Source organism: Chroicocephalus ridibundus, chromosome 4, assembly GCF_963924245.1.
Source record: "Chroicocephalus ridibundus chromosome 4, bChrRid1.1, whole genome shotgun sequence".
Taxonomy (NCBI): Eukaryota; Metazoa; Chordata; class Aves; order Charadriiformes; family Laridae; genus Chroicocephalus; species Chroicocephalus ridibundus.
The window spans coordinates 34,749,764-34,821,852 of record NC_086287.1 but is presented as its reverse complement, the minus strand read 5'-3'; positions in this window follow the sequence as shown (position 1 = coordinate 34,821,852).

The following is a 72,089-nucleotide window of genomic DNA, read 5'->3' as shown; positions in this document are numbered from 1 at the left end:
TAATCCATCTATACCGGGTACAGTATTAAGATTTATTAATTTTTCGAAATTCTTGAGCCAGCAGTGAAAAGAAGCCAGTGCTGAGGCACACACATGTCTGTGCAACTTTTCTTTTGGAGTGTTAGCAGCAGTGCACATTCTCCATTGATGTGGTGAAGATCAGGTTTAACTTCAGAAGATAGGTTTAACTTCTTATTGCCCTTCACATCAGCTCCAGGTGGGCTTTTGCTTTCCTAACTCCATCATCCCTGCACACTTGGAAAGCATTCCTGACTCTGTTATATTATATACTTTTTGTATTTGTCCTAGTTTTGTCAGGATCTCCTTGTGCATCCGTGCAGGCATCCTGTCATTTTTCTTGACTTTCTGCATGTTGGGATTGACCATTCTTGAGTTAGGAGATGACCCTTGAAAAATCAGCCAGTTTTCCTAGACCCGCTCTTCTCTGCAAGACTATCTACTGTGACATTCTTCAAGGCAGGTCTCTGAATAAACCAAAGTCTGCTCTTCTGAAATCCGGGACTATGATCCTGCCATTTGCCTTGTTCCCTCCTCTCAGAATCTAGCATCTCATGGTGTACTGGGTCTGGCTTGGATGGAGGTAATTTTCCTTACAGCAGCCCTTATTTGTGCTGTATTTTGGATTTGGGACCAAAACTGTTGATAACACATCAACATTTCAGCTACTGCTGAACAGTGTTTGAGCAACTTCCGTGCTTCCTGTTTCTTACTCTGTGCCCCACAGAGAGTAGATTGACTGGGCAAGAGGCTGGGAGGGGACACAGCTGGCACAGAGGACCCAAATTGACCAAAGAGATTCTATACCATATAATGACAGGCTCAGCAGTAAAAACTGGGAGAGCAGTTTTCCAGGAGTGCCGTTGCCCAGGGATTGGCTGGGCATCAGTTGGCTGGAAGTGAGTGATTGCTTTTGCATTACTTCATATTTTTGGTTTGGTTCCCCTCCACTGCCCCTTGCCTTTACTTATTAAACTGTCTTTATCTCAACCCACGTGTTCTGTTAATTTTACCCTTATGATTTGCTTCCCCATCCCACTGGGTGGGAAAGAGCAAGCAGCTGTAAGGTGCTTAGCTGCCTCCTGTGGTTAACCCACAACAGAGGGTCACTGCAGTCAAGGCTGTTTCCAGCCTAAAAATCCCCAACCAGTTCCTTCTTGCTTGCAAATATCGGGTCCAGCAGTGTATGTCCCCACATTGTCTCTTTGATCATCTATGTCAGGATATATTAATCAGTGTTCTGTAGAAACCTCTCAGAATGCTTGTGCCCTGTTATGCCATCCCTCCAGCACATGTCAGGGTGGTTGAGGTCCCCTATGAGGACCCAGGCCCATGATCAAGAGGTTTCTTCCAGTTATCTGAAGAAAACCTCATGTGCCTCCTCCATTGTGTTGTCTTGTAGGTGTTTCCTTATTTGTGTGCATACACCTGACATGGGCCCCTTCACCCCTTTTCATTGGTGTCCTAGTTTCAGCTGGGATAGAATTAATTTTCATACTAGCACCTGGTATAGTGCTGTGTTTTGGGTTTAGGACGAGAATAACGTTGATAACACAATAATATTTTAGTTGTTGCTAAGCAGTGTTTACACTAAATGAAGAACTTTTCAACTTCTCATACTGGCCTGACAACAAGAAGGTGAGGAGTGCACAAGAGGCTGGGAGGGGACAGAGCTGGGAGAGCTGACCTCAGCTGTCTAAAGGGATATTCCATTCCCTATGATGTCATGCTCAGCATATTAAACTGGGGGAAGAAGAAGGGGGGGATGTTTGGAGTGATGGCATTTGTCTTCTCTAGTAACCGTTACGCATAATGGAGGCATGCTATCCTGGGGATGGCTGAACACCTGCCTGATGACGGGAAGTAGTGAATTAATTCCTTGTTTTGCTTTGCTTGTGTGTGTGGCTTTTACTTTACTTATTAAACTGTCCTTATCTCAACAGCTTATCTCAAGAGTTCTCACTTTTACTCTTCTGATTCTCTCCCCCATCCCACCAGGGGGAAACGAGCAAGCGGCTGCATGGTACTTAGTTGCCTGATGGGGTTCAACCATTGGTTGAAACCAATTGGTTTCACAGACTCACATCCACATCTGCCTGCACGTTTGCTTACCAACCCAGTCCACCAATTCCTCTCTTGATTGTAGGTCATCATCTCCCTCCACCATCATTCCTAGTTTAAAGTTCTCTTCACAAGATTGGCCAAGATAATTTTACCTCTGCCAAAAGACATTAGCAGAAGGTTTTGTGGATATGCTTTCAGTTTTATGAATTTTTAGAGGTATGGCATTTACCACAGCGTGAATATCAATATAACTGTCATTGGCGAAAGGTAACGCAAAAAAAATATCTCTTCTTGGCCGATGTTCAGAGTATTTTACATTTTTTATTTCTAGAAATTTGAGACCATGCAGTGCTAAGAAAAATGTCCTCTTTTTTGATGAATGTATCGTACCTTCTCAATACCTAGGACACGTTTCCAATGACATCATGAAAAATTATGACTGCAGGTTTTTCTTGTTTATTGGAAAATTGTCTGGAACTTAAGTAACTTGCAAATGTTTGTCATTTAGTAAGATACATCTTTGAAGGATATTACTATAAGATTAGAAGTATGCAGGCATGAAACTCACAGCTACTGGAAGTATGGTCACTCACTGCACTGGAAAGTTATTCCCAGAAATAACATATAAACTAGTTGATGCTTGCAGGTACCCTTTTACAGTTATAGACATCAGCTTTTCCTTTCTGATGATAATATTTCTGTAGGTTCCCAAAAGAAACTTTTAACATAAGTGAAAGGACAAGCCAGAAAATATTCCTTTCTTTTTTTTTTTTTTTTTCAGTTGCTTTTTAGGCAGAAGATTCCATGATTGGCTAAAATTATATCAAAATCTTAGTGAGACTGCAGGAGACATCTCTACTAAAGTTAATATTTCCCTGAGAGTATAATATCAGGGAGCCTCAGGCAATGCTGTGTAACCCCCTGAAGCTTCTTGTTACCAGGCTGTATATTATGCAGGCTTACATTTTCATAGTTCAGTTAACAAGTCAAAAAGACATTGGAACCTTGCACCTAGTTTTGCACTCCATTAGAATAGCTTTAAGTGTTTTGTTTTCAACTTTAGGCTCTCTGTATCCAACACTATTTGCAAGTATTTGGCCCCTAGGTTTCTCCTTGAATCCGTCCTCTGCTGTCTTTTTCTGCTCTTGTTCCCAGTGACATTTTCTACACCATAGCTCCCAGCTATCCCTCAACCACAAAGGTAGTTGAAGCAGCTTCCAAAAATACCAGCTCCCAGGAGCAGCCCTTCTGCGCTTAGAGTATAAAACGGGTCTCCACTCTGCGTAATAAATGAATTTATGATTCTCAATTCCCAGCTGACATTAATAGCAGCAAGGAGCAAGAAGCGAGTTAATGTTAATTTCTGCAGGTAATGCGTGAAAGCAGATAGGGAAAACTTGAAAGGTCAACATCTGCTGTCATGCAGGAAAGTTGCAAAATTTGATTGGCCAGTAAATGTCAACACCATGTTCTAAAATCTACATGCTATCCTTTCAATTCAGTCTTAGCTTGCAGCCCAGCTAGAGATCATGCGGCATGTTTCAAAAACCCTTGAGTTTGAAAATGGAGTTGTATGATTGCCTTGCCATGGCAATAAGGCACTTGTAAATTACAAACTTGTCATTTAATCAGCATAGTAGGTAGTACAGCTCCTGTGACTTTTTTATATCAATTTTCAGGGAATGCTGAAGAATCCATAATGATTATATACCATACAGAACTGCAGTTCCAACTGTTGCCATGGTATTATGTACTCGTCTTTTTTAAAAGCAGTGACTAGAATGTAAAGCAGATAATGAATCTAATTGATTGTCCCCTGCACCTCACAGAGATGCTTTATTTTTGCGTCTGCTTTGTTCTCTGTTTTGTCTCACAGTATATCAGATGCAGAACTACATTGTTTAGCGCATTGATGGCATTAATTTAGAAGAGAGCAGATGCACTTTCTAAAGCAGAAATATGATGACCGGCTCTAAGCAAATGGGAATGAAAATTCTATCTTCTTTGTCTAGATGGCAAATAGCAGCCGCTGTTGGAAAACATATTCTCAGCTTATGTTTACTTAAAATTTTCTATAATGCATAAGGCAATATTGAACCAGAGGAAGCTGGAGACAGAGAGGGAAAGAAAGAGTGTGTGTGTCCACATCCAGATAGCATAGATGACTATGTATAGCGTCAGCAGTAAAATGTGACTGCAAGCTTGTGGTTCTAAATGCACCTTAAATTAGCATGCTAGGTGTCATATCGTACGAATTGTAAAGTTGCACAATAAGGATGATTCTGAATTTTTAGGTGCAGGAAGTTCAGTGTTGTCAAAAAAGGGCTGTGCCTTGTTATACCCAACCTTTCTGGGCCTTGTTCTATATCACCTAGCCCTGATGTGCCTTTTCACTACTATGCCTTGCCTCAAATGTACCATGATATAAATTACTCAATCCATTTGATGTAGTGGGAAGAAGGAGAGCTGGAGGAAAGCTACATTCCCTTCTCAATGAGCCAGAGACGAACTGCTCTGTGAGCCAATGAGGGGAAGGGAACAGAAAATAGGACTGACAAATCCCACATGCACCCACACGAGAGTTTGGTGGTATCATCTCCATGGTGGTCATGTCTCCATGGGGGAACCTACACATTTGCAAATTTCCCAGCAAGTTCCAAGAAGCTGGGGAACAGAGTGTACTGAAGTAACAGAGTCACAAACCAACTTCCAGAAATTTCTGAGAGCTCTCAGTAATTTTGTCAATATAGCCTTCAAAAGAGGCTATTGAAGTACCTGGTGTGACACTACAAGGATCCTTTTATTTTTTTGTGTCAATTTTATGAGACCGCCAGTAGATAGCTGTGCAAGAATCACTTCAGGTAAGCCAAAAAGGTTGTTACTCCTTTGTGTATTGACAGCATATAGCATGTGATTAAGTAAAGGAACCGTGTCTTGGATTTCTATGTATATTCACAGTGACTTTCAGCCTGTGTATGGGTCAAAAAGCAGAGATGCAAGTGAGAATAAAACCATGGAGCTAGTATTATCAGTGCAAAGGCCTGGACAGAAAAAAAATGAAAATATTCTCAGAGGTGGAGATAAAAATCTTAGAGGCTTAAAGTTATTTTTAAAGGAAACCTGTTAAATAATTGTATTTTTCTTAACAAAAGCATATGGAAATTCAATAAGAAAATCACAGAAATAACATTTGGGACTTCCAGAAAGCAGGAATATCACTTAACTGGTTCCACCTTTTTATTTATTCCTTCATTGCCCACTGCTACTCCGTGTGGGATATGATGGTCTGTAAAAAGATTTGAAAAGCCAAACGAATTATCAAGGCCTTTAGAATTCTAATACTACTACAGAAGATTCCCAGAGTTTCCTACTTCTTTATAAATAAATGCCTAAAGAATGATAACTAATCAAATATGAGACAAGATTATGCATTGTGAAAGTAAATCATGATGACAAAGTGGGAATTAACTATACATTTTTGTGGGCGCATAGTCTTCCACATTCCCCTGGTACACCTTTCTGAGGTCATCCTGAGGCAAAATATTCCCCACCAGTTATAGCTTTCTGCATATCCTGTCATCAATATGACTTTGTGCCTGAAAGAATTGTTCAGCTCCCATAAGATCATTCTTCAGAGAGAGTACCTACCTATGGCAATGCCAGTAACATTCTTGAAAGCATTACAAAAGCTATACTGCTCCTGTCACTGAAAACGTTACTTAATAGGTAAACAGAATTTCCTGCTGTCTTTTAGACCTGTCTATTTATTTTACTTATTCCTTTATTTTAATAGCACTGCATTTCATGTGCCTCTAGTGAAATGCACTGAAAAGAGCAGGGCTGAGGCTTTGGCACAAGCTTCTCTCTTATACTGCCACTTTTTTTGCCTCTCATTGATCTAGTAATACGTGCCAAGTCAATTGTGCATGGTTACTCTAATAGCTCCTCTCATCACTTGTCCTCCTTATCTCAACCACAATCACTGAAGCAAAGAACCTTAATCTACCTTTTAAATATAATTAGATGAGTAATTCGTATACGGATCTGCTCATTATTGATTTTCTCTAAAACTCCCTCTCCCCCAAAGTTATGTGTAGTAGAAATGGTACATCTGCTCACACATACATTTAGATTGTTAATGATTCTTTTGAACATCTGTTATACTGCGACTGAACAGTTGTGGTTTCTTTAAGAAGGCACAAGGGACTGGACCTGCACCACCTTGATCTTGGCTACTTTAGGGGAAAGAACACCACTGGGAGCCATTTATATATATGGTGCCATAGTGACACAAACTTATGGCTCACCCTTTCATTGCTTCTTTGCCCACTATGTTATTGATCAGTCTGTGCTATTAGTCACTACTGGAACACTAAATACTTTACATTTTTGTTTCATTGCTCACCAATCAGATGTGCTGAATATCAAAATGCCACAACTATAAAGCCCCTTAGTCAAATAGGATACGTGGCTGAACAACAGCTAGGATGAGAACCTCACATCAGAAAATTCATCTGGACTAGGAGACGCTGGTAGCAATTTGCATGACAATGTATCAGAAGCAACAAAAAATAACCAATCGTATTTATGTGTAGGTGGAGAAAAATGGTAACATCATGCATACATAAGCAAAAGGGTTTGCTGGAACAACAATAAAACAGAAGAGTTTAAACTGAAGTCAATCAGGCCAGCAGCTACTGTAAAGAGATAAGGGGTGTGCTACTCCAAATTGGAAAATGAGACGAGGCAAAACACTCCAGAATTTCTTTTCTTATTTCTCAAATAAATTCCCTGTAAGATATTTTGAGCAATAGTGAATAGCTCCTAAACTGATTGCATATTTGTTTTCTTGCTGGTTGTACCACGTAAGCAAACAGTGCAGTGATTTATGTAGCAGAATCAATATGGGTAGAATTGTTGCTGATTTCTAGGATAGATTTCTAGAGCTAATAATTGACCATTAGCATAGTTATCACCACATGTGTGCCACTGAAGCTACTGTTCAACATTGGTAAAAATGGAAAGAATATATGTGGGGAACAATAACCCTTGGCATATGTTATACCTAGCCTAGCCCCACTCTGATCTGATAAAACAGTTAAATAAAACCTAGCCAACTGCAAATTCATCTATCAGATACTGATATTTTAGACTTGGAAACCTCTATTCTTATGTTTGAATAAGGGAAGGAAACAGATTTAGTAGACTTGATAAATGATGATGGGCAGACATCCATTTTTATCTTCTGTAGCCTTTCTGCTACATTAACTCTCTCAACATTAAAATCACTTTTTTTTCCTCCTGACAGAAATGCCAGGAATCAAGGGAATTACTTAATATGATTTAGGGCCTTCCCCAGGAATGTACCCAAAAAGTATTCCCTGAAACCTCCAGCTCCAGATCTTTCATTTTACAGAGTTCTATGGGGACCAGTTCTCTCTCCTACTTGACATTTCTCTAAAACTTTTAAAAGAATTGTTGAGGTAAAATACTGAAAGACATAAATGCTGGCAAAGTGTAGATAAAACACAATTCTCTCTATTTCTCCTTATGCGTGACTGTATGACTACTGCTGGCATGACTTTATGCCCAAATAAGATGAGTTATAGGTGGTTAAAGCTTACCTCTAGAAAGGCAGAAGTCATACAGGTTAAAAAGTTACTAGTACTGAAGTTTCTAGCTAATTTACTGCTAGTGGTCATTAAAGAACATTAAAGAATATTCTGGTAGAATATTTCTTGATTCAAAACATCTCTTTCTACTTCAGTATAGTGTTGCAGGTTTTATTAAATTTAAACTCAGACTTACAGCAAACTGTTCCTACAGCAACAAGTCTTGCCAGGTCTGAATTTCACACATGACTTCTAATACAGAGCAAAGAGGGGAAAATTTAATGGCTTGTAAAGAAGTTCAGATTAAACAGGTTTTAAAGGGACAATTTAATTGCATAGCATATGTGTTATTTTGTTCATTCTCTTGACTATTCTTGGGTAAAATGTGTAGCTTTTACTCATATTTGATTGTGTAGCCAGTTCTTGCAATAAGTATATAAAGACTACTGAAATAAGTCTGTAGCAGAGGTCAATTGGTTAAAGCTAGCTATAGCTAAACTCCATGCAACTTTAACTCCTGTTTCATGACCTCATGTAGATTAGCGCTCACAGAGGATTTAATACGACATTCCTACTACACATAACTACATGCACTCCTTCAAAACTAACAATACATAGTGAAATATTGTGGAACAAAATCATGAAAACAGTTGAATAAAAATCTCAAGCCAAAATCAAAAGAAACACAAAGAACACTGTTAAGTGATTCAATAATCTAACTAAATCTCAGTTACTATAAGGGAACAAAAGCTGCTAAAATTAGATGGGTTTGTACCTAAAACAGTCAAGCATCTCCATTTTCTGAAAGTCACTGAGAGTTGTTATCCTAACCCTGAGATTTTTTGAATATGTTTCTTTTTTGTTTGTTAATTATTCAATAGTCTAAAAGTCCTAATCAGATAAATGATGAGAAGGGACGATTGTGATGATTTAAGCAAACTCTTGAAGAACACAAATCACAGAATGTCATCTAACTATTCAAGACCACATCTATGGTTTATAGTTGAAATGAAGTAAAACTTTTATTTACAGACTTCAAACACCAGAACATTCACCACCTTCTAAATTGCCTTTTCTTCCAGTGATTTATACCCTGAAAATCAAAATTTATTTCTAGTTTAAAACTACCTAGCTTCATTTTCCAAGCAATGGACTTTTTAGCTTTATCTGCTAAATTAGAGATATTTGTCCTACATGGGCATTAATATTTTTAACTCTGACTTGTGCACTGCTGGACCAGTGTAGATGTACTTTTTGTATCTTATTCCTGTCTTTCATCAGTATTTATTTATATATCTGAAGCTGTCTGTTGGTATCTTTTTAACCTAAACTCCAAGTTAAGTATCAGGAGTTGAGGAATGTTCCAATATCGAACTTCTGTTTCATTTCTGAGGCTGATTCCTGTTATAAGAGACTTATGGCATTGTAACACTTGTGAGGATTCCTGCAAGTGGAGGCACAGAATTTTCAAGTGGAACTGGATGATAGACTTTGCTTCATTCAAGAAAAGAAATAACATTGTAGCTATTTTCTCTTGCAAATGAATTGGAGAGAAGCCTGATCGAAGAGAAATAGTGACTTAGCAGCTGCTATGTATTTGTTTCCCACCCTACCAGCATGTTTTCAACTTACAGAAAACTGTTGCAGTCCATGTTTAACAACAATCTTAGTGGCCAAGCCATCTTATGTTCCAGAAGGAATTACATGAAATCCTGCCTGAATACAGTAACGTCTTCAAGGGAAGGAAAGAGTATAGCAAGAAATTGATTAAATTTGCCAGTATCTTCCCTACAGAATTTTAAATTAGAATCTGTCTGAAGCACTTTCTATATCAAATTTCTTTCTGTACCTGGTAGTTTTTACCATGTGTCCAAGTGAAACATCAATATGCCTCAAGCCATTGTATTCATATAAATAACTCATATTTGTATGGCACTTTTCAGCCGTGAAAGCAAAATTGCAGCCTCTGGTGGATGAATGAGTTATGAAACTGTCAGTTTACTGTATAGAATTATAAATTAAAGCATGCATTATGTCTCTGTAAAAATAATAAGTACATAAAAATTTCTTAATTAATCATTATGAATTGCCATGCCTATGACTTGTGATGGGATAAAGAAATTTGAGTTATCGTTTATTTTTTCTATTTCCATAGGTAACTAGGTTTTTCTACAGTTTGTTAAGAAAATATTGACCACTCTTTTTATTATAAAAGTAGCTAAGTTCCTATTTTACAATGTCCTCTGTAGATATTGATTAATTTAGTCATAGAAAAGGCATCTTACAAAGTCTCATCATATAAGGAGCTCTTCTTCTGTAGTTTTTTCAACTAAATTAAATGACGGACATTCTAGTTACTGCCTTTTTCTACTGTATGTAAAGTCATTGCAAGCAGTGGCATAAATAGTTTCTCTCATTCCAATAAGTTGTTTAGTAAACACAATATTAAATTATTAATGAAATAGGGAAAAAGTGTGGATACAGTTGTGTTTTCAGCTGAGATAAGAGGGAAAAATTACCTCCCCTCTCCACTACTTTGCTTTTTTTTCTTAATCATTCTCACTGTCTAGAGGAGGGGGGTTGGTTTGTTTTTGCTTTTATTAGGCTTAAAACTGAGAGATCATTACAATTTCAAAATCAAGCATGCTTTCTCTTTACTTGTGCTACAGTAGTTACAACCCAGACGTTGTGCTACAGCAAGTGTAAAAGTGAATCTGACTTTAACTAAAATAGGACTGGCTTATTCAATTTTCATTGCCTGAGATAAGAGAAGACCTGCATAAGGAGGAACAAGGAAATTGCACTTTCAGACTTCGCTTAGTTTGAATAGATGAAATTGCTACTAGTGGCAAAGTAAGAAAGAAATGTGCTTGTTTACGATGCAAAATTTATTTAACAGTTAAATTTGATGCTGTTCTGGAAATTAGCTATTGAGACCAAATGATAGCTCTGTTTCTTGCTACGTATCATAAAAGAGAACAAAGGCTGGAGCGTTAAAAACAGATGTAATAAAAATTATTTTTGTTGATATTTATTAAGTACTCATAAGTTCATTGAAGAGTTCAGTGATAAACAAAAAAAAATAAAATTCCTCTCTTAAAAACATAAAAAGTTTGTACATACCAGATTTCAGAAGAATTTTCTCCTAGTATAGACTTGAGTCTGGTGATATGGTATTCAGTATCATCTGTGAAGCTGCACCTACTTTAGCCCAGTATTTAAAGCTAAAGTTGAACAAACCTCCTCTCTCAACCCTACATTTTGTAGACAATAATGTTACAAACATTTTACATATTCATTTAGTCAAAATGTTGGGTTTGGGTGGGCAGAAAGACCTACAAAAATTGGAAACAGCTTTTATTTTGAGCTTTTTCTTCTTAAATACTTAGAACTGCACAAATATTTCTATTCAACAGAATACTTCACTAGCAGGTAAAAGGAAATTAAGGATTCTATTTTTGTTGAAACAGAACAGATTGTATAAATCTGTTTAGATAATCCTCGAATATCAGCAGGAGGCTATAATGACTTCCATTATCCTCTCACATTTTTGCTGTGTAGAATTTAGTTGAAATATAATAGAAACTGGCAAAAAAAGGCCTTTATTTGCGAACAGCCTACTTTACACAAAGACTGTTATTTAATTGAAATAAGATAACAGGAAAAAAAGACAAACTAGTAACAGAGAATTATAAAAAGCAAAGTTTTAACCATTAATAAAGCACCAGAAGTTATCCGTGATTACAAGCAATCACGACTCCGCAAAATAAGAAACAAGGCGGTGTAATCATCTGTTTGATACACTTGGTGAAGCAGATTGGTGAAAGATCCATCACCTCTGCGTATTGTCTTGCCCTGGAGCAGTAGGAGGACTACAACTCTCTCTACAGTAGCATCCTTATTTTCTTGTTCTCCTATTGTCTTCCAAAACCAATAAAGAGAAGTCTTTGTGAGTTGAGAGACAAACACTGGACACATTATACTCTGTCATGCAAGAAGCAATTCCTTTTTCTCCATTGGAAAAGCAATTTCCTTCTTTTCCATTGAGTTTTTTCAGGAGAATAACCATAAGGAAATTTATATGTGTGCCCAGTCAGTACAAATGTGGTAGCTCCACATCAGCACAATAACTTTTTTTTTTTTTTTTAGTACTGTTTTAAGACAAAGTATTGTGAGAATACTCTGGTTTTATTTAACATAATTTCCCACCATCCCACCATGTAAAAATGCTTTTTTCTTCTTTTTCTTTTTTTTTTTTTAAGAAAAATTCTGAAAATAATTATGCCAAGTTTTAAGTTTGTCTCATATTCTTCTAACTTTTTTCCAAGGCAATATGATAGTCTACCTGTAATTATTTGACAAAGTAAATTTTTTATGAGATGTCTGTTTTTGCAGAAGGATTTTTCAAAATGGAGGTTATATCTTTTTATCATTTTTTATGAATAGAAAAAATAATTATAAGACTTGTGTTATATATTCACATGATACAACAGAACAAATGGAAATTGGTATAAATTTGCACAGACACAAAATATTTTATGCTATATGGCCTTTTATATAGTTTTGGATGCCCAAGCAGAAATCCTTCTTAAAGTATACTCAGTAGCATTAAAATAACCGATCATATTGGTCATGAAACACATTTCCATTTAATATGTTTGGAAATGGTACCTTGAAGAAAATTGTGCTGTTTTCTTAAGAGAGCTTTAAAAGCCACATTCTGGCTGCTAAACTGCTGCCTTAGACATATCTTATTTTGTGTTTCATGGAAGTGACGGGTATGAATTCCTGCCTCTATTAAGTACTTGTAATTTCATCTAAAGTCGATGCATACTGACTGTGCTCACTGTCTTGAAATCAGACTACTTAGCAAGTTATTTATCATTTATTTAAGGAACTCCAAAAACTTTTAAAGCACAACAGTACAGAATATTTCCTGTTCACAGCAAAGTAAATACTTTTGAAGACATAATGAATAATAATTACACAAATAGACCACCCAGTTTGGGGAAATTTGGGAAAATCTTTTTTGAGTACTGTAATAAACCTGCAAGAGTAAGAACTGTTGACACATACTTCTACAAAACCATACAAGCAAACTAAAACAAAGAATTTACAAAGGCATCATTTGGCCTAATAAAGGAATACTCATTAAGTGTTTTTCTATTGATTAAGATTGATATCAACAGTGTTTTCAATATTGCATTTCATTTCCAAAGATTGGATGCATATGAGCAAAATGTCCTAGGCAATAGTACACCTTCCATTATATTTGTATCTGAAATGGACAAAAGGTCTTCTGTTTAAGAAAATTGAAGGGCTACTTTGCATGACAAAAATGCTTCCCATACCCATCTTCCTCAAAATAATGAAGGGTACCAGCAAATGAACTAAACTTTTCACCTGACTAAACTGGGACTATTTAAACTAGAAATAATTGAGAAAGCACCAGCTTTCTCATTCGGTCCCCACTGGAATATATCCAACTGCTTTATATTGACGTAGAAGAAGTCATAGTACAGTGCGAGCACCCATTAAATAAAAATAATTTACTTGGACTTTCAAGATGTCTTTGATAAAATCCTTCACAGGAGATTATTGAGGAAACAGAGGCCACAGAATGAATGATAAAAGTTCTGCTTTATATTAGAAAATGGCTAAGAGATAGGAAAACAAAGGGTAGACATAAGTGTTCATTTTCAACATGGAAGAAGGTTAATAATGCGATGCCCCTGGATTCTTACTAACAGTGGTGGTACTTGACACATTTATTACACACTTATTAATGTCCTGAAGAAAAGGATAAAGAGAAAGATGGACTAAAGTCTCTTGCTGAAAATTATGTAGGTCAAGAATGAAAAGGCAGCAAAGAATTCCATGCATAAACTAGCCAGAGAATTAGCTAGTGTAACACCGAAGGAAATTCCTAAGATATAAGCAAAGGTGGATATTGTATCTGGTCACTTTACATTAATTCATCTATATTGATACCTCCCAAATGGACATCAATCACTAAGGAACAGTTTCATGATGAACAATTTATTTAATGCAATTCTTCAATGTACCTAGGAAAACCAACAAAGTACAAAGCAAATAAATTGTGAATTTCTATTGAAGAACAATGAAGGACTGAAAAAGTATTAATACATTTTTTGGACTGTTGGTGTGCCATTAGAAGAGTTCTAGAGAAGACACAAAAGAACATGGAGTAAGATGAAGGAAGATTTAAAAGATGAGAACCATACTTTTATGATGTAAAGGATACAGAAATTATACTGCAAAATTATCTTAAGTAATGGAAAAGTTGAGTGACTCATAGTAATTCATATTGCTAAGACAAATTTCACCCAATAAAGCTAAAAGGCAACAAATTTAAAAGTGATATCAAGTCTTTGTTTCTTTATACAGTATCTAAATGGTCTGTTGTCACATTACACTTATCAGGATTGGGCCATAAAAACAATTTGAAACTCTTTAGATTACAGCTAGAAAGATTTTCACAAAACACTGAAAAGTCTTCCTAACAGAATAATGAACCCATGGAACATGTTGCTGAGGAAGACTGTGGAATCTCCATCACTAGGGGTCTCACAAATAGATTGTACAAACAGCTGTCAACAGTAACGTGCTGTTCTTTTCTGCAGCTGTAAAAAGATTAAATTACAATCTGAGTTTTCCTCCAGCTGTGTCATCCCATGAACTCTGTCTGCCATTCTGGCACCATAAACAAAACAAAACAAAGCAAAACAAAACAAGAAAACAAAAAAAAATCTTAGGGTCAACAACCATAGACTCTTTTAGTCTAGTAGACCCTAGGCACACAGACAGCACTCCTAAAATAATCATAGAATCTGTTTTATTAAAAGTCATAAAATTTGATTAAAATCCTGGGGAGCAGGGGAATAACTATATTTAACAGGAAAAAACTGGGAAACAGTGAAGCTGTTTCAGGAAAGAAGTCAATTCATGTGTTTATTGAGGAAATATTACAAGGGAATTTAGTAAGATGTTTTTCACTATCTCAGCAAGCTTCATCTTATTATACCCACTAAAGGGCCAGAAATTGGTTTTATCAAGAGGAAAAATCACCAGTGAAATTCTATGAGAACTGGTTGCGTATAGAGAATGCAGTATCTGTCCCTGCAATGCAGAGGTATTTTTATTTTGTATCATTGGGCAAAGTTTCCCTTTTAATATTGCAAAACTTTGAACACTCTGCAAATGCAGTCAATACTCTTCCATTTTAAACACATTTCTATGTGAAATTACACATTTGCTCTTTACAGGTACTCAAGAAAGTCCATATTTTAATTCCGGTCAAAATGTTACCATTTCCATCAGTGGATCTGAAATTTCAAGTAATTTTCAAAAAACTGCTATGATTCAGCTTGAACCTGTATTTGCATGTTTGCACGGTGGCCTTTGGGGCACTGTTGATATAGATGATTCATAGGTTTTGTTGTCTGGGTGGTTTTTTAGTTACTCAGGAGAGTTCAGTTATTTCAAATACTAAGTCAATGTTATCTGTGTTAACGCTGAAGCTCCAACTGAAGGTGAGTGGTTTGAATAGTTGCATCTCAGAAGGGCTGGCTGAAAGTGCAAGATTGGGAGACCAAACTAAAACCTACAATAAAAAGAAATTTTCCTAGCCTTCGTCCTGATCAGATATGTTGAATAAGGGTGTAGTAAACAGCTGAATGGATTACTATGAACCAAAATACCTCTTTTTATAGAACTCTTCAGAAAGTGTAAGGGAACTCTGCTGGAAAAAGAACAAAATAAACCTTTTTTTCATTCCGGAGTAGATCATTACAGAAATATTTGGTTACAAAAAGAATGAAATCTTACTTGTTTTTAATATATTTGTTTTGCAGTAAGCCTATATTTTCTTGGTCAGTGTTTAATTATTTTTTTTCCCCCTATGTTAGTACATACCACAGGACAATTAGGAGCAAAGGCTAAAATTTCTAATCTACAGTACCTAAAACAAAGGCATATGAGTCCATACTTCACCAACAGAATAAATGACTTAATTTGCAGAAGGGAAAAAAGACCTAAAGTCTCCACTGACTTCCTTGTTGGCAGTGGGTTTCTTATTTTGTGTACCGATTCTGGCATCACCTCTGAACTCTCCCAGCATTTCAGTATTTCTTATTACTATTACTCTAACATAGTACCATTTCCCTAAATACTACCTTAATGGTTTATTCTTTTCTTACTCATTATTTCTGAATGTTGCCACCATCGTAGGGTAATGCTATTTTCAGTTCAGTTTGGCACGTTACTGCCTTACCGTAGAAACAGGGGAAATAGCAGTATCTGACAGCAGTGCACCAATGATGGAAATCTAGGCCTGATTCAGGAAAGAAAAGTGAAGAAAGCATGCTTCAAGCTTGATACTTCCTTTTACTCCATCCTCCTGCACCCCTTGCTCCCAATAATACTATACTAGAAGATTTCTATCTGGTGTAGGTTCAAACTCTAGGTTTAAAAAGTGCTAGGACTGGAGCAATCAGAAGACTTTCCAGGTTTTCCAATGTTTATTCTAGACAGTTTTAGCTGTAAAAATCCAGATTCCTGGTTCAGTGAGTGGACCTATTCAGACCACTGCAAAGATGGGGATGGTTCTGCATGACCAGGCTAAGCTGCATCCTCATGGATTTGTGCTGAGGTCTGGACCCTAAGTATTGCAGTATGTTCCTTGGGCTACTACTCAGCTTCCTCTAAAATCAGTGGGAGAAGACAACTTACATTTGTTGTTAGGTGCTAAGCAACTTGCAGGGTGTGCTCCCCACACACACAGAAAGTACTTGGCTTCAGTCTCTCATACATGTTATTAACCAAGAACGGAAAGGACGTGTAATTCAGGAAGATGCTATTTGAATAAGAATATCAAAATTGTCTTTGAGATTTTCAGCCACATTCATGCATAGCTGAGGGCAGAATTTGGCCTTGAAGTTTATCTTGTTGCTTTCTGACTGACAGATCATACAACAGCAGGAAAAAAAATGCTTTATCATATAGACAGTTCTCTATTATCGTTTGACTCTTTTCAAAAATTATGGATCAAATTCTTCTCTAGAGCACTACCACTGAAGTCAGTGGACTTATGCCAAGGATGAATTTGACCCAATATTCTTTTCAAACTCAGATTAGAGAACAAGTGAACCAGCAAAAGACAATTAAGTCAGTGATGCATTTACTATCTTGAGTACGCAAGCAATCTGAAAGCCAACATAATGCAGTTCTTATTCACCAGGCATGCAAATAAATCAACTTTAATGTCAATAAAGTCAGTAATGACAGATTTTATCACTAAGTTATAACTAAGCAATAATGATTGGGGAAAAGGCAAGTAGCTCACAGCAACTGAAGTGATTTTTTATTTTGTCCTAGGTGAAGCCAAGGGTAACTGAAAAGACTGGCCTTTACTCCCTCTATTATTAACTGCAAATCATTCTTGTCATGTTAGAAAGCAGATCATTTTTTTCCCCAAGTATTACTCACTGTTATGGTGTGCCTCACACCATGACCTCCTTCAGAGGTGCTGCTGCCCATTTCCAATTAGCCTCTGCCTATTAGTGACATGCAGTTTTATTTTAAGGGAATCAAGACAAAAATTATATTTCTATTTCTTCTCTAAATGTAGTTACCGATTTAGTTCATCCATCAGCTGTGATCACAGAAATCAGGGAACAAATAAAAAGCCAAGCTGAGGATAATTTAATACTTTGCAAGGAGCAGTCCTACACTAAATACAGTTAGACAGCTGCGGCATTCCACTTGTAGTGGCTGCATTGCAGTGAGGACTAAAATAAAACTTAGAGGTGATCAGTGGCTAATTTAAAATGTTTCTAAAGTATTTGATTGAGGGGCATAATACAGATACCAGCTAATATTTTTCTTGATGTGTAGAAGAAGGAGGAAATCAGGACATAAATATTTTTAAAACAGTATTATATTAAGTAGGTAGATGATCTACTGATAATTTAAAGTCATATAGCCACTTTAAAAGCAAACAAGCTTTTTCAACTCTTTAAAAAATGTGGTTTATATGAGTTTGTACAATCATTTTTTCTGTTTCTGCATCTTAACCAAAAATAGTACACATCTTTTGTTATGTATGTAGTTGTTCTCCCTATGGGATATGTTTAACAATGCTCAATTGCTATGTTTCAGTGGTTTTGGCTGACATTCAACAAATGTCTGAGCAGCTAATAATGCACTTAGTTCTGTTAGTCCACCCATCTGTCCATCACATCTGCCTGTCCTCATAAAGGCTGTCATTAAGCAACAGCATTTCTCTAACATCCTCTCTATATTCACTCTCTTCCTGAATGCCTGAAAGGTAAACAATTTGTGCTTACAATTATTTTAAATCTTTTCGTAAGCTAAATGTAAATAAGCACTAATTTAAAAATAAGCAACAAACAAACCGTTTCTTTTACTATTTTATTAATGGCACTTTAATCCATCACATTTACATGACTGTTAGTCAACACTCAATTGAAATAGTTTGAAAACACAAGGAGAGACCTTTCTTTTGTCCATAAAAACTACACAATTAGTCACCAGACACATAACCTCCAAAAACACTGTTTCAATAAAAATGACATTAATTAAGCTTGGCATTTGGTATCTGTTTGGTACTGCACATTATGGCTGTCTACCAACCCAAGGTGGGAACCAACTGCCTCCACAAGCTCTTCTAGCACCTGAGTAGCTTTTTCCACATAGCTCATAAAAGCAAAGACGCTATTCTACTAGTGTGTGTCCTTTTTCAGACTACATTTGAAACTGACTGCAGTAACAAAAGAGACACTAAATATTTGACAGAAAATGTTTTCTGCATTAGCACAATAAGGAGGAAGAAAAGACAGCAGAAGGAAGAACCATGATGTCAAATTTAGCCCATGGATATTTTTTCCAAAGGATGTGATTCCATAAAATTAACAACCAGAGTAAGTTTATACAACATTATAAAGCAGTTTCTACTGCTTCTTGTCTGTAAGCCCATCTTCTGGAGAATGTATAATATTGATGGTAAGCCAAAAGTCTTTAGATGAATATATGGAATACCTATCCCACAATGGTAAGGTACATATTATCCAAAAAATGCTAGTTAGTAAATACTAATATTGCTGTTTTCCATTTCCTTTGAGCTGGTTTGTTATAGAACCTTACCTAAGATTATTTCCTATCCTAAGGAGTATTTTCAAAGCATTAAATCAAGTATCAGGTTCTCAGGATTCTAAGCTTTACAGTCAACACCATTTCAAATTGTCTAGGTGCCAGAAGGGTAACCATAACTTTTGGAAAGAAAACCATGCACTTAAGAAGTGTCCTGGTATGAGGTAAAATAGAACCAATTTTTTGATTTGTAATTTTACATTTTAGCTGGGCCTCTTCTAACTGACTAAAGTCTGAAATTAACAGCTTATTGTTTAGAAACTGTTCACTCTCAGAGTAATAAGACCTGGTTATACCAAGGAATGGTGTGCACAGAGGCTCTTGCTTATACTTATTGCTATAACAACCAAGGTCAGCTAACTTCACTATTTGCCCCGTTAGAGGGTTGGAAGCAGAGAAGCATAGAAGGGTACCACCTGCAGGGAGGAGCGGACGGGACAGGTGACCCAACACTGACCAACAGGGTATTCCATCCCATCTGCCCCATGCTCAGTATAAAAGCTGAGGGTTCAAAGGGGCAAGGCTGCTCTGGCTCTCTCTTTCTTCAATGGCTGACGTCTGAGGAGGACCGTGCCTGTTCGTGTGCCTTTGATCCCAATCTGAGCATTCCTGACTCCAGATCCGGAATTCAGCTCCTGTCCGTCTCTGACTCCAGTCTGGGACTTTCCGTGTGTCTGCCGGTGATGCAATCATCATCCTGGGAGCTGGATATGGTTTTGTATATATTGTATACTTTTTTCTTTAATTTTTATTATTCTATTATTATTTACTATTTTCTTGTTTATTATTATTTTCATTAAAGTAGTTTAGTTCTTTTTCTAAACTCGTAAATCTCCTTATCTCTTCCTCTCCTCTCTGAGGAGAGAGGTGGGGAGAGCCATCTGTCGTTCTGATTGGCCAATCCGGCCAAAACCATGACAAGAAAGAAGCCCTGTTTAAAGCCAAGTCAATACATATTTGCTAATGTCAGGGAAACTAAACACTCATAAGATCTAATTATGCTTTTCGTGCATAATTGTCCTAAGACAAGGAGCTCTTCACAAGCCACCTATTCAAAGACAATCCTGCCTTAGGCAGTGTCTATTCTACAACTGTAACATACCACACAGAAGCATTCTGGAAGAACCCTTTTGCCATGTACCCAACAGGAGTGGTACCAAAGACACATAGTAAAACATACGTTGTGCTATAAAATATGATCCCATATGGTCATTTTCTATTGATATTGTGCTTGAACAGACATTCAATACTCTCTTGCAGTTTGTGGAGTCTGTACAAATGTCCCTACCATTTACTGACTTCCTGTAAGACATTTCTTCTGCTCTAATCTGTGTGTGTGCCCACATGACCTCATACATGCACACATTAACAACAGAACTTTTAGGATATAGGAGGACAGCATTTGCCTGTGTCTTTGTTTAGCTGTAGCTAAGCAAAGCTCACTAAAAAGCACTGTGCTGCTGATTACATTATAAGTGCATGCAGGTGTGTTTGCACTTGCACACTAACACAAACACATATTCACTCAAAAAAAACCCCTACATGTTTGTTTGATATGTTTTCTTGGAAATCTCTGAAAGCGTTCCATTGTAATAGAAAATTGGGCAACAGCTGATAAAAGTAATCCTAGGTGTAGACTAGCTGTCTCTACCGATAGTGACAATGGCATCAGAAAGGGCATTTCTGACTTAGGGTAAGTCCAAAACTGTTGTAGGTTACAATTACTCCAGATGAAAACTCTTTATGTAGGTTACCACTATTGCAGTGGGTAACGAAAGAGAATTCTGATACCCATCAGCCATAAGACAGCCGCTTGCCAAAAGAGTCCCCCGGTTAGAAGCCTCCCATTCACCAGTGCTGTAGTTTCCTTTCCACTTTCCCCTTCAGCTGATATAGACAGTAATTATTACATTGTACACCATCATAAGATGTAAGGTGAAGTGCTTTTTACCAAGCTAACAACACTAACCTTTACAATTATCTTTTTAATTCACCACTTGTGGAGAAAATGGGCATAATAAAAAGAATTAATCACTCCATTGTTTACCATTATGCAGAGAATAGTATAAGATAAGTAGAATGTTCGGTGCTGTCATTACTTGTTATTTGTTTTGGCTAAAGCCATTATCCACAAAGTACTAGGTGCTAAACAAACACAAAGAGGTGTGTACTTGGTCATTTCCTGGTCATGTTCACCTGAGATGCTTACTTGAAGGTCTTACTTTGAAAAAATGTATAATATCATTGTGATAGGTATGTCAGGAAAACATTAACCTAGCATGCTAGCCAAGCTCATTACTGCTAGTGAGGAGATAAATAAGAATGAGAATGCTGTAGCATACAGAAAACATAAGAACAAAAGCGTGCATTTTCCCAACAAGGTCTAGAAATGGTGGGAAAGACTGAGAATGTACTTGATGGCAATTCATACAGCTATAGTAAGCTTAACTTTTCATTGTTTTTGTGCTACATTTCAAAGTTTAAATTTTAGGCAATGTGCTTCAGAAGAACCTAGCTGTGGAAGCCTTTGTACCTAGGAAATATCAGCAACTTTTGTGGCACATCACATTCTATAGGAATTCAGAGGTTATACAGCATTTGCATCCCAGTGGCACGTATTATTCGGGATCCATTGGTGAGATATCTTTGCCCTGACAACACTATGTTAGAGAATTTATAGAAAAAAATGTTCACTGGTAAAATAAGCAGTTAAATAAAGAAAAATTTTATAGACGTAGCAATGGCTGATTCTGAAGTGAATATTGAGTCATACTAGGATAACATTCAGTATGAAATGCAATGATAGATGTCCTGGTTTCAGATGGGGTAGTTAATTTTCTTACTAGTAACTGGTATAGCGCTGTGTTTTGGATTTAGGATGAGAATAATGTTGATAACACAATATTTTAGTTGTTGCTAAGCAGTGTTTACACTAAGCTTCTCATCATACTGGCCTGACAACAAGAAGGTGAGGGGTGCACAGGAAACTGGGAGGGGACACAGCTGGGAGAGCTGACCCCAACTGACTAAAGGGCTATTCCATTCCCTATGACGTCATGCTCAGCATATGAAGCTGAGGTAAGAAGAAGAAGGGAGGGATGTTTGGAGTGATGGCGTTTGTCTTCCCAACTGTTACGCATGATGGAGCCCCGCTTTCCCGGAGATTGCTCATGGGGGAAGTAATGAACAAATTCTTTGTGTGCATGGCTTTTGTTTTACCTGTTAAACTGTCTTTATCTCAACCGATGAGTTTTCTCATTTTTACTCTTCTGATTCTCTCCCCCATCCCAACCGGGGGAAATGAGTGAGTTGCTTAATCGTGTGTGGTGCTTAGTTTCTGGCTGGGGTTAAACAATGTCGACAGGCAATAAAAATGTTGGGTATTGTAGAAACAGTTTGTAAGATTCCAGTTAGGTCAGTGGACAAAGCTCAATATAACCAGAATCAGATCTGAAAAAAATGCAGTTTTACTTAACAGCTCTAAATTCTTGTTTGTTTGTTCACTTCTGATTATTCCACTGGTATTTGTAGGAAGACTTTTGAGAAGAATACAGTCTTAACCCTTTTGTTCCCCCCCCCACCAAGATGCTTTATCCAAGTAGAGATAAAAGAATTATACTATAAAAATATTCTTTACACTTTATCTTGATAACTTCAGCTTGTAGTTGCTTTAAATAGAGGTTTTCTTCATATTCTTCATAGAAAATAATAAATTATACAGTAGGCCACATTAAATAATTGTATCATGAAGGTGTATAATTTGCCATGAAGAAGCCAAGAAACTGAGACATAAAGAAAGGAGCCACATTCACTCAAATATTTTTCATGCAAATTTTTAGTATCATCACTTCAGGGAAGTTTTCCCCAATTTATCTATGTGAAATTAATCTCACAACCTTTTTGCAATGAGTCTGATATTAGAAGAAACAAGTCATGGATTTAGGCCTTTAACGAGGCCAGTGGGATCAGAGGAAAGGAAGACAAGCACAAAAGCATGTTTTAAAGGAATAAACATTTAATTATTTCAACTGTCTCAGTGCTTTACAGGAAGAAAAATTGCAATGACTGTACTTATAGGTTCAAAATCATCTCCAACTATACAACTGCAGGAAAACTCTGAGTACTAACAGTAATTGAAATGATTTTCAACATCTGTGTGTGTGTCTTTTGAGAAGACAAGAACATTGCAAGATTCTTTTATGCTTAGGGTTTTTCTTCTCATTCTTTCTTTGTCCCTTGTACTCTTGGCTAGCCAGCCTGGTCAAAAGCACATTCAAGTTCAGAGATGTTTTCCATTTATCTTGGTTATTTGAATTACCCATTGATTTAGATCTGGTCTTAAAGTAAAATAAAAGTGTTATCATTAAATGCAAAACCTGGATTGTGAAATTCATAGAATAGGTTAGAATAGAGAACGCACAAAACTGTTAGTGTCTGGTGAGAAGAGTGTCAAAAGAACTGGCAAGATGAAGAGAATATAACATACACTTGAGTAGACCTTGTTACATTTACTTCTTCAATGTGCAAAGGTTTTCAAAAGCTTAATTAAGGTACTTCACCTAATTACACAGACCCCCTTGGTCTCTAAAATTAGACAGGGGGGCAAAAAAAACAACCCATAAAGGGAATTATTTACATTTCTGAGGTCAAACAACACTACTGCTTGTCTCAGGTACAGCTAGAATGAGGAACATCATGGAGAGAGGCAGGCATCTTCAAAGATAGGTCAACACTCCTAAGGTAGAAGCCATCAATTAAAAGTACTAGTAATTCTTTAGTAACCACTGTGTTCTCTTCTCTCCTCTCTGCCCTTTTTAATTTGTTCTTGTTTCCCTTATGCTGAAATGTAACTTACTTTTATCGGTTCTGTTGAAGGAACACAGAAAACCTTGACTGCTTCTTTATTTCTAAACCTATTCCCAGTATCTGTAACAAAGCTGAGTTATGACAACCACAAGTTTCTTGTAGGGATGTTCTCATCCTAGAATGAAGCACCTCTTAAGACGCATAACTGCTCAAACATAAACTTGTCATGCTGAAAAAGCCTTCAAGGAAGCCAGATTTTATTATTTGCACTATTCCAATGGCAATTTGTCTTTTTTGCCTCCTTTACAGAAGAAACCTGTTAAAAGAGAAAGAGGAGCTGCTTTAGAAGTGATATGAGCTAAACAACTAGCAGTATATATAATGCATGATAGCAGCAGTAGTCCTGGTGAAAGTCCAAACTTTGAATTCACCTAATATAAATTGGGTATTGAATGTCAGATTGAGTAAACTGGTACTGAAAATGAAAGCCAGTATGCCCTTTACCCCTTTTAAAAATTTATGTAATATGTACATTGAGATGAGGAAGACAGGTAACTGATGAACTCAGCTCTTTGCAATGACGTGACCCAGTTGTCATGTTGGTCACCATAGAGAAGGCTGATGAATGGCTGCAGCTGGGTTACTTTTTAAACTGGTCCTCCAAATATTCTAGGTATTACAAAACTAGTAATAACCTCCTGAAAGTAAAGATTGGTAAGGTCCGTTCATTCAGTTTGAAAAAAAATATATTTTCTAAGCATTTGGAAAGTTTACTATGCCGCTTTCAGTCAGCAGATAGAAAGAACAAAAATAAATGTATCATGCAAATATTATTATTAGAAGATGCAAAAAAAGAATCTAGTAATATGCCATTTTTTTCAGTTCTGCTTCACCTACACTCAGTTAAACTTTTTTGGATGATCTGGCAGGATTTTGAGTGTCATCAGCATCAGATGGAAAGGTCTACTGTTTGCAGGACCAGGTCACATGAAAGAATAACCTTTTCATTAGTATTTGAACATTGTCACTTCTGACTGAGAACAAATTAAGGTTGGTTGGTTGGTTTGTTGGTTTGTTTGTTTGTTTGTTTGTTTTTCTATAATGGAAGAAGTAAATATAAATACAAAGACATAAAAATAGAGACATAATATGTATATAAATAAAATAAAAATTTAAAATAATGTAACAATGAATACATAAAATCTTATAGCCATACATAAAACAAAATTAAAAATATGTGTAAGATATTAAAAACATATGAAAAATTATCATCTCCAAATAATATTCTAGAACCACAGATGCCTTGGCCCTCTTTTCAGTTGAAAAGTAGTTACTTCATTTAAAATGCTAGACTTCTGTTTCAGAGCAGTGGAAGGCTTTGCTGAGCCTTTTGTAGCACATATCACACACAGGTTATTTTTCTCAGCACAGGCTGAGAGGGATGTGATCTACTGGAGTCAAAGTGCAAAGCACAAATAAGAAAACATGCTTTGGCTTCAGCTACTTTCTCTTCCCTTTTTGTCTTTCTTCATTCAGATGGAGCTGTCTTGCAGGTTCAGTCATGCTGTTTGATTTTCTTTTTGAAGGAGAAAAAGGCTCTGAGGCCAGAATCACTGGCATTTTTTGTGTTGATGCAAATGAGGGTAGGGTAGAAGTCAGCTTAAATGTTCAGCCAGGACATTTCCCTGAAGAGGAGAAATATAGGGTGACACAGAGCTGCCAAAACTTAACAGTTCCCTGCCCCTCATCTCTGACACAAAGAATAGGCACAGTGAAGAGGGCATGATCAAAGCTTTCAGCCCTCATTGATTGCCCATAGAAATCTATGTTTAAAGCAAAAGGGTTTTAAGTACCAGTATTTAATTTCAAGGATCAAGATGAGGGTGAAGCAGCCATCTCGTTGGTGATATTGCTTGTTTGATAAGCAGATTTTACTTCTTTCTTATTTAATAAAAAGATTAATCTAGAATGGCTACTACTTAGAACCTCTAGACTATAAGAGAACTGCAATGTCATACGCTCACTGTCCACTCTTTGCAACCATTTTTATGATTCTACAATTCTTACCAATTAAAAGATTTTTAAAATTTTGCAGGTGTCTGAAAAATGCATTCAATTTTGTTAGCCATGGTCGTGTCAAGCCCTGTTTTTTGTCATCACCTAACTATAAACATGAAAGTTCATACGGAGTGGGACCTGTTCAATTCTGAGTTATAAAGTTTACATTGCAACTTTTCAAAAAGAAAACTGTCTTTAAGAATACACTTAAAACAGTGAGAAAATTCAGTTTCATGTGTACATGAAAAGAAAACTCAAGCACATTACATAACTTTACTAGTCCAAGTATTGCCTTAGTAATCTTCATCAGCATGTACACTTTCCAAGTACAAATTCAAGATCTGCCAAACAGTTCCCATTATGAAGCCTTAATTGCTCAGAGGGACTATGTTAAGAAAGAAAGAAAGAAAGAAAGAAAGAAAGAAAGAAAGAAAGAAAGAAAGAAAGAAAGAAAGAAAGAAAGAAAGAAAGAAAGAAAGAAAGAAAGAAAGAAAGAAAGAAAGAGAAAGAAAGAAAGAAAGAAAGAAAGAAAGAAAGAAAGAAAGAAAGAAAGAAAGAAAGAAAGAAAGAAAGAAAGAAAAGAAAGAAAGAAAGAAAGAAAGAAAGAAAGAAAGAAAGAAAGAAAAGAAAAGAAAGAAAGAAAGAAAGAAAGAAAGAAAGAAAGAAAGAAAGAAAGAAAGAAAGAAAGAAAGAAAGAAAGAAAGAAAGAAAAGAAGAGAGGAAGAAAGGGAGAAGGGGAGGAAGAAAGCTGAACAACCACCGATAGGCTGATTGATTGATTACAGTCTTACACGATGTTCTAGATGGTTTATAGACAGTTACAGGAGCCCTCAGTTTTTGTAGACTGGTTCCATTTTCATTCTGTGGTACACAGTCAATCATTTCAAAGTGGACATGAAAGTTTCTATCACCACAAATCTTTCTGTATTTACAAAAGTGACTTCATCAGAATAAAATTGTCGCAGTTTTTCCCGGGAAACAATAGCCCACTCTCCTACCCCATGCTATTTAGAAGAGATGGTTACCTCACGGTTAGGTTTTTCATGAAACTAACCACAAATTGCAGATCTCAAACCCATTTACAGATCTTTAACCAGGTAAGTAGTACACATACGTTAGTGATTAATGGTTCCCTCATCTCTTGTGCTGAGATGTGCTCCATGAATGTGAGAGTATGGACAACGCAAAAAAAAGTAACTGGATTTTTTCTATACCAGCTGAATATAACCCTCTTTTTTCTCAAAAAATCTGCTGTTGAAACCCATTACCAGTAAAAATTTAATCAAGACTGTTAAATTCCTTCAAAATTTTGTTTTGAAGAATCTGGATTTTCTGGTGCAACTATTATATATTTGCCTAATTACTGGCAATTACCGAATCCCTCGAGGCAACACAATATTTTCTTATCTTTTTCATCTCTTGATCATGTATCATCATCTTTAATTTGCAGCAGTTGCATGCTTTCAAAGAACATATTTTAACTCTTTCAACATGTGGGTTTTTTTTCTTGTTTGAAGCAAACAATCGGGAAGCTTCATTCAAGAGGCGCTGTATTTGAGTTACCTAATAGTAATTGTGGAGAGTAGTTCTTTCACGGCTGTAAAGGTGAATATTTGCCAAATCCTCAGATATGTACTCAAATACTTTCTGAAATTTTGAATGAGCAAGACTTTTGAAAATATGAATTTCCTTATTAAAGAAGATTCTATTACTAGTTTACGTAGAACCGAACAACACATAAGTGCGTTTGCATTAAAAAATAGTTATTCATTTCAATGAGAAATAAAAACAAACCTGAAACAGACCAGTTGGCATTTTAGACTCGTTTGTTATTTTATTTCCGTAATGCTTGTTGATTATGATAATTGATCACTCCAATAATTTCAAAGATATAATTAATTGGTAAAAGTAATTTAGTTGCCTTTTATGTGCAATATTCTTAATTAACAAAGAACATTTAAATAAATTACCATAATACTGAAGGTCACACAAATATTAGCTGCAGTTGTGCTCACTGTTGCATAGATACATATTTCTATGTAGAGACAGAAGGAATAAAATTAATTTTAATAAAACGAAAGTAATATGTTTCTTTCATTGAAATTTCACTACAAGTGTCTTGTTCTGCTTGGCCTTTTAGCTAAGATCAAATCTAATGTCAGTTTAATATTAGATATGGCAATGTAATTTAATCTACTTTCTACTTTGGCAAAGCTGAGTAACAACTTGATTTGGTCTTTCCTTTCTTCAAATACTGTGATCATTTTTTGCTGTAAAATCAAGAAAATGTGATTAGAAAGTGACATACCAATGGTTAACTGACACAATGACTCCTGAACTGTATTGTACAAAACGACACTGCCACTGATCTTTCTCCTGCCACCATTTCCTTGTCGAGCTTTGTGGGAATTAGGGTGCTTTCTTGGGCAACTGATAATAAAGCTTCCTCAGGCAGAGTAAGGAGAGAACTTTGCATTTTCCACTTTCCAGGTGATAGCTGAATCATTACTGTTGATAGCAGAAAAGATCTAGGGGGAATTGCTGCCTTCTTCACTGCATATTTAAATGAAGTCATAGTTGTTACAGCAGTTTGCATGGAGCTGAACCAACTGCCATGTTAAACACCTTCTTAGAAAGACTTCCTTCAAGAAAGTTAGGAGAAGCATTGGTTTCAGGATTCCAAAGTCAAAATGTCAAAATGGTGTACAGTAAAAGTAAAAGACTAGAGATCTTTTTGTCTAACATCTTTTCGATACACATTAAATATTAGACTTTCAAATCAAGATTAGATTCAATTTCAACTGAAGTTGTGACCTTCTATAGCTTAAAAAAAAACAGTGTTAAGTTGATGACAAGATTAATGATATTTACATGCCAAATGACAGAACTAAAGCTGGAGTACTGATTAAAGATAATTAGTCAGTGTAATGCCATTTTGAATCTATGCAAAATTTTATAAAATCAAAAAATAGTCAGAGTTTGGATATGTCCTGAATGCATAAGCAGTAAGGTTGTATTTGCAAAGGTGTCATCATTTTTATTTATTTGCTTATGAATATCGTTTTCTCTTCTGCTCTTTCAGTAGTTCCTCAGTGCCACTATGACTTCAGTTATAGTTGTGGAGGAAAAATATTTATGAAAATCACCCTTGTATAATATATCCTCTTGAAAAAGAAAATAAAATTGTTCCATCAGTTCTAGAACTAATGAAACAACATTCCACATGGATTAGTATCTTGACTTTGACTGAATTTGGTATTCAAGTAACTAGGTCTGAATGACGCTTTTTTCACATTGTTCGTGCTACTTTTTCCAGGGTGTCTGAAAACTTTTCTTCAGACAGGGAAGTGACATGATCTGCCTAATCTGCTTGGCCACATATTAACAAAAATTATTAAGAACATAATTATCTTTGACTTTGCAATGATCCTGCTAAAAATTGAAGGAAATCCATCAATAAGTTCAAAAGGAAAGGATTCATCCATGGAAAAAGTGAGTTTGTCTAAGCATAGTTTCCACAAGAAGTCAGGTTACAAAATAATGAGGTTTTTTTTCAAAAGTACTTTATGCTCTAACTTGATGGTTCTCTTACAGAAACCAAAAGGAACTAGCACATACCTAAAGACACAAAGGCTTTGTAGCTGTGACAATCTAAGTATATAGAAATAGCAAAATATGTAGGAAGAATGAAAGTATTTTAATCGGCAAACAGCTAGTGTTGGAAACAGACTATTTCCATTCATGCTAGCCCTTCTGTGAAACACCTCCCTGACTACTCTTGCCAACAGATAGACAAAGCATAAAGAGAAGGTGAGTAGCCATCCATACTTTCTGATCTGTTTCTGTGTCACTTGAATGTGTGCAAAAACTGTCATTAATATGAAAGGGTTAATGGAAATCCCAGCTGTGTTAGTCTTTCAGTCAAAGAGTTGCTCTGTTATTTTAAAGGTTTTGTATAAATATATTTCAAAAACAACAATGTAAGCTTTGCATGTTATCAAGTAGAAATCCTGAGCCCAAGGAGCGAACACTGCTTTGGTGGTAAACTGTATTTTCGCCTGGCTCATTGCATACATCACCTTGATGTTTCAAACTTCCATATGGTGCCATAAATGTCATGTTTAGCTGTGTGTGTGTAGCCTAATCAACCACAAAAACAGCCAAATGAACTCAAAGGGGCCTCTCTTGCTTTTCTGTTAATGCTCTTTTCTGTCTAACTGCTTTGGGTTTTGATCAAAACCAGAAAAATTAAAGAACTACAAAAAAGGCCTTTTTCAAAATGGTTCTTATTTATGGAATCATTCCCAGAATCCTTAGAAGGCAACTAATAGAGGAATGTGAGCTATTTATCCTACCTCTTCAGAGGTTTATCAAACCTTACTTTTCATGAAATGATTATATTTAGGATAACATTAGTCAAGAAAACAATATACCTCAGTCCTTAAATTTGATTAATCTTCTACAGATCAGAAATGGTTAACAGGAACAAGGAAAAAAAAAGCAGTCATTTAAAAAAAAAAAACAAAACCCTATATAATTTATACTTTGGAGTAAGGCTGTTTTGTACAGATGCCAAATAGAATTTACTCAGACTACAGAAACACCAACACAAATATTTAATGGAAAAAAAACCTCAATGCATTCTTAGCTCACTAGTCTCACAGGAAATTAATGGTACTGGTAACCAAATAATTAGAAATGGGAATTTGTGAACATCTTTATTAACCTTATATTAATTTGCAAAATGAGGAAAGAAAATAAAGAGAAAATTTTGCTCCCAAAAATTTCTGTGTATAATATACAGAATAAATTGCAGCTGTAAAAAAAAGGATCTGTTTCTCTCATTTATAAAAGACAGAGTTATAAACTGAAAACCATTATAAACCATTAAGTCAAAACTAAATTATTACCTTCATATGAAACACTTCACTTACAGTAATGACGAGTTAAACCAATAAAATTATACCTTCGTAGGCTGGGGAGAAAATGTGTATTCTATTTTCAATTTTTACAATAATAAGAGATTAGGTAGGAAACATATCTTCATATCAGGAGATATGGCATTGCAGCTCTACCTTTCAAAGTTTCTTTAAAGAAGGCTGCCTTGATCTCTGTGAGGAACAGAGACCTGAGGAGAATGTTAAAGCTACAGGGGCTTGATCTTGCAAACTGTCTAAGCCTTGCTGTGAGAAATGCAAAAAGTCAAATAAGCAACAGTGAACACTTAGACAAATTGTGAACCATTTATTCATACCAGTAAGCAATTAGATGTCATGTTAGAGCCAATGTTGGCTTCTGTTTGAGAAAACATGAGAGTATGTGCTGAGTTTGAAGTCAGTGAGGCTTAAGTACGCCCAGCGGGATTCCCCTTAACTGAGACCCGTGATAAAAATTTAGTCTTTGCAAAAGGAGGTTCACAATCTGGTCTTCATTGCTTACTAATTTTGCAGGGTAAGAAGATTCCGACTCAGAGAAACTAGGACTGTTAATCATGCAAATAAACCTCTATACCTCTGCTAAATGTACAAGACTGAGGAGAAAGCAAAATCTTTCTGGTGGAGGGATAGACACAATCTAGAGTACATATACTTAAACGGCTTACAGTGACGGTATATGTACAGGAAGCATTTTTAGGGTTTTTAGCAATTTCTACTGTCAACAGAGTAAGAGGTGTTCTTGATTATGCTGAGGAAAACAGGAGTAAGGGCAGCTGTGCAGAGCAGCCTCTGAAAGAAATGCTTTCAAAGTTTCTATTGAAAAGGCTGTTTCTCAAAGGCAGCTGCTCGATGCCTCATGATGTATGCAAGGCACAGCCTCCTTGCTTGGCCCATCACCCTGCTGCACCTGCTCCTCTCAGCTCACTTCACCTGAGTAGATCGTGACAAGAGTAACAAAGTGCTGTGCTCCGGCATCCTACTGAAAGCTCAGCGATGCTTTCCCTACCTACTCAGCTGTACCACTGCAGAGCCAAGCTCCTGGTTATACACTGTATTTGCTCAGAGCATCAGGTACTAGCTATCTGTTTACCTTTCTTTCATTCCTCCCTGCTGCAATTTCTCTTTACAGCTAAGTGACTCCTATACGAGAAGTGCCTCACTACCGCTCAGAATTTTAAGATGGTGCCTAAGATCTTTCTTCCATTACAAGTCTCAGAGGAAGATCTTAATATCTCAGATATCTTTACATTTGGCAAAGGTAAGACCAGGCAAATTACAAGTGTATTTGTTGGCAAATGATAACGTTTATCATCAAGTTCTATTGAAAGATTTCCACGACAGCAATTTACCACAGTTGCTTGACTTAGGGTCCTGTGCTCCCTCAGAGTTCCCTGTGATAAGGTCTAGCCTCCACTTTTAAAATGCCTACTTTTAGGCAGGCCACACAGTGTTCTCTCTGAAGAGTGGGTACCAGAGGCTAGAAGTGCCCTGAGATTTCCAAAATATAAGTAATCTTTATCCTGGGCACCTGACGAGTCCTATTTCACTTTTTATTGATTCCAGAATGTTACTACATTGACAAATATTTATTACATTTTTCAGACAGACTAATTCCAAATGTTTCAAAATAAAAAGTATCACAGTGAATTAGAGCAGCAAAAACTATAAATCTGTAACTCATTATAAATAAAGTTTGAAATATCTACTCTTGCTGCAAATGTTTTTCATGACCTTCGAAACTCATAGTCCTCTTTTCTAAATATTCTTCAAGATCTGGGTTGAATAAGGAAGATTTTTTATTTTTGTCAGTAGAGGAGAATCCTCTAGAGCTGGTTTCCTTTGTTTGTTCGTTACACTAATGGAACAGCTTCCTCGGTTGTATATTAATACATCTCAAGCAATTAGAATGAAAAGGTTGCAAAAGTTCAAAAAAGAGGATAGCTTGCTTGGATTTAGCACATTTATGATTATAATAGGGACTGAAAGGTTATAAAGGAACTTTTAATTAGATATAAAATTTATCCTGCAAATCTCTGGCAACATAATTAACTGCATTTCCACAGGATTTGCCATACTGAGCACATAGAACATACAGATATGCTATAGTTTGTAACATTTATTGCATAGCTTTAAGTATTAATTTTTCTACGGTTTGAATAAACTTGAACAAAGCTAGAAGCAGTAAAATTTGACTTATAGTAAAATACCCGTGAGACTTGTATCACAGGGCTCCATCAGACTTGTTTGGAGAAGGGCTGAGTGTCATTGAGAATGATTTGGGCAGTAACCAAACTGCAGACACAGATCGAGAGAGCAGAGCTTTAGATGTTAAAAAAACCTTCTATTTAGCAAATTCGTACTCTGTGAAAGATGAATTATACTCTGGGATGCAGTTCAGAACTTCTCTGGTGAAAAAAACCTGTGTTGTGACATTCAGAAAATTATCACACCGTGTCTTTAAAATTTCCTGTTTCTTTCAGGCTTGTACAGAGGAGATTCAGGCAACTCTGGTCTATTTTTCTCAGCAAGGGACCAAGAAGATTCTCCTAGATCCTTTCTGCATCAAGAAACAAGACTGGAGCTTTTGTGGGGCTTCAAAACACTAGATTGAAGTGCCTGAACTTTCCAGAATAAGAAGCAAACAACCAGTCTGCCCAGATATTTTTCTGCAGCACTTTGCCATTTTTTAGAATGCCATCACAAATCCACATGTTTACTATGGTATTTTATTTCTACTCTCAAAGGAAACCTGAAAACTGGGGATTTATGGGAGGAAAAAATAATTAGCAGGGAGTATTCTATCTGGGACTACACAGAGGACACGTAAAAAGAATGAGATCATTTTCTCCCACAAATCAGATTTTAAAGGAATATATTATACACCCTGTCTTCTCCATTTTCTGCCATTTTTCATCTTTACTCTTGCCCAGATACACTGTTGCCACTCTACAGACAGAGCCTGTGTTTACAGGGATTCTGCAGTGCTAAAAGAAAAATATACAAAAATAATGGAATTCATGCCTCTAGGAAGAAAAACAATCAGCCTGAAGGGTATTCTTCACAGACGTTGCAGGAACAGCCCATCCCACAGTGAGAACACAATTTCTGTTGAACACATACGAAGCATAACTCTTTATACTAAAAGCTTGGTTGTTTGGGGTTTTTTTTCAGGAACAGGGAATTAAAAATCACTGAAAAAAAAATCAAGTAATAGCAGGACTCAGTTATAAAGATAATCCTCTCTCTACAGAATCCTGTGTAGTCAGAATAGCACTTGTAGTGCCTCAGAGCAAATAAGATTTTCAGACTTCTAAGAATTGTGTTTTATTTTTCATTATCAATATTGTCATCTGATTTTTTGCAGTAGCCTGAGTGTATTTTTCAAAGATTTCACAGTTTTGTTATTCAGCATCCATTCTGGCAAAACTACAATGGACTGGCCATTGATTTCAAAGTGACTTTATTGTGTAATTTGGGAGGACTCAGAATCAGACTCCACAGTCAGAGGCAGCTGGTTGGAACAGGTGTTGCAGAAAATTATAATCCTCCTTTGATTAATCCTGTGTTGTGTTTTTTTTACAACCACCCTCCAGTTATGCATGACAGGTATCCAAATAATCAAACGTATAGAGTAAGTAGTAACAATCTGAGGTACTGTCAGGAGAAACATCAGGAATGATTGCAATTATGTGGAGGAAAAGAATTTGCTTTTCAGGGAGAAAGATTTTCATAAAGTCCACCTCTAGTCATGCATTTACTGAAAAATGCAGGCTGTTTCTAACGGCTCAGGTTTCACTGCTCATTCTCAAAACAGCTTTCACATGAAGAATAATCAGAATATAAAATAAAAATTACATTAATCAATAGTGAACATGTAACAGTTCAGTAACGGAGATTAAAAGCTAGTTTAATGCAGTCTAAAGCCCTTATTCTTTTATCGGTGGTACAAGCAATAAAACCACTAGGATCAAACACGTAGCTAAATCTTGAATGTTCTAATCTTCACCTATTTCCAGAATCTTAAGGTAACTAGCTACACTGGCTACTTCACTTGGTATCAGTTTGCACCAACCTAACACTTTATAAAGGAACTTGATTTTAAGAAAATTCAGAAATCCCACTCAGTGAAAGCAGATACTTTTCAAAAACCTCACTGTCTTGTCACAAAGCCATCACAGACCTGTGGGCTGCCTGCCGCTGAAGAAGTAGGGGCAGCAATTTTTATGACAACTGAGAAGCATTATCTAATGCATAGTCTTAGAAACATTTTTAAATCTTGGGGGTTTTCTCGCAGATTAGGAGGGGCAGAGAAAATTGTGACCCACCAAAGCAGGACTCTGCTTCAGTCCCCACCCTCCAGCATTACAACCAAAACCAGACATGAAGCTTTAACAGCTGTAGACACCCACAAGCAAGGTCTGCAAGGAGAAACTGTACCAGCAGCACACGGTGGATACCTCAAAAAGAAACGAGTGCTTGTAGTGGGCGACTGTAGAGCCCATCTGCCAGCCTGAAAAGGTATGACAGACAGGAGATATATTGCCTGAGAAGAAGTATGCTGCCTTCTAGGATTTAAGGCCCGAGATGTTGACGAGAGGGTACCACAACTTGTCGAAAGCAGAGACTACTATCTATTGCTACTCTTTCAGGTGGGCATGAATGACATCGCAGGCCGGAACCCGGGCAGAATCAAGGAAGACTGCAAAGCCCTGGGAATGCAAGCAAAAAGTATTGGTGCTCAAGTTATCCTTTCTTCCATTTTACCAGTTAGAGGAAAGGCTGCAGCCAGAAATAGATGTATAATGCAAATCAACTTCTGGCTTTGTGGCTGGTGCCGTCGTGCGGGTTTTGGCTTTTATGACAATGGGACATCCTTCAATGACTATAGCCTGTTTGGGAGAGATGGGATCCATCTGTCCAGAAGAGGCAAGGAAATCTTTGGCAGCATGCTGTCCAGCTAGGTGAGACAGGCTTTAAACTGAAGGACTTGGGGGGCAGGGTCTAAAGTGTCAATGCTCACGCCATTGCAACCAGCTGGGGAATAAACCAGGCCAACCAAAGCAGTGACAAATGTTTCTTAGCTGCATCCCAAGATGAGAACCAGAAGACCAGCCACCTCAAGTGCATGTATACCAATGCATGCAGCCTGGGGAATAAACAGGAAGATCTGGAGCTCTGCACCCAGCCAGAAATTTATATCATAGGAATAACTGAAACATGGTGGGACAACTCACATGACCGGAGGATCGCAATGGATGGCTATAGGCTGTTTTGTAAAGATACATGGGAAAAAGAGGAGTCGCGCTCTATGTTAAGGAGAACCTTGAATGTATATTCAAGTCAGCTACAGCAATTGTGGAAGCCCTTTCAAATGCCTCTAAGTCAAGATCAGAGGCGTCGTCTCCAAGGGGGATCTTACCAGCAAGGGGTCTTTACCAGCACTGTTGGGCCCCAGGCGCTGGGAACAAAAATCCAGGTTGATGGAAACAAAGACCCGCCGGCAGTAAATTAAGAGTTGGTATGTGAACTATTACAGAAGCTTGACCCCTGCAAATCGATTGGCCCTGATGTTTTCTATCTGAGGGTGTTAAGAGAGCTGACTGATGTCCTTGTAAGGCCTCTCTCCATAATCTTTGAGAAGTCAGGGAGATTGGGGGACATTCCAGAAGACTGGAAGAAGGCTAATGTGACCCTCACCTACAAGAAGGGCTTAAAGGAGGAGCCAGGAAATTATAGGCCCATCAGTCTTACTTCAGTCCCTGGAACGGTTATGGAATGAATCCTCCTGAGGGCTATAACAAGTGAAACAAAGCACGAGATTGGGAAAAGCCAGCACAGATTCACCAAGGGCAAATCGTGCTTGACAAACCTGATCGCCTTCTATGACAAATTAATCTGCTCCATTGATGTAGGGTGAGTAGTGGACATTATCTAACTGGATTTCCCCAAGATGTTCGATACAGTTTCCCACAGCCTCCTCCTAGAGAAACTGATGCTTTATGGTCTAGACAAGTGGTCTGTGCGGTGGGTGGGGAGCTGGCTGAGAGGCTACACCCAGAGGGGGTTGGTAAATAGCTCCTTTTCAAACTGGCAGCCTGTCACAAATGGGGTCCCCCAGGGATCGATATTGGTCCCAACACTGTTTAATATCTTCATAAGTGATCTGGGTAATGGAATCAAGTGTACCCTGATGAAGTTTTCCGATGATACCAAACTGATTGGGAAGTGGACACTTCAGGAGAGCCACCCTACAGGAAGACCTGGATAGGCTGGAAGAGTGGGCTAACAAGAATCTTATGAAGTTCAATAAGGACAAGTGTAAGGTCTTGCACTGGGAAAATATAATCCAGGAGTGCAGCACAGGCTGTGATCTACTTGTCTAAGGAGCAGCTCTGTGGAAAAGGTCCTGGGTGTCCTGGTGGACAGCAAGCTCAATATGAGTGAACAGTGTGCTGCTGTGACAAAGAAAGCCAGCAGGATGCCGGGTTGCATCAACACGGGGACCACCAGCAGAGATAAAGGAGTCAATATCCCACTCTACTCAGCATTTGTCAGGCCACATCTGGAATACTGTGTTCAGTTTTGGTTCCTGCTATACAAAAAATATGTGGACTGGCTGGAAAGGGTCCAGAGAAGGGCCACAAAGATGATTAGAGGACTGGGAAGCCTGTCATATGAGGAAAGGCTGAGAAAACAGAGTTTGTTCAGCCTTGAGAAAAGAAGGCTTACGGGACACCTTATCACCATGTTCCATACTTAAAGGCTGCCTACAAAGAAGATGGGGACTCCCTTTTTAGAAGGAGTGACATGAAAAAGACGGGGGGTAATGGGTACAAGTTACTCCTGGGGACATTCTGATTGGACACAGGAGGAAAATTTTTCACAATGAGTACAATTAGCCATTGGAATAATCTCCCCAGGAAATGATGGATTCGCCACCATTGGACACTTTTAAGATTCAGCTAGACAGGGTGCTGGGCCATCTTTTCTAGACCGTGCTTTTGCCGAGAAAGGTTGGACAAGATGATCCTTGAGGTTTCTACCAATCTGGTATTCTATGATTCTATGATTCTATAATTATCAGATAGTGAAAGTAAAATAAAGATCAAGGTTTTTTTCATACGTAATCTATTTTTGTTTTTTAAAGGGTTCATTATTAAAAATAAGAGAGTAATTAGGGTTTCTTACCAAAAAAATGCACTTTTCAACTCAATGCCAAAAACTGCAAGAAAATCTGTCTTCAAAGACGAAAGCAAATATTATTTCCATTCCCTGCAAAAGGTGAACAGGAAGAATTGGCTACTACGCATAAAATTACTAAAGCCGGGAAGCAGAATGCACTTCAATACATTTTACAGTTTTACAGCACTTCTTCCTGGGTGTCCTGGTGCTTTGTAAAGCTACAGCTTGTCCCTGAACCTACCCCATTTATTTTACCTTACAGTATTCCTTCAGATAAGCAGACAAGGCTCAGAGGGATTACAGCCTAGTTTTCAATGGTTTCACTTGCAGTTCCAACTGAAATAAGGAAAATGAAACTGTCTTCATGAGCAAAGTGAGAACAGAAGTTAAATTAGTGTTTAAATCATCTGTCTATAGTGGTAACAGACAGAAATGGAACTCACACATCCCACCCCAAAAATCAGGCAAAATTTAGATAAAACCGAATGCAAAGTGTTTGTGTGAGTAAGGAGCATCAAGCGGTGGGGGTGTTCTCCCACCTAGTACAAGACACTTATGCAAGATAAGCTTCTTGACAATCAATATTTGACCTGTATCTGAAGATTTGACTCAGAGACCTGTGATTACACACCCTTGGCAGCTTTTCATTTTAATTACATTTATTTATTTATTTTAGTGGTTAACAGCTTTTTTGGCACCATGCACAGCAGTTATCCAGATGGTCATCTGTTGTAAGGTCAAGCAAAATAAACAAAAGGACTTTTATGCATTCCTTCCCTGAAAGCTAAATGGTGCCGGTATTATTCTGTCTCTCTTTATATATTAAAAAAAAATAGTTTTAGAATGGGAAATGTAAAATAAGACCAGAAGACCGAGTTACTCCTGGGGAAGGTTCATTTATCCCAAAGTGGACAATTCTGTCCCTTTTTGCTGCTTGAAAAGCTCTGATATAATTATATATTATATTTGGGTGCTGTAGGGTACTATGAAACAGCAAAACAAGGGCTTACGTACTTCATTTTACTGAACTAATTTGCTCATATTGTTAGCATTACAAAATAAATCAATGTTGTACTGATAATGTTCTAGTCATTCACTCTGATAGAAAGAAGAAATTTTAAAATTATATTACCTACTTTAACTGTCCAAAATGAAAATTATTAGAATTATGTTCTATCAATACACAGGTCATTTCTTTAATCATGAAGAAGCAGAGAGTACAGAGGAACTTTGCTAATTACGCTTTATCAAGCTATATTAAGATCTTACAATTATTACCTTCTATACTTGGCCTCATATCCAACAAACTATTGAAGTCACTCTTTTTGAAGAAATCATTATATAATTATTTTACCTCAGAGAAGTAATTTATGAGATGTGAAGTATTCATTTCACCAGGACTTTCAGCATTTTGCTGAAGCCGAGTCTTTTCTACTCAAAAATGTGCACTCTCATGAGAGGTAAAGGAAAATAAACAAACACCTTCCTCTCCCCATTTTTCTCAGCTAACAGATGTACTGGACTGAAAACTGCTTCCGCTGTCATGAATAGCTATCTTCCTAACACGAGGAAAAAGAACTGTATAGCAGAATAACTAATATAAAAGTCATTGTCATGTATAATCTACACTTTGCAAACGGCAGGCTGCCTTCATATGCTGGGTGTTGACCTGGAATCAGAGATGAGTTCCATCAAGTAAAGGAAATTAAGCGTGTAATTTCCTTCTCAGCTTAATGTCATCTATATCCAACACACTGTGATACCACTCTCCTTCACTACTCTCAGCCTCTTTGGTTTCTCCCTATCCCCTCTGCCAATATTCACATTTCTGAGACTAAGGGGTGAACTCCTGTAGGAAGCTGATCCAGCTCAAAACTAACTGCCAAGAATAAATGAATAATACCAAAGGAAAGGAAGCTTATTATGTTTTATTGATGAATTACCACAACATCACCATAATACAGTCAATGTTTAAATTGGGCAGTTTTTGCTTTAAGAATCATAAATGACAAACCAAAATGTACATGTCCTTCATGTGACTAGCAGCAGAATGACCGCTGGTAAGTTCAGCATTTCCGTAAACACACGAATATACTTTGTACACTTTGACTGTATTTAAAGATGCTGCAGATTAAGCATAGAAATTGTGAAATAAATTCACAGCTGTTCTGTTAATTAACTATTCAGATAAAATAAAGACTACTGAATATTACAGTCAAGTTTAAAGTTCTTATGCAGATTTTAAATGTGTCTTCTAAACAATGTTTCTTTGAAGTCAGACTAAAATCTGTTGATGCATCATGCATTTTATTGAGCAACAGTAAAATTTACTGGGATTGTATTAATGGAACTGTTTGGTATTAAAATCCTATTGTAAAATGATTTTCAAAATGTAGCAAAGAAATCTCTTCCACAGCCATGTGAAATAGCCTGTTTATTATCTACTAATCAATTTTTCCCCAAATACACCTTCTAAATTTATTCTGAGGATCAAGGAGTAGAGCTTCTATTGCTGTTCTTCTTTGGTTTTCAGTATTTTTTTTGGTCATTACACCTATCAATCTAGCTTTCCTCTTTTTCAGAGGTAAGAATTTGAAATGAGATAGAAAATATCTTTTCAAAACATTTCCTTGCACCTATTAAAGTAAATGTTAATTTCTAAAAAATCTGCATCTGTGATGGTATGTATGTTAAATTTCAGGTAAGGGAGCTATGCAGTTTCGCGTCGGGTATGATTCTAAAATGGAAGCATGAAGGAGTAACTAAAAAAGCTGAGCATTTCCTGTTTTAAGATGAAGTGTAAATTGCTTTGCAGCCTTATCAGCATGAAAAATGTTTAATTTGTTTGCCTTTAATCTATGTTTGAGAAATACCGTAAAGAGCAATTAGTATTGGCATTTGCCTTCCCCGAAACAATATGTACTTTTAGATTTATTTAAGTCCTTTTATGGAATTTTTTTTTCATCAGTTTAGTAACTAATATTTCTTCAGGACCAAGATAAGGAGACCTCAGGAGCTCTAGTAAAATATTTATGCATGATAAATTTTTAAACATCATTTAGTGACAGCTTCAATAAAAAAATATGCCAACCACTTTTTCAAATAAGGAAAAGAGTCATATATAAATGGACTTAGATGTTTTCTGCTAACAGTACAGTGTAGCCAGCAGATGTTATACACACATTTTTTGATACACTTCGCTGTTACTTGTATACAGTATCCTATATAATTTAAACGTTGTTAATTTGTATTGAAGAATGATAGAAAACATATACCAAAATGTTCTATGTGCCTATTTATATGTATTTATTATCTATGTGTAATTGGACATACATGAATAAACTAAACAATTCTATGCTGGTAATTCTAACAGTTCTTGAAAGCCACTCTCCCTGGAATTGAGATCATTTTTTCAGTTAAAGATATCATGCTATTATCCACCATGTACAAACATAATGGTGATTAAATAATTTTTATATATATGTTGTGGCAAGGACTGCATCCTTATTTCAGGGCAACTTAAAAGGCCACAGTTGCAAACCATGAAGTTCCCTTTAAAAAGCCTGTGAGTTTTAAAGGATTTCATCCTCCATTTGCAAGGTTCTCTAGTCCCTTGTACGACTCTAGAGACTGCTTGTTGTCTCAGATTTTGTGACAGATCAGGTCAGTTGTGAGACAAAGCATGTGAAAGGAATCTTGTCACAAGGGTAGAAATTTCGATGTGTGCCTCTCAGGGGCACCCAGCCCTTTTGAATAGCTAACACTTGTTAATGTTACATGCAGCGATGGTGATTCCTAATATTCAGCTAAATATTTTACATTGGGATAAAAGTGAGGTTGTTTTGATAATAGACTAAGATACAAGAACAGAACTAGATAAAACTGGTTTGTTTCATTGTAGAAGTGTAAAAACACAACCCCCACTTATGGGGGGCTTTTCTAAATACCAGAGGAATTGCTAAAATTCTCTGCAGCGATACGTACCTGATAGATGGGAAGTTGTTACTTCAAAATGGGCATTCCTATCCCTTGCATCACATATGTTTAATTAGATTCATAGATTCCCTGAGTTTAAAGACAAAAGGAAACTTTTTGGTTGTCTAACCTGACTTTATTAATAGCAGAGATCCTTAAATTTCTCCACTTTAACTTGCACTTCACTAACATCTAGCTTCTACAAAGATTCAGTCTGCAACTGAAATCCTCAAGAGACGCTGAATTCAGCATTCACTTTGGCAGTGTTTTCCAGGAGTTAATCGACTCTCCTCATTTTTAGTTTCAATCTATCTGGCACGATCTATTGAAAATTGTTACGTTTCTCCGGTTAGGCCAGAGGGTCCTTTGGTATTCATTTTTCTCCCCCCATGCTTACACAGTGTAATTGTGTCAACTCTCAAAATTCTTTTCAAGAAACTACACAGAATGATCTGTTCGTATCTCTTGTGATCAAATATTTTCTTTAATTCTCTGTATTTCTGCTAGTGTCTACTTTAAAATGCAAACATCAAGACTATATAAAGCATTTTACTATAAGCTTGCCTATCTGCAGGGACGTTCCTATCCCTACTCACTAGTCTCTATCTACATCTCCAACATGATATTATTCCTTCTTGTTACAGCTTCATTTTGGGAGCTATTGTTGAATTGCTGCCCGCTATGAATCGGAACACTTTCTGAACCACCGTTTTTCAGGATGCAGTAGATGTGGTTTATATTTCTTATGGTTAGGTATATAACTTTAGATTTAGGTTTTAAAATATTTTTTCTGGTTATTTCAGTTGATCAAATTTTTCATTTTATTTTGTATGCCATGTTTTTTTTCATTTCCACACTTGCCATTGTGTCAATCTTTAAGTCAGCCAAAGTTGCTATCACTACGAGTTGTATATACAAACACATCTTTAGGTTGCATCTGGAAAGATCCCAGATGACACTTACATTTTAAGATCTATCAGCTAATTCTTAATCTATTTAACTTGTTTGTTTTACTGAGATTGTAATAGTGCTACTTTCCAAAAGAAAAGTGCTCTTTCTTCATAAGAATGATGAGGTGGTATGCAAAACAGAATCAAAAGCTTCATGAAAGATTTAGAACTGTATCTAGAAGAGGTCTTAGGTGCCTACAGTGAAGCACAGAGAATTAAAATGACTGCAATTAAAAATACCTGCATGCTTACATGGCTACCCATGTGAGCATAGAGGTGCCTATTACTTGACTTTAAAGTCATCGACTCCCTATAGTTCCACTTTGGCATATGCTTAGTATTGTGTTGGTATGAGCAGCTGAGCATTTCTTATAGCTAAGCCTCCTTGAGATCTAGGAATGATTGTGGATTAATCTCACTGGACTTCCGATGTCCGCTGTACAGATGTTTGTATCCAAGCCAGTCATCCTCTGCTTCAAGAGCAAAATAGGAAAGTTTAGAAGACAGTTTATCTAACCTGCTTCAGAAGTGTACTCTAGGATGACACGTTCTTTTTTTCTATTTAATAATGGAGAGTCTGGATAATGCAGTCATACATAGGCATCTACATTAGTTTATGAGGAATCACCCTGTAGCTGCTAAGCTGCTTAAAATCCTTGAGACCTCTGATGCAATACCCATATTCTGTGTTTATCACAGAGTGATGAGGATGTTTATTTAAGCAAGATCATGTTCTTATATCTACATTTTATATTAGCCCATAATCTGGAGGATTACAGTCATCAAAGCAGGCAAAGCTGGTTTAGTCCCATCCTCAGCCTGAGAGCAAGCATATCTCTCCATATCTAAGAATTTTCTCTCAAAATTTGTTAGCTGGGAAATGTGATTTCCCCCAGACTTAGATTTCTTGGGCAATATTTTGGATTTTGATAAGCTCGTGTACTTCCTCTGTTCCCCAGTCCTTGACAGCCAAGTGACTGGACATATGGATATATCCTCATGTGATATAGGATGGCAATGATACATGATGCCTAGTAAATGCAAATCTCCAACTGGAAAGTAACCCAAAAATGTAATTAGAGCTAAACAAAGGAAAAAATTTTGTCAATCAAACAGATAAAAATACACACACAAATCCAATTCACCATAGTTCCAAACTTAATTGTGCAAGCTGTTAAAACACTTGCAAAATATTGGTAAACTAAACTCCATTTTACTTTTTATAGCCTCTGCTTTGCTGTGCACACGCTTGTTAGTTCATTTACATAGTAATGAGTCTCAGAGACGTAAAGCTTTTCATTTTCACTGAATACAACTTACAAGCATTATGCATGCTAAATTGGAAAGAGAAAGACTTCTGAAAAAAAAAGAAAAAAGAAAAAAGTTTTATAGCTCTGTGATATATTGAAACAGAATTTCAATTAAATCTGAAATTTTGGGGGTATTTGTAGGAAGAAGAGGATTGTGTGTTTCTCCTATAGCAAAACAAACACTTTATTGAAATGGTAGTGTTTCCATATTGTGACTTGCAGAGTCCAGAAAGTTACTACATTATGGAAAATCTAGAAACATAAGCCTAGCTTCTGTTTAAGGCATGAGTTCTATGGAGAAGATATGCTTATATATATGTTGTCCTAGAGAAAACTTCCCAAAACATTTTAATCTTCTTTAGGAAGAAATAACTGATTCCTTTGTGAGAAGGAAGACAGCCAATAAAGCAACTCCTCATGTCCTTCTCCAGTGAGGTTGTCGTGATTAATGGAAGCCATTAGCAATGCAGAACAGAGTAAGGGAAGAAAACTTTCTTTTGCCATCCTGTTGGAAGTTCCAGGGCTTTTCTCTTTTCTTGTAGGTCTACTGAGACAGTTCAATACACAGTTCAACAAGGAATTTTACAGGTACCAGTAAGAGAGTAATGCTAGTGGAGAAACACATGAGCAGGAGTTTCATCACCTGGCAATGCAGCTAGAGACTCAATGCTGGTTTTACACCCTTATGCAAGTACACCAGAAGAAACACAAACATTAAAAAGGTAAAGCCAATGAAATTTGGAGTTCCTCAAATATTAACACTGTTATTTCTGCAACGGTTGTCTCTAAAACATTTCCTTTTGGGGAGGGTGGTAATTCTATATGACTGATAAATTATAAAAAATAGATTATGAGCCAATAAATGTCTATGGCTGAAGAAAGAAAGCATTCAGTCCTGTATATATTTGTTAGACCAAGTTTACAATTGTGTTGATTGAACATTACTTTAAAACTTCTTAAAATATTATATATATTACCTTTATATTTTGCTAATTGTAACTTACTTTAATGAAGTGTATACATAAATATGTATTTTTTATATATATTTGAATATATTTGCCTTTGGGGTTAAAACATATTTCTTTTCTTTTTCTTTGTAATGAATTTGTATTTCAAATCAGTTTAAAATAATTTCTGGAATTCTTAACACTTATATCTACTTTTAAAATAGAAATGTAGAACTACAGGTTGTGTTTCTGCATAGATCAAGTATATTAAACTTATACTTACGCTGTAAATCTATTCAGTATAACTATAGGTATGAATTTACATACTTATCATATATTGAGGCACTGGGATTTCTGCTTTTTCATTCCCTTACACATGTATGAATGTTGCTCTTTATCAGAATGAAGTTTCAAGCAAGGCAGTTTTAGAAGTTTACCAGGTATATGTTTTTATGAATAAGGACAGATAAAGTTAAGTAGATGGTCAGAACCCTCCCTACATGATGACTTTTACTGAGTTAGAATCACACTGTGGTGGTGTTGGTATGTTACATGATACTATGATCACAATTCCTAAATTCACATTTGATAAAACCTCACCCTAAAAAAAGTCAAAGTGAGTGCTGCAAATGATAATGGTGGCTTTCATAAGTTAATAAATTAATGAAGGAATATAAAATAATCTAAACATTCATTATAATTAATTGCTTATTCTATGCATAGCCATGTCTTTCTTTCTTACCAATTTTGACATTTTCATCTATCTTAATATGCAATTTTTCACAGTAGTCATTAATATAAAATTATGCTGTCTGGTAAACCAAAATCATAGCTTTCAAGACTTTGATGGCTAATGTCAAAGTAATAAGACATATATTTTAACATGAACAAGCATCTTTGTAAGTATAATACATATTTGACTCTGCATTGTTAGCATTACCACCATGGAAGTAGGGATACCATTCATTTAAATACTCAGCAACCACGGTAAACTTTCACAATAGGATATACACATTCTGCCACCACATGAATGACTTCTATTCTCAAAGTGTGCTGTTGAGCCCAACAGTAATTTCTGTCACCAAACATCTTTGAAGAAATCTGCACTTTTTAACCTTTGGGACAGTCACAAGCGAGGTCCTCAGGTAGACATCAACATTAATGTTAGTTTGAATCACCCCAATAGCAGACTTCGTCAATTTGATTTTTCTAGAGGAAAAAACACAGTTATACAGAAAACAGTCTGTTCAAACATTTGCTCATGTTGCCATTCTTTCTACCAATGCTCTATTGAAATGGACATTATATTTTACCCCAAACAATAAATACTTTGCAAATTTAATTTGAGGTCTAAATTTAAGCAAAATTTATGCAGAGAAAGTTTGTCTAAGAACAACTTCTAACTAAATTTAGTAAGCACAAAAAGAAGATTAATTGCTGATAGAAATGGTACTATTCTCATTACCCTGTAGGAAGATAATGATGTGTCAATAGTAGTAAAAAACCCCATCCAACCATAAAGAAAGTTCAAGACAGCTCAGCCCAGAAACCATTTAACTTTATAATCCTAATTATTACACGTAACAGGATGCCGATTCTGTTATTCAAATGAGACAGGACATATGTACTTAAACACCTGTGATTTCGATACCCAAGTGAGTCATAATTTATAATAGCCAAAGAAATGTATATACATTTCTATTAACAGTTTAAGCTCACAAGTAGCTTAGGTCATGATGTTAGTCCTCGTATGAGCATTTATACACTGTTCTATCAAAGCTAAAGGAATTCCTCCTTTGGGGAACTATTTCAACTCTTACTCAAGTTTAGTCAGACGGTGGCTTTATTCTAAGCATTTATTTTTTGCCTGCCTTCCTTCCTTCCTTCCTTCCTTCCTTCCTTCCTTCCTTCCTTCCTTCCTTCCTTCCTTCCTTTCTTTCTTTCCCCTTTTCAGGAAAACAATTTGTCTCCTAATCCCTTTCAGCAGTAATTACATTGGCAGGAGTCCTCCAAAGTAAAAACAATGTTCAATTTATTCTGCCGAATGTTGAAATATTCGAAGTTAAATATCTCCAGTGGGAGTTCCTATGAGAGAAGTACACCAGAATAACAATTGGTTTAATAGGTTTGGGTCATCAGGTAGGTTCAAATCTCTGGCTTGAGGCTATGGAACAGCTTAAGGCTATCTCGGTTTAGTACCTGTTCAGCTACTCAGTTATTTGTAATGGGCAGAGAGACAGAGGTATCACATTTTGCCCAAAAAAATATATTCTTATTGAAACTATTATTTACACAGAAAACTTTTGTTTCAACAAACTGGCATATTCCCAATAAAAAGTTGGGGGGGGGGGGTATGAATCACAATGTGGCTCCAAACAGAATCCACTGGATAGAATATTAATCTAGCAGGATTTACAGCAGTCCTACTGGCAAAGGACCAATTTTCATATGAACTCTGTCCCAGGCTTACTACTTCTTTGATTCTAATCAAACACCAGCAGTTCCTCTCATTTACAGTTGGACTCAATGATCTTAAGGGTCTTTTCCAACCTAAATGATTCTGTGATTTGTTAAAACCTGAGGTTATGTTAAATAATCAGAAACTTGGTTAAAGTAGAAAAATTGGTAGAATACTAAGAATGCCATGCAAAAATATCATGCATGACAATAACAGAGGGGGGAAAAAAAATTTAAAAAAACATAGGAAAGGCAGAAACATCAGTATTTAATGAGGTAAGCAAATAACAATATTAACACAGCACAGACCATATAGGTGACATATTAGGACACATGACTACTTAGGAAGTAGTACTATCATTTTATTATTAACTCCCGTGCTGTAGGCTAGAAAGGATCATATACATTTAAGTAACCAAGTTTCATAGCCACCAGTAACATTGCCATAATTGGATAGAAGTAAAGTTAATAAACAGTTAGAAGGATGTTATATATGTGTATATTTGTATATGTCTGTATATGTTATACACATATATATATGTGTGTGTATGCTTTTTTGATTTTATTATTGCTATGTAACTTGAATTTCCAGGGACACTGAGAAATCTGGCTGCCCAAAAGTGAAAATGTAGACATGACACAGAATACATTAATTCTATCGTGACCCACGCTTGGAAAAATATGAATAAGATAACATGTTTTAAAAGCTGCTTTTTTGTGTGCTCTTTTTTTTTCTGCATATAAAGAAAGTATATCCCGATAGATGTTCCACAGATGACCAGGTTATCTGAGAATATATGTCTCACAAGATGAACAGGCTATCTAACAAAAAATGCACTGATGGATGGACTGTCCACAGAATGGATGCATTATCAAAGGAAACAGGAAGCTTCTGTGGGGAAACAAGTTAACCTTGTATAACAATCACATAACTTACCCCGGTGGAAATCATAGGCATTGACCATAAGTAAAAATACAGGTGGATCCATCCATACATTAAGACAGTAACAGGTTTTCTAAGATTTTGGCAAATTCCACTGATTTGTGCAGATTCCTCTTTTCTCCACAATGAAATATGCAGAATTGATCATTCTGATGTACTGATAGTTAGATAAGTATTATTTTATTATTAAAATTAATTATGGTGCAGTATCTGACAGAAAGACCTGTTGATCGTGTTTGCCTGAAATAGGAAAATAGGTCAGAAAATCAACAATGGGAGAAAAAAAATCTTTATTTTTGTCCTCAGAAGTACACAGGGATCATAGAATCACAGAACCATGGAATTGCCTAGGTTGGAAGGGGCCTTTCATAGTCCAACTATCAACCTAACTCTGACAAAAACCATAACTAAACCATATCTCTAAGCACTGTGTCTACCCATCTTTTAAATACCTCCAAGGTATAAAAACCACTTCCCTGGGCAGCCTCTTCCAATGCTTAATAACCCTTCCAGTGTAAAATTTTTTCCTAATATCCAGTCTAAAACTCCCCTGGTGCAACTTGAGCCTGTTTCCTCTTGTCCTATCGCCTGTTACTTGGGAGAAGACTCCCACCTTGCTACAACCTCCTTTCAGGTGTAGAGAGCGATAAGGTCTCCCCTCAGCCTCCTTTTCTCCAGGATAAACAACACCAGCTCCCTCAGCCACTCCTCATAAGACTTGTTCTCCAGACTCCTCGCCAGCTTTGTTGCCCTTCTCTGGACCCACTCCAGCACCTCAATCTCTTTTTTGTAGTGAGGAGCCCAAAACTGGACACAGTACTAGAGGTACGGCCTCATCAGAGCTGAGTACAGGGGGATGATCACTTTCCTTGTCCTGCTGACCACATTGTTCCTGATACAGGCCAGGATGCTGTTGGCCTTCTTGGACACCTGGACACACTGCTGGCTCATATCCAGCCAGCTGTCGACCAACACCCCCAGGTCCTTTTCTACCAGGAAGCTCTCCAGCCACTCTTTCCCGAGCTTGTAATGCTGCATGGGGTTGTTGTGACCCAAGTGCAGGACCCAGCACTTGGCCTTGTTGAACCTCATACTATTGGCCTCGGCCCATCGATCCAGCCTGTCCAGATCTCTCTGTAGAGCCATCCTACCTACAAGCACATCAACACTCCAGCCCAACTTGGTATTATCTGCAAACTTATTGAGGGTGCACTTGATCCCCTCGTCCAGATCATTGATAAAGATATTAAAGAGAACTGGCCCCAGTACTGAGCCTGGGGAACACCACTCGTGACCAGCCACGAACTGGATTTAACTCCACTCACCTTTACTCTCTGGGCCTAGCGATCCAGCCAGATTTTAACCCAGTAAAGTGTACTCCCATCCAAGCCATGGGCAGCCAGTTTCTCCAGGAGAGTAGCGTGGGAAACTGTATCAAAGGCCATAGTAAAGTCCAGGTAAATAACATCCCCTCATCCACCTTCCCCTCATCCACCAAGCGGGTCGCTTTGTCATAGAAGGAGATCAGATTAGTCAAGCACACCCGCCTTTCATGAACCCATGCTGACTGGGCCTGATCAACTGGTTGTCCTTCAAGTGCCACATAATGGCACTCAGGATGATCTGTTCCATAACCTTCCCAGGCACCACGGTCAGACTGACAGGCCTGTAGTTCCCCGGATCCTCCTTCTGGCCCTTCTTGTGGGTGGGTGTCACATTTGCTAGCCACCAGTCAACTGGGACTTCCCTGGTTAGCCAGGACTGCTGATAAACAGCGGAAAGTGGCTCAGTGAACACTTCCTCCAGCTCCCTCAGTACCGGCAGGTGGATCCCATCCAGCCCCATAGACTTGTTTATGTCCAGGTGTTGGAGCAGGTCATTCACCATCTCCTTTTGGCTTACGGGGCCTTCGTTCTGCTCCCTGCCCCTATCTACTAGCTCAGGGGTCTGGGTACTCAGGGAACAACCGATTCTACTACTAAAGACTGAGGCAAAGGCGGCATTAAGTACCTCAGCCTTCTCCTCACCCTTTGTCACTACCTTATTGCCTTCATCTGATAAAGGCTGGAGATTTTCCTGAGTCCTCCTTTTATTACTAATATGTAGAGTCATAGAGTCATAGAGTGTGTTGGGTTGGAAGGGACCTTTAAAGGTCATCTAGTTAACCACCCTGCAGTAAGCAGGGACATCTTTAACTAAATCAGATTCCTCAGAGCCTCATCAGGCCTGGCCTTGAGTGTCTCCAGGGATGGGGCCTCCCTCCCACCACTTCTCTGTGCAACCTGTTCCAGTGTCTCACCACCCTCATTGTAAAGAACTTCTTATATTTATAGAAACTCTTTTTATTGTTCAGCATTTTCATTTTTGGGCCATTTTGAAATAGTGACCAGAACACATTCAAACTCAGCATCACTTTGGGCATAACAAAGACTTAAAAAATCCACTGTAGCAAAAAGTCAAACTGAGTATGAAATTAGGGAGTACGTTAAAAGGAAGTTAAAAAGAACCATTAAAGTGGTAAAAAAAATAGTGAAAATACAAGCTCATAGATTTATTTCAAATCTCTCTTATACCTGTGTGAACAATGAATTTTATCTCAGAAAAACAAATTTAAGAAGCCACATGAGCAGTTAAACAGTGTAAAGGAGCATGTTAGAAATAAAAATTATTTTTTGTAAAAAACAACAAGTTGCAATCAGATGAAGAAAATAGAATAGAGCACAAACTCTGGCTAAATTCAGATGCTATTCACCTCAGAGTGTTAAAGAAATCAGTGAAATTACCAGTTTGTTAATTTGCTGCCTAGTCTCTCAAATTGTTCTCAGGACTAAGGTAGGAACTGTAAAAAACAATTTTTTTTGAACAGGGCTCTGGGTGATATCAATGTAACAACAGACCAATAAACATGGCAGCTATACCAGTCAAATTAAGAAAATCTGTAATACAGACTAAAGTAGGCAAATATGTGGATAAATACTGATTCAGCAAGGATGAATCCCATAACTTCTGTAAAAAAAAAGATTTGTTGAAGTACAAAACAAGAATGTTTATAAAATGACTATATTTATGTTGCTTTTTTGTACAACCAAAAGACTTATCAAAAGGACCTTATAGACACTAACCTGTCATGAAATTAATGAAATCCAGAAACTAATTTCATAGATTCATAGTTGACTTAAAAGTCGAATACAAAGACAGAAGTGGTTAATTTTGACACAAATAAGTTATCAGCTCTGCAGTTAGTTCCACAGAAATCAGTGCTCAAATTTCTACCGTTCAAAATACATATGAGCAAAAGTTAGTAAAAACAAAACTTGACTATGAAGAGTTGGAGAAGGATCTGACAAAACCGAATAACCAGACAAGAAAATGACATGAACAGAACTAGAGAATATTAACAGAGATCTTTTGTGCCCTTATAACTTCCTCTTCTCCTTCATTAGTTGTTGTTTCTTTGGAGCTGCAATTTTCTTTTGGGAAAAAGATGCTTTTTTCAGTCAAAACTTTTTAATTAAATTTTCAAGGAAAGTGTTGCAGTGGAAAAGGTTTTCCAACCAGTTTAATTCTTCATCAATTATTCTCTTTATTTTGGGCTGTGTTTGGTTTTTTTGTTTTTTCCTTTTCTATCTCTAAGGCATTAGTTTTACTTTGTTATGATTTTTTTTAATTTTGTTTGTTATACAAATAAACCCTATGTAAAGCTCCACTTGCTTTGTTTCTATTTGCTGGAATAAATTGTCTTTCTAGACTAAAAAGGTGGTATTTCATTTTTGGTTTTTTATTTCCCAACTGCAGGATGGCATGCTAGGAAACTGATTTAGCCAACATGAGGAAGTATGTTCCAGTGCCAGAAGCAAACAGGAGGTATGACTCTAGAGCCTATTGACGGGGACAAGAAGCTAATCAACTGGCCTTCTCATCCATACTTCCAGGTATTAACATTTTTTTTTCATTGAGAGTTTAGTTACGCTCTCTCTCTGAGTTCTGTATCTATTTCTCTAAAAGCACAGAAATCCAGTGAGGTGCAAAGACCATGCCATCACCTTTGATCTGTCAATCTGCTTGTCCATCACAGCTCCCAAAAGGAATGAGATGCTTTTTTGAATCTCCTTGGGTGGAGAAGGGCACATAACCCTCCACTCTTCATTTTGAGTGCCTAAGGCATTCCTTGAAATCCTATGGAGATTTCTACCAAGACATAGAAACACACTTCCTATGTTAGGTAATACTCAAGGATGATAATATCTGGACGGAAGAGTACCAAGTGCCAAAACTATCTTCATACACCATTTTAGACACCTTGTGGATCTGACTCAGCTAAGCCAGGAATTGCTATTCTTCTCGTCTCCTAAAGAAGAAATTTGAAAGAGTATTTGATTGCTATTTCCTCTCCTTTAGTATTTTGTTTTGTAAACAAAACCCTCTGACGTGTTTTGATTCCTGTTTCAGGTACAACAGCAGCTATTAGTAATTCTAGAGCCACATGTTTATTTGGTGTCAATAAAGTGTAAAAAGGATTTGGCTGAGACGATTCACTAAGAACTTATACCAGTGCATTGATTCAGTCTCTGTAAATTCTGGAGATATAATCAGTGACAATAAAGGATTTGTTTTCTTTTCATTTACGCAATATATTTATTATCCTTAAGCCATTCCGACAGAGATGCCTTACAGGCTTATATGGGGATTGTGAAGGGAAGATACCAATGTCATTTTCACAGTTTTTTTTAATTAAGATTTCCTATAAATGGCATGTAAACCATTAATGCTTTTCAGCACACAAGACATGAACAGGGTCCTGAACCTGCTATAACACTTGGAAAGCATTTTAGAAAAGCAGAAAATTTTAATTATTAAAAGGTTACATGGGTGGTTCTGCTCTGTTTGTCCATAACACTCTCAATATGGCATGATTGTCTCTGCATTCTAACACTCAGCAGCAGCAGCAGCAAACTGTGCCGCTTGCACACTAAACCAGGGTGTTTTCCAGCAGTCAGCTAATTGGAAAATTGTAATAAAGTGTAAAGCATGTATTATGGCCCCATATGATTCCAGCCTATGCCAGCACCTCCCTTGCTGCTTCCTGAGTTGTTATATTTCTCCTTCCACAGCCATTGGTATTCATAAACTGATCTCACACATACTGGCATTTTAGTCAGTTTGAACATTCTTTTACATGAAATGAACACAGTATTTCATGGCTAATCATCTTTCTTTTTATATGCTTTACTGTTAACGTATGATCCAGTGATTATAGAATGCCCAGTCGTAATGATAAAGGGTTGAACCACATAGCCTATAATTTATATGAGCTACATTACCATGTGGAAAAAAAATCGTTCAGTACTCTGTGCTGTATTATCTGTTACCATGACTGCCCTCACAATAGCTGCTTGGTTGCAATTCTTTAACTATGGAAGCTTAAAGTTAAGCACTCTCATTCCAGCATTCCCTGAAGAAGTAAACGAGTATCCAAACGAAGAATTCTCAAGTCACGGGTTATCTTTCAGGATAAAATACAGTAACAATTTTATAGCACTCAGCAGGAATTTATGTAGGCAAAATGCAGCATAAAGGAGCAAAAGAATGAGCCAGAGATTAAATTTATCCAGAACTGATTTAACACCTTCCTCTGACAGAGAGAGATGAGGCTGTACCTGACCACAAATTACATACTTTTTTTATCATATGATTTTGAACTGACTCAGTGGAAGCTGCTACTTACCATGTTACCAAATCTGCTTCCAGCTGCAACTAGTTGTTACTCAGATTTCCAACCTCAAAACAAAGTACTGACCCAGCCATGGCCTTCCTAGCTTCCTAACTTCTAAAAGCTGAAGAGACTGAAGTATATGGTTGTGCTGCAGCAAAATCTTGCCAACTTTACTACTCAACCACTGAGTCAATTTTTTTTTTTCCATATCATTCCATTTGGTTGGAACTAATCCATCTTGCTTAGATTCAGCCTTTTCCACACTAGTCCAGAGATTTTTACTTTTAAATATCAGGTGAAACATTTTAAAACTGCTTACACATTATCTTCAAGAACAGCTTCTTCACCTTTGTTCACATCCTTATCTAATTTAACTGACCTTGAGAGCCTGGGCTTGTCGATTTGCTTAATCAAGAATCGGCAAATATTATAAATGACACGGACCCCAAATGTACTAAATCTATCCCATTGACATCTTATTCACCTTCCTATACTGAAGAGCACTGGAGCTTGAAAATAGCACTGAGGAAATTGCACAAGTGATAGGAAGCCAGTGTTACTACTATTCATTTTGGCATATTGTATAGAACAGGAATATTGATTTGTGTACTGTGATTTTGAAAAAAGGCTGTGTTTCACTCAGAGTATACTTGGAATTTGTGACAACAGAAGAAAAGACTTTTCTTCACTCCTGCTGGCACTGCAGCACTGCAACTTTATAGCAAACTTCACATCTTCATGTCGTGATCATTTTGATATACTTTGCATTTCCAAATTACGGGGAGGTTTCCCAACACTTTACTGCCCAAGGCAAGCATTACCACCATTTTGAAGAACTTAGCATGTAAGGCACATGGAAACTGGATCAGATCAAGTCTCATTCAAGTGGCCATTTCACTAGATCATCTTCCCTGGCCACATAGTCATGCAGTGCTCTGGATCTACTAAAATCTAATTTAGGTTTAGTGCAGTGTATAGTATCACTGTACTGAGAAATCTATAGTACAGATTAATAAAGAAATATACAGTGTAATGTAACTCTTGTTTGTAATATGAAATGTGAATACTCATAGTTTATGTTTTTACATAACTTTCCAACACTTTTGTTGGAAGGCAATCTGAAGAATCAGAGTTTTCACTTACTGCTAAATTCAGTTATAAACTTTACTTTTATGCCAAATTTGAATTAAGCTCTCCATCTCCATTTTAAAGCAATTAGCATGCTTTTGTGCTATTCCATTAGTTGCAAAATCAATCAAAGAAGCTTTTCATTCTTTTCCCTTTTCTTAAGCCAGAGACATTTTTCACAAGGAAAACAAAGAGAGGTTCAGTCTCTTTTGTTTTGCCTTCTTTCTTTCATAGGCTATTCATTGTCCATTCTAAACTTTTTTTTTTTATTCTGTGGAAAACAGACATGGCTTTGCACTGAAGAAGCTGGACTGAGTTCTACCTCCTCTGTGAAAGACAATCAATAATTGCTTTCTACAAAAAGGATGGATAATACTTCCATCACCCTTTACAGACAAAATTCAATATAATAGATTCATTTTCCCTTAATTTATTTGATTACGGTGATTTTTCACATACAGACAGAAAATCTCATTAAATATGTAGAAAGAAATGTTCTACATAGACATTTCACAGTAAGTCTTATCTGGTGAATGTCAAAAACAGTACCTGATGGATAGGTTGGAAAAAAGTAGAAGCAGTCACCTAAAAACACAAGCTTAGATTCTGACCAATGTTCCATCAGTACCTCAGATTTGATTTTACCACTCTCCATATTCCTAACAGTTCATCAGCAAAAACAGGTCAGTTTTGGTCAACACAGACTCTTACTGAAGTATCTAAAGTCTGGAATTTCTTCTGCTTATGGTCCTTTGTGGCTTAACCTGGTAGCTGCTCTCAGAGAGTCCCATACCATGTGAAGCTGCTGCTGCTGCTTTCTTTTTAAACTCAATGATTGGCATATATAATAACTTAGTGATTATATTACACACTACAATGAAACTAAATCCCCTCTCACTTTCCACTGCCTAAAGGTATCCAAGTATCTCTCCCAGCTGACAAAATTCTTTAAATACTAAGATCTCTACAAGGCAAGAAAACTTATTCCTCTTCCATTACATAAGTACACTGGAAGGAGAAAGAAAGCAAATGCTTTCCAAGTTGTTTCCATAGCGTAGTGGCTAGAGCACACCTATACCAAAGGTAGTGGCTATGATTCAGGGACTCTATTGCTTTACAGGAAATTATTAGTGGCCGTTATCTCAGGTTAAAACACTGGACAGTTCTTGAAACGAAGACCATTAGTCTGGTCCAACTTATGGTTGGACTCGATGATCTCAAAGGTCCTTTCCAACCATGAAGATTCCATGATTCTATGACTTCTCCTACTGGACTTCTCATAACTGTAATACTAGAGAATCCCATGTATCTTGCTCACTGTTTCAAGAATAACTGATCTTGCATAAGTGACATGCCTGAGCAATTAACAGCTCCAAGTCCTTGCAAGGAAGTATGGAAAGGACCTTTTGTGACCAAGAAAGTAGGATTGACCTTCTCTGGTGAAGACATTTGTCCCTGGAATGGAGCCACTCCCTATCATCAAGTATACCCTTATGTGCATGACTGGCGTTGGAAAACATTGAATATTTTGATTATTTTGTACACAGTTCTGAAACACCTAATTCTTCTCCCCTACTGGTATCCCAGGAAATTTATAGTAGTTTCTAGATTTTTACCTCAGAAACTAAACCTCTAGAAGTTATAAAACATTTAGCATGGTGAAAAATGCAATCCTCTATGTCTTTTAGTCCATGGGTTTACAAATCCGGGGGACTATAGGTATTCTTGAGCACCATCTAGCGGTATTTTCATGGTTTACAGATACACTGTCACAGATCTTCATAACACTAAGGAGGATTTAAAACAAGATCATCCCATAAACTGGCTAAATTGTTTTCATTTCTGTTGGTGCTAAAAACCCGTGGGCTTTGTTTTTTCCTGATTGTGCAAGGGAGTAAAGAACCCCGAGCTATTATGATATTTTGATGGTCTGCTTCCAGTTTTTTGCCTGTTATTTTGTTTTTAGGAAAAAATTAAAAATGGTTTAAAGTTCTCTCCAAGCACAAAAAGAAAGAAGAAAGAATAAAAAAGAATAATAAATAGAAACAATATAAATGAAAAAATTTGTACCTGGAAGTGAAAATTAAGAGAGGGAAAACCTTGCCCTGAGAAATCATCACTTGAAATCCATAAACTGAGTTTACAACTGGGATACAAAAACTTCTGAACCCATGACTAAAATCAGCATTTTAAACTGATCTATAACTTAATTTATATACATTTCCAGATATAGTCCTATTTCCAGGTACTTTTCCAGAGAAAAATACAAGATTTTGGAAAACTTAATACCTTAACTAATGTCTTGCTTACAGAATCAATGAAGTAGGCTACACCATCTACTTCAGTATATGGTGGTTCTACAGAGATGTTTGTCTGCACCATTCTCATTGTATCTGGGGCATGTTTTTTTCCTTGCAATGTACAGCCTGGTTTTATCTTCTCAAAATGGCTCAGATTTTTAGGGAAAAAAGTGTGGAAAATATAGTTGTAATTGACATGACAATTAAGGGAAATCAAAGTAAATTTCCTTTCTACAAGTTTTTTTTAGGCAAATTGTAAGTAGGAATATCTAAGTGGTTTGGGGGGTGGGGGGGAGAAGTTTAGTCTTTATAAATAAGATAAAGCTTGCCCTCTGTTTAAAATTAAGTGTTTGTGATGTCCAAGATAATGATTTTGGCATATATTCTAGAAGGGCAATGAAGCTGGTGAGGAGTCTGGGGAACAAGTCTTATGAGGAGCGGTTGAGGGAGCTCGAGTTGTTTATCCTGGAGAAAAGGAGGCTGAGGGGAGACCTTATTGCTCTCCACAGCTATGTCAAAGGACGTTGTAGCAAGGTGGGGGTTGGTCTCGTCTCCCAAGTAACAGCCAATTGGACAAGAGGAAATGTTCCCTCAAGTTGCACCAGGGAACGTTTAGATAGTTTATTAGGAAAAAATTTTACACTGGAAGGGTAAGCATCGGAAGCATCAGAAAAGGCTGCCCAGGGAAGTGGTTGTTATACCCTGGAGGTATTTAAAAGAAGGGTAGACACAGTGCTTAGAGATATGGTTTAGTGATTGTTTTTGTCAGAGTGAGGCTGGTGGTTGGATTAGATGATCTGAAAGATCCTTTCCAACCTAGGCAATTCTACGATTCTGTGATTCTAAGACAGGCCTGGCTGAACCAAGACCTTTGTCTGGGACTCAGGAAGAAAAGGAAAGTTTATGGCCTATGAAAGAAGGGGCAGGCCTCTCAGGAAGACTACAAGGATGATATGAAGTTATGCAGGGAGAAAATTAGAAGGGCCAAAGCCCAACTATAACTTAATCTGGCTACAGCCATAAAAGACAATAAAAAATGTTTCTATAAATACATTAACAACAAAAGGAGGACTAAAGACAATCTCCATCCTTATTGGATGTGAGAGGAAACACGGTGACCAAAGCTGAAGCAAAGGCTGAGGTGCTTAATGTTTTCTTTGCCTCAGACTTTAATAGAAAGACCAGTTGTCTTCTGGGTACCCAGCCCCCTTAGCTGGATGACAGGGATGGGGAGCAGAATGAACCCCCATAATCCAAGAGGAAATGGTTAGCGAGCTACTACACCACTTAGATGCACACAAGTCTATGGGACTGGATGCGGTTCACCCAAGGGTACTGAGGGAGCTGTCAGTGGTGGTCACTAAGCCACTTTCCATCATTTATCAGCAGTTCTGGCTACCTGCAGAGGTCCCAGCTGACTGGAAGTTAGCAAATGTGATGCTCAGCTACAAGAAGGGCCAGAAGGAGGATTCAGGGAATTACAGACCTGTCAGTGTGACCTCAGTGCTACGGAATGTTATGTAGCAGATCATTTTGAGTGCCATCACATAGAACATACAGGACAAGCAGACGATCAGGCCCAGTCAGCTTGGGTTCATGAAAGGCAGATCCTGCTTGACCAACCTGATCTCCTTCTTTGACAAGGTGACCCACTTAGTGCATGAGGGAAAGACTATGAATGTTGTATGCCTTGACTTTAGTTAAGCTTTTGACACTGTTTCCCACAGCATTCTCCTGTAGAAATTGGCTGCTTAGGGATTGGATGGGTGTATGCTTTGCTGGGTAAAAAACTGGCTGGATGTCCAGGCCCAAACAGTTGTGGTGAATGGAGTTAAATCCAGTTGGTGGCTGGTAACAAGTGGTGTTCCCCAGGGCTCAGTATTGGGGACGCTTGTTTTTGATATCTTTATCAATGATCTGGACGAGGGGATCAAGTGCACCCTCAATAAGTTTGCAGATAATACCAAATTGGGCTGGAGTGTTGATGTGCTTGTAGGTAGGATGGCTCTACAGAGAGATCTGGACAGGCTGGATTGATGGGCCAAGGCCAATAGTATGAGATTCTACAACGCAAAGTGCCAGGTCCTGCACTTGGGTCACAACAACCCCATGCAATGCTACAGGCTTGGGGCAGAGTGGCTGGGAAGCTGCCCAGCGGAAAAGGACCTGGGGGTGTCGGTTGACAGACAGCTGAATATGAGCCAGCAACATGCCCAGGTGGCAAAGAAGGTCAGTAGCATCGTGGCTTGTATTAGAAAATGTGTGGCCAGCAGGACTAAGAAAGTGGGTTTCCCACTGTATTCAACATTGTTGAGGCCACACCTCAAGTACTGTGTTCAGTTTTGGGCCCCTTACTACAAAAAAGACATTGACGAACTGGAGCATGTTCAGAGAAGGCCAACAAAACTGCTGAAGGATCTAGATAATAAGTCCTATGAGGAACAACTGAGGCAACTGGGGCTGTTTAGCCTGGAGAAAAGACAGGAAGCTGAGGGGAGACATTATCACTCTCTACACCTACCTGAAAGGAGATTGTAGGGTGAGGTGGGGATCGGTCTCTTCTCCCAAGTAACAGGTGATAGGACAAGAGGTCAAGTTGCAACAGGGGAGGATTAGATTGGATATTAGGAGAAATTTCTTCACTGAAAAGGCTGTCAAGCATTGGAAGAGGCTGCCCAGGGAAGTGGTTGAGTCACCATCCCTGAAGGTATTTAAAAGACATGTAGATGTAGTGCTGAGGGACATGGTTTAGTGGTAACTCGGTAGTGTGATGTTAATGGTTAGACTTGATGATCTTAAAGGTCTGTTCCAACCAAAATGATTCTATGATTCTATAAAAGCATATAGAAGTTCAAAAAGGGATTTGAAAAACTCCGGGAGGTTGTCAAGGATTGGTAGTTATTAAACCTGATAAAATGAAGAGACTGTCTATTGGTTCATACTTTTCTTGAAAGGACCACATATTTTAAGAAAAAAAAAAAAAGTCTTTTAATTTGCCTGATATTGATTCTAACAAGAACTGTTATTAGTGGAAGAAACATTTAGCCATTTGTCTGGTATACAATCCATATTCTTCCCTATTAATGGTTTTGATGTTTAGTACAACGACATCAGAGCAACAGTGATCTGTGTAATTTCTATTGTATAGCAATGGCATCTGTCATTATTCGTATCCGCTTTGGAAAGAAGCTTATTTCAGTTAGCCACATTTTAATCCACATAATAAATGTTAAAAGTAAGCATTAAAAAGCTTATATAGTTACAGATTGATCCTTTATTAATATTCCCACTACTAGATCCATCGCCATTGCTAGAGAAATTAATCATCCCGTCCTGGTTTTCATGTTTCAGAATAATCTGCTTCAAGAGCTCCTGACAATACATCTTTAGGGTAATTAGCTCTACTCAGATTCCTTGTTACTGTATTTCAACTTCAGCAAAGCACAAGGACTAAAATTCTACATATTTCACTTCTTTGAACAGTTGTTACTGAAATTGTTTTATACCATTGGTATTATTATTCCTTCGTGTGTCCAAATATGATGTTTCTTAGAAGCCTGGGATACACTAATTAAATAATGGAAGGAAATGGTGGCACCTTCAGTAAATACTTGTCTCTGTGTGGAAAAGGTGGTTGATTTCTGATTATTGCCTGCAGAAAACAGAGTATATTAAACCCACAATATTTGTTATAAGAGAACTTGGGGTTTTTTAAGGCTATGTCCTTACAGCAAAATTCTTTTTAACTGGAAGTTTCCCATTTTTTGTTACAATGCACGCTGATAAAATTGAACTCTCTTGCGTACTAAATAACTGGTTTCAGCAAACGAGTCCCACTACATAACAGGTTTCAGGTGCTTCAAGCTCCCTGCGCTCTGCACCTTGAACCAGAACTGCCAGCAATGCCAATACAGTAACATGGAAGTTAGAAAGTCCTCTGGCTTCTTTAGAAAAACAAGAATAGCAGTCTCAGGCAACCACAGGCCCAGGAAACATCATTTCAGCACAGAAATAACTTGTTTCAATGATAGCTAAACAATGCTTCTTAGCCTGTGTTGCATGTGAGATGTTTTTGTCTTTTGGTTTTGATTTAGAATGAATCCAGATTTTTACTTTATTAATGCTTTTGAAAATGAGAATTATCAAGTTCAGATCAACTCCATTAGCAGTTCTAAGCAGTTAACCTCAGCATCTTCAGAAAGTGAAAGAGTGGAAAAGTCACTTCAGGAAAACCTAGGAAAAGCTGACGTGCACTGCAGGAAAAAATAGGCATGAACAAAAATTTTCGCTTCAGTATTATTTCCAGAAAAATTAAATCTCAGAAAGGGTAAGTTATTGTAACCTATACTTCTCAATTGATACAAAATGGTAAGGGGAAAGTCAGTGTTGTCTAAATCTGGGGGTAATTCAAGAGCTATTACTGAAAGTTAGACTAGTTCTATAGAAAATGGAATACTCCTGTATGCAACAGCATCAGTATTCTCTGTCGAATATGTCACAATCTAGAGTGTGAATACAAAATATTTTAGTGCTTCTGATCAGTGATTTTCTTCTGAAGGTGGAAGATCCTGTAGCACTGATGAATGGTGTCTCAAAGACCATCCACTTTGGCTACTAATATGGAACTAGAAACATGAATTTCTGATTCCTGCAATAAGAATATAGATACAGACCTACACATTGAACCATATCGATTGACGTGAACATTCCTTTCTTACCATAAGTAGTTCCACTGGCTTTAGTAAGACTCGTGTGAATAGCCTAACTCCATGCACTAAAGCTTAGAAGTCCAAAATAGCTATAGACATGAAAAATTCACCAAAAAAACTCCTCTGTCTACAGCTTCTTTTATAACATCTACAAATTCTGAGCTTATTAAACTTAAATGAACCTAAAGGTTTTAGCTGCATCATTCATTGAGTTTTCTCTGTGTGTCTTTGTGCCACAGCAGGAGAGTCGCATGCCTTTGCAATATTAATATTTCTAAACATCTGGCATCTCCTATATGAGTTCACTGAGAATTTGCAGTGAAAGCCTAAGGAAAAAAAAAAAAGTGAAACTCATTTAAAACAAGTTACCAGAAATAAATCTCCACCAGCAGCATTCTCTGCAATGTAACTGTTTCAATAATGTACCTATTTCTATTGGAGATGTTTTTAAAAGGTGAGTTAAATTAAATTGAACAGATAAACTCCAGCAGTGTAGAATGGTCCAGCAGAGAATGTACGTTCCTGTATAATCTTTGCTTTCACTCTCACAACGAGATTACCACGTTTACAAATTTTGAACCAGACTCTAAGGAGAGATTTGGAAATTACACATACAGACACATATATATGCAGGCCTTCATCGCTACCTTTGGGTATTCCAGAGAAAAATACAAATACGTATTATCTAATAGTGGACTGTAACCATGTCAGCTTTTACTTATTGGAAGTTACAAATCAATAAAACCAAAGTTCAGATAATTCTCATCACTGACAGAAAAAAAAAGACACCAATTCTTATTTCATTAATGCAATGGATGCAAATCCCTTCTCATTAAAAGTATGTGGATTGGGAGAAAAGAGAAAGACCTATTTCGGAAGTGATTTTATGCTTAATACTTAAAATGACATGTTTATTATAAGATTCAAAATGGACTTTTTTATTGTTCTCTGAGTATTTGATTTCAGCATAGGAAACCTATGCACCCTGAAAGTAATTATAGATGTACCAAGCAAATGTTTTTCTCCATTCTGTATATTAATTAGTTCAGTGCTTTGTTTTTACTGCTTTTCATGAAAACTGGTCAATGACACATCGACTGAAAACATTATTCAATTCACAGTGTCCATTACTTTCAGGATGATTATATTTAGAAACCATCCTGTTTTACCCTATTGGATTATGCTTCTTCAACTCATTTAATTTCCTAATAAAGTATGTAATTTTCAAAGTATTATGAATATTAATGACATTGGCTATTAACAGATATAAACTTAGGCATTTTAATGTTCACCTTAATTGAGATAAAACTTGTAAGATATAAGCGTATCTTGCACAAGTGGCTTTTTCAAATGCAGCAATAATTATTCTTGGTGCTGTATGTTCACTGTTTTGACTTTTAGTTGTTTCTTTTGTTTTGTTCTATGTAGTTTTAGCCTTTTTATCTTCCTGTATTATATTCTTTTTATGTAAAACTTCAGGATCCTCTATGCAAGGTGAAGTCCTAACTTGCAAACAGCTACAGCTGTGCATGTTAGCAGAGTTAATATGTTATGATAGATCTTTACATTTCTATTTCCCGTCAAAATTAAGGTTGAAGATCATTTGTTTTCCAAGGGAGCTGGGCAGTTAATATTTCTTGCAGGGAGTGAAAGGTTTTAAAAAATAAACCCCCAAATGTAGTGTTGTAGTATCTCATACTCACCTAATTAATATGGAAAAAAAAAAACTCATCTTCTAAAACAAGAATGCTGGATTGTAAAGTGAAATGGGCTCTGCATCTGTCATACAGTTCCTTCAAATAAATCGTACAGTCTGAGTTTCATTATCTCCCTCGCTGTCTCCCATCCACAGTCCCTTTGATGAGTCATGCTCAGACCAGTTATCACCAGAATGCACTTTTCACACACAGCACATTTCAGGCTTCATTTACTTGATTATGGAGTAAAGGAGAAGACCAGAGGGTAAATACAGAAACTGATAGTTCATAGTTCTCAAGCTTCAGTTTTATGGAACCAAAATCTGACATCAGAAAAGCCGTGTTATTCCTCCTAACAGAAGAACTTTTCTTTACTGCAGAAATTATGCAGTGATTTACAGACAAAACCATAACAGTCGCTTTCCAAGACCTTCCAAACACATGCTTTGTCAACCAGACACTAAACAGCACATCACAATAAATTTTTCAGATCTCCATTGACCAATTGAATTCGTTCTTCCATACATACTCTGAATGCAAATCATCAGCTATCATTATTCCTTTTCTCTTTGAATGCTCTGATTAGCAGAAAAATGGCTAATTTGTCATTTGAATAATGATAAGGCTTTAAAGTCACTGCCCTAATTGAACTTAGCAGGGGAAACTTACTCCTTCCAAAGCTATTGTTGCATTTGGCCTGCTCTGCTTCAGTTAAAATAGGTAAACCTCAGCTGCATCTCTGCTGCCTCCATTCATCACCTCTTTATGTAGCTGCAGCTTGTTGGAAAAGTCATCTTTCCTTTCACAGGCAATTTCCAAAACGTACATGGACCAGAAGCAGACTGGTCTTAAATGAAGGGCCAGATTTGGAGCTATACTCCAGAAGCGAGCATGATCAGGCAGACTGACCATAAGAGAGATAACCTAAGGATACCTCTCTGTGCCAGAGGATTTATTCTACAGCCAGCCTCGGAAGTGTTTTAAAAAACACCAACTAGTAGAACCTGCTTCCTCAAGGAGAGGAGAAAAGCAATATAATCTAATGAATCCAGTAGTGCTGCTTTTTATCTCTGTCTCAAATGTGCACAGGGGATGTGAGGTGTAGGGCAGATGCGCTGATTGAATCAATTCCATATTTCTCATTAATATATTGAATTTTACATTATTTTGGTAAAGTAGAGACATTATAAATTTATGGCTTTTATCAATCAAGTAGAATTATGGACACATCTCTTGAAGTTAACCATCAGTTTTGCAGTTAAAGCACAGACTCAATAGATTCAACCTCACACAGATGTGCGTAAGAAAAACAGCAATCCTTCCAAAATTACAGCATTTATTTTCCACAGATAAAATTGAATCTGATGAAGTTTTACAAGCAAATTGGTAGCTAATTTAACATCACAGTAATTATAAAATTGGCCTCCTTGCAGAAATTCAGTAGGGTTTTTCTTTATTATTTTTGAACCAGATAACATTATTGAAGTTGTTTTGGATAAACATGCATATACATTTCAATACATATTTGTCTCAAATATATGTATCAAATGAAGGAGAAGATGACCAGGGATTCATTGTTTCTTAGAACATAACAGACAGGAGACTCAGTTCAAAGGCAGCAGAATTAAAACATAAAGTGGTACTTTTTTTTATATAGCTGCAACTAGAATATGTAACAGGACATTTTAGCTGCCCTAAGTAGTAAAAGTCCTCATAAAGGATGTAAATGAATTCATGAACGAAATTTCAATCAAATATCCACCAAAGACCACCTACCAAATAGATCTATCGAGGCCTATGCAAATATTATATATAAAATAAAGTAATAAAAAGTCCTGGATTGCTAGCATCTGGAGAGAAAGTTTCAGTTTGTTCTTGTCCTATATCCATGAACTCCATGGTGACTTTTGCTAGAGATGGAAAGCCGGAGTAAGACGAACACTTCGGTGTGGCCCAGGTTAGCTGTCGCTGTTTTCTTAACTTAGATTTAATCATTTAAACGTAGCCGAAAGTCAAGCTTCTTTTGAAGACATCTTAGGGAAAGGACTTGATTAAACAAACAATCAGATAAAAAATTGTAGCACAACATTTTGTTTTGAAGTTCTTTATAATAAAAATTTCCTTTTAAATAAGGCTAAAGAGTAGCGCTTTCCTCAGGCAATTCCACACTGAATGGTCTGTTACATATGATTGCCATATTCCCTTATTTTGGTGAGGTGGAAATATACTCTGGTTTGATGTGCCTTTATTCAGAATGACTTTTTCCTTACATGACACTCAATAGGACTAAAATGCAGATTAACTTTCTCTAACGTAATCATTGTCAATTCCTCTCAATTGTTGTCATCTGTTGAAAATACAGGAAAAAAAATGAATATCTTGTCCCTTTTACACATGTTGAAAAAATAGGGAAGCTGACTACCTTTTGAAAGAGACGGTTCTTTGCTAGTGGTTTAACTTTTAAATCCTTTCAGATGGAGGTCACTTCAGAAAAAAAAAAATCTTAAGGTGTTTATTTTGTAGAAGAAAGAAAAAAGTAGAAGAAACTATCCAAAAAGAAAATTCTTTAGGCATAGGGAATAGTTACATCTTTCTTGAAACACTAGGTTTTCAAATGATGAGTTACAACAGAGGCATGCAGCAGGGAGTAGGGCTCTCCTCTGAGCCCTGACTACATCCTACCAACCAAACAGCTGTAAAGCTGACGGTTCACATCCTTTACCACATTTGTTGGATATTCTTGGGACACTTTAATATTGCATGGTCTTTAATTTTGTAAATTATTTGCTAGGTGTACCTGTGTTACTTAAAGACAAATGAAAAAGAAAAAGAGCTACTTGTTCAAAACAGATTTATTTAAACCAAGTAGCACATGTTAAAAACTGTCTATTAGCAGCTGAACTTCTTAGGACAACATACGGCACCCTCTTTGGAGCACAAAGCAAGAGGGAGGGGTGGGTGTCAGGCACCGAGTTCACCGGGTGTGAACTGCAGCTGGAGTCAGAAGTTGCCAGTCAATTAGAAAAATTCACTGGGGGAACAGCATGCTTGTGTTCAGTGTCCTATTCAGCTAACATCAGGGAAGTGCCAGCAACTGGGAGCACTACCAGCAGGATGTGCAGGCAGAAATCGGGCAGTTAAGGCTGCGCTTGACACAGAAGGGGCACTTGGTGTCCCAGAGGCTTTGCTCAGGGCTGCACCTCACTGCTAGAGCTGGCCCAACAAAGCTGACACCACACATCCCCTGTCCTGTTTGCAGTGATCCCAGGGTCAGAGGCCTCAACCCACACCCAACGGCAGGACGTGGCCGTTCAGCACTTGGGCACAGGGCCCCCCTGTACCCCATGCCCTTCGTGTGGCTGGGGCGGAGTGCAGCAGCAGCATGGCTTGCAAAGAGTAGAGGCTCTGCACCAGCAGGTGGAGGACCAGGGGTGATAAACAGGAGATAACAGGCTCTTTACTGTGATTCTGAAGTGCAGAGCCCAAGACACATATAGCACAGGAAGAGGAACAAGCATGTATGCTTAAGCAGGCACAGGGACCATTGCAATAGTGGAGCCTGGAGGCTTGTGACTTCTGAGAGAGGAAGGTGGCTCTTTCTCTTCCTACATATATTCAGCTGAAAAACAGGTGTCAGGCAGCAACTTCTGACAGGGGAAGCATTTTGGCCGGCTGTGCCAGATCCGCAGATCAGATCAACACAACAAAGAGCGCTGGGTGATAATGGCCAAAGACTTGCTGATGCAGGAGACCTGCTGTCTCAGAGGCTTGCTCCTTGCCAGGGCCCAGATGTGAGCCATTGCAGAGAGATTGTCAAGGCTCCAGTCTTCTTCTTGGTTTTGCAATTAGGACAAGTCCCAACATGTGGGCATTCACCTTTTGTTTATAAAGTTAGTTTTCAGAAGAAAATAAATTCAGAAAGTTCTAATGGTGTAAGGCCAGTAACCTCTACACTAAGTTACCTGTTAAGAGAAGGGCAATTTGACTATACCCTCTGACAGTATTTAAGTGAAATTACCTTTCCTCCTGGTCCTGATAGTTGTTTGATGGACTTCATTTCACCAGAGGGATACATTTGTATCTCAAAAAGGATGAAGAGTGTTATTACCACTGTAAAAATCTAACACCACAAGATTAACCTGAATGAATCAATACACTTGAATTTTAACTAATCAATGTGGTTTGTTTCTTCAAATTAAAACTAGTGAGATATAGTTTCGCTTAAGACATCTTAAATCAGCTTCTAAAGAAAGCTTGTTACTTCTGTGAGTAGAAACTCTTCAGAAAACATAAAAATTCAGTTACAAATCAAGCCAGACTTATCAAGAACACCCAATAACATTGTGAATTGCTCCTCTAGTCAAAATATTTTAAAGTTACATTCAGAAATGTTACACTCTTAGCTTTGAGCAAGAACCTTAAAAGTTTCTCAAGTAATATCTTTTGTCATCTGATCACAAAGCAGAAACTTAACAGTAAGTCTCTATGCTGATTTCAACTACTTGCAACAAAAGTATTCATAGGGATTGTAAGATAATTTGAAAATAAACTTATTTATTTAAGAATATTTAAGAATTTATATTTAAGAATCTTTTTAAGAAACTTAAATAGTAAACTTATTCATGTTTTTTATTTGAATTTATGGCTCTGATTTACAAGCATTATTTCTAAACATACAAAAGATATTTGAAATAATGCAAATGTATAGATCAATTTTCCTGTGACCAGAAAAAACAAAATTATTCTCTTCTTCCCAGAGCAATCCTTATAGATAAGTCGACTATGGGAGGTGGTCTTTTCAACTCTGCAGGTGCACATTCTCATTATACAAAACAGTAACTGAGAAATGATCAAAATAAGAGGCTAAGGGAAGCCTGTGGTTGTGGAAAACTTGGAATACTGACAAACCAGAGTTTGCAGGTGGGTAGCCTCTCTGAAGATTTTAGTACCCAAACACTCACTACTTAACTAAATTGTTAAAGGCTTGCTCCCAGCTACTTGGAGAATTTTCCTTAATAGGCTCCATGTTCAACAGGGGAGGGAGGCTATTCACAAATAGTCAATGTTTGTTACATAAAATGTGTTGTGAATGTACTATCTAAATTTAAAGTAACATGATTTAGACCAGCCTACTTGATGAAGAGTCCTCAGAGGTCACTAAAGCTTTGATTTTCCAGTTAGCTTATTTTATAGCTAGTGCTTTAGAAGCCATCAAAACCATAACGAGATAGATCAATCAGATTGCTTTTATTGGTCTACTGCATACAATTCAATATAGGCAACAAGAGTATCCACTGAATCAGACTTTGGAGGAATTTGCATTATACCATGGAATAGCTTTAACCTTGAGACTGCTAGAAAAATCAACAATTTGATAATTAATAGTATGAATATGTATTTTAATCTGAATAGTATATATAAATAGAATTTACTTTTTTAGGAACTTAGAATATAATGCTGATAACAGATTTCTCTGTAGGTCTTCAAATCTGCTGCAGTATTTTTGTCAAGAGGGGTCTGAAAGGTTCTCAGTTGTAGTTAAGACAGAATAAAAACAGGGTATTTTTTTCTCTTACAGTTCATTTTCTATTTTAATTTTTTGAAAATAAATAAAAATATATTTGAAAAATGTAAATAACAATATATTCCCATGACTGATGGATTGTTTTCATGCACTATTAAGAGATTTCATTTTTTCTTAGAAAGTCTGTATGAGTAAAGTCACCAAGTGACAAATATGTCAGTTACTGAGATGAAAAAATACAGCATTTCAGAAACTCATAGCCAGAGAATTATTTAAGGTTCTCTGTGGATCTGACACTTATTGCATACCACAAAGGTCGTCTTGAATGCTGTAGAAATCATTGATCATCAGGTGATGTAGAGAAGCAGAGACAAAGAGACACTCATGTAAGCAGTATGGAATCAGTGTGGTTTTTGCTATTATGGTATCAAATTTGCCAGCCTCAAGAGTAATAGTCTTATCCCCAAAATATAAGAATTCCCTTAAAAAAACAATCTGTTCAATACTAAATTTTTTCTGCATTATAGTGGTTTAGTTTCCTATGTTTATTTGTAAAACTTCTCCAAAACAGTCAATTCCTCCAAACATGCTCTGAGAATCAGTGCCATTGGTTTTAACTACGCTGTAAATGCTAACAAATGTTGATAATATGTGTCCATATCTTTAAGTTATGGTCTTGCTTCAATGCCATGTTTGTCTCTGGAAAGGGTATATGTGTGTCTTACAGGAGGGAAAGGAAGATCAGGTTGTCTGTTTGTGTTGTATTTCAAGGTAACGACTCTAATACATTATTTGACTATTATAAATAGGAATTACAGACAGTGACAAAGGTTTCAAGAGAGCAAAAATACTTTCCACTCTCTCTGAAAGAGTGCAAGTGAGAGTGAATCTTCTGTCCTACACAGTCTGGTACATAACTTGGTGTCAGGAATGACAACTCACACATTTTTGTTTACCAATGATATTCTTTATAAATTACTCACCCTAGTAATATGTCATGGTTTAGGCTGGGCTGGCTGCTAAATGAACGACAGATGCTCTCTTTAACCCCTCTCTCCCTTCCCGTAACAGAAGTGAGAGAAAATAAGGGAGAAAGAATTATGGGTTGAAAAGAAACTAAAACTGCTTTAACAATGAAATATTAATAACAAAATGAAAATATAATAATACCAATAAAAAATAAAAAATAATTATATATATACAAAATATGCGCAACCAATATCGAGCTTCCAGAATGATGACCACATCATCAGCAGGCACTGGGAAAGTCCCAGACTGGACTCAGCAATGGACAGGAACTGGATTCCAGATCTGGAGTCAGGAGCACACAGATCAGGATCAAAGGCAAACGAACAGACGGAGTCCTCCTTGGACACCGGCCATTGAAGAAAAGAGACTGACCCCTTTGATCCCTCAGCTTTTATAATGAGTATGATGCAGATGGGATAGAATACCCCGTTGGTCAGTTTTGGGTCACCTGTCCAGTCCGCTCCTCCCCACAGGTGCAACCCCTCTACGCTCTCCCACTTCCAACCCTCCATGGTACATAAAGTTAGCTGACCTTGGTGGTTACAGCAGTAAGTATAACCAAGAGCCTCTCTGCATGCCATTCCTTGGTATAAATTATAAACAATCAGGTCTTATCACTCTGGAAGCAGACACTGTTTGAAAAATATGCCATCATTTTCAGAGAATTAGTTAATTTAGTTAGAAGAGACTTAACTGAAAAGTAAAATAACTGAAAATTGGTTCTGTTCTGCCTCAAACCAGGCTATAATGCAAGAATAAACTTCTGACTAGTGACAGGTTATGAGTGAATTCTACAAGATATTTCTGAAAGTGGTTGAACAGGGAAATCTTATGACCAGGTGGGGAAGGGGCATAACATTCTGTGTAAACCTATAGGACACAGCAATCATGGCTACAGATGTAAACGCAGAAATCAGAGCTTCCTTAAACATATTAGCTTAAAAAGTTAATTTACAACCTCAAGGTTATTCCTTTACTCCAAATGAAATACCTCAATAATACCTACTGAGCCTAGTAAGGTAGCTTAAACAAATAAATAAAACTCCACCTGTCTGGTGCAAACAAGCTGCCAGAGTTACATGGGCACGAGGAGCTGCCTCCTGCACAGGTCCTATGCCAGATGATATTCATAAACAAAGCTGAGGGAAGGCCACTAGAAGAAGCAGTACCCAAGCAAAGCACGAAAAACAAATTAGGACTGAATAATAAGGTGTGGCAACCACTACTGATGACATGAATGAAGGATATGAAGAGCTACCAAGAGGTTTGCAATAAAGCGACACTGACAGCTGGAAAACCACTGGGGACTTGAAATACTATCTTTCATACTACCGAAAAGAAGTACTGAAGAAGAGAGTATGAACTTGTAGTGCAGAATGTAAAACAGATTACTTGTATCTATTATTTAACTTTGAAAACATTAAAAATCCAACTATCGCAGTATGTGGTCCTTCTGCATATGAAATTAACTTTCGTTACAGCAACCAGAACTTCTAAGAATGCATTAATTTGGGGACATCACTAAAGTACCAATATTGCA